Raw genomic sequence first — 72,089 nt, 5'->3', positions numbered from 1 at the left:
AGTTTTGGGACTGTAAAATGTCACAATTTTCAAGCTCGCTCGCTCGCATTTAATCGTTATGCAATTCTCCTGATGTTGCTGTCAGTAATTGCCAGCAGTTGCGCCCGGTGCGCCCCCTCCCCTTAATTTCTAAAGCGAAAAAATATAGCTACAAACGGCAGTTTTGGGACTGCAAAATGTCAAAATTTTCAAGCTCGCTCGCTTCGTTCGCTCGCATTTAATCGTTATGCAATTCTCCTGATGTTGCTGTCAGTAATTACCAGCAGTTGCGCCCGGTGCGCCCCCTCCCCTTAATTTCTAAAGCGAAAAAATATAGCTACAAACGGTAGTTTTGGGACTGTAAAATGTCAAAATTTTCAAGCTCGCTCTCTTCGCTCGCTCGCATTTAATCGTTATGCAATTATCCTGATGTTGCTGTCAGTAATTACCAGCAGTAGCGCCCGGTGTGCCCCCTCCCCTTAATTTCTAAAGCGAAAAAATATAGCTGCAAACGGCAGTTTTGGGACTGTAAAATGTCAAAATTTTCAAGCTCGCTCGCTTCGCTCGCTCGCATTTAATCGTTATGCCATTCTCCTGATGTTACTGCCAGCAACTGCCAGCAGTAGCACCCGGTGCAATCCCCTTAATTTGCAAAGGAAATATATGTATATATATATATATATATATATATATATATACATATATTATTATATATAGCTTCAAACGGCAGTTTTGGGACTTAAAATGTCAAAATTTTCAAGCTCGCTCGCTCCGCTCGCTCGCATTTAATTGTACAGTTATGCAATTCTGATGTTGCTTCCATGAGGTGCGCTTCCCCCCCCCCCCCAATGTCTTGACCCACGGAACGCCACAGAACACCCCCCTCTAAAAAATCCTGGGTACGCCTATATAAGGATCCGCCATTGGCAGCCATTGGCATGCGCCTTCAGGACTACCAATATAAAGATGTCTTTATCTGGGACTTCCAGGATTGTAAACCTGTCTGTTGTCTGAAACGCCTGAAACTGCCTATGACCATCATCCCCTCCAGTTCTTTTCAAAGTGACAAAATGTGTGTTCAATCGCAACACCGTGTAGCGTTCGCTCCACGTCTCTCTTCGACATCAATAATTTCACTCCCGGCATCAAATATTAAAGGCATACTCTCCCAAACCTCCCGGGTACGCCACCCCCATTAGGAGACCTCGTCTTCGCTTCGTTACCCGTGATGATTAAAACCGTCGGCCTGAAACCGATGAAATAGTTTCGGGCCGCGGGTTGGAGGTCGACCAGAGAAGATATTTGTCTCTAATTAACCCATGGCGTCCTTAAAGGTGGTAGCTGCCATTTTTGCAACACATCGTTAATCAGATTCTGAATGGCAATGCTTTGTTATCGCTTACTAATAGGGAGAATTGTGCGGATGTTTGATAAAATATCGCACTTCGTCGGTATAATAACTATGTAACAACTGTGAAATATCTCGATAGAGAACATACGCCAATTATTTTCAAAGTTGTTTTTTTTTTTACTATGGTAGACACGCCTTTAATGCTACATCAATATATTCATACGCGATATAAAAGCCCTGTATATATTTCTTCTTGTCTAATACAGCGACCGACAAACGCTTTAAGTACTCAGAGAATATAACTTAGAATTCCATCATCTTTCATATCTGAGTGTTGAGTAAGCAGCTGGTTGAAATAAAAATTCTTCACGAGAAAGAAATGCAGATTGTAACTGCAAAATTAAATCTTCATCATGGAAATAAAGGAATTCTTGGCAAATACGTCTATAAGCATTTGACAAGTCATTCTAAGGCAGGTTATTGTGAAGAAGTGCATAAATCATCCTTCAAAAGTGACTTTCAAAGTATATCATATAAGTGATTCTTCATTTGAGCGCAATTTCAAAGTCACTTCTTCTTCGGTAGAAGAATACGATGCAAATAGTTATTTCTTGTATTCTTATATCTCCATCTGATGATTCTTCTTAAGGTGAAGAACTACACAAAAATATCGAACCTTTAGGCTATCGCTATATACCGCCGGAAATTTGCATCGCAAAGTTATATCGTGTTTCCATCTGTAATGTTTGGCTTAAAGCCCTAAATCACATTTAGCGTCTTAACTGCATTATTATGGCTTGATTTATTTCCGTTGCAAGTTGATCTGCCGAGATTGGTGCAATCTATATGCTCTTCTGCGAAACAAGATATTTGATATGTCCAGAAAACACACGGCGGTTGTGAAGGCAGGCATAGTATTCCATTTCAGACTGATCAAGCGTTGTGGAAAGTTTCCCGAGGCACGATGGAGCAATCGCAGAAAATGCGTTCAATCACTTTTCTCTTTGTCTATATCGTCTCAAGCTCTCAATACAGCTCGGTAAACGGTTACTATTTCTATCTTCTTTTCTAGCTTATTATCAAAATAACGGTGACATATCACTTTCTCTGATAAGTGTGCATTACCCCAAAAAATATGATTTTAAGATAATGAAATAAACACACTGTAATGTCATGCCTCTACTACATCAGGTAAAAGCAGATTTACATTATAATAGTCAGTATCTGTACAGTCCCTTTGTTTGGAAGTCAATATTGTTGCACGTCAACGCTCTTTATATACTTAGCTGACCAACTCGACGGAAAGCCAGAATTATTATCAAAATGTACGGAACTGCAGTACAGTTAGACGTTTTCACTCGTCTAGAAAGAGCAAGTCTTGAGAATGAACGAGAAATAGACAAATATCTATCATTGCAAATGAACCTTCAAACTTAATTCCCTCTCCAATAAGAGATGAAAGGTTACTCTACAAGGGAAAAAGAAAAGGGGATGGAAGAGACACAAAGTAGATAGATAAAACATTAACAGAAGTCGGAAATTTCAGAAATATTTGAAAGAAGGAAATTTAAGGGGGGGGGGGGCTTGAGTGAATGTAGAACGCACACACGCCTGGGTCAAGCATTTTGAATGGAACAGTAATTATTGACGAGAAATTATCGAAAAAAACAAAGAAAAAAAAAGTGTATACTATAAAAAAGTATACTTTCGATAAAAGTACTCATCCTTACCTGCTCGCCCGAGGTAAGCATCAGCAGAAGAAGTAAGGACAACAATGTGGCTGCCAAAAAGTGTTTCATTCCAGCAGAAATCAAGTGCCGTAGATAAATAGATCGCTCCCGGCCAGTGGCACTTGAAAACAATTTTTCGTGCACTGCTCCTTCCGAGAACCTGGTGCAACACTAAGCACGAGCATTATGGGTCAGAGGTGCTCGCGGGAGGTTGCACTCATCAACGCAAGACACGACATTGGCGCCAATCGCCCGTGTTGAAGGGGGCACCTTGTCAACTACATTTCCAGATGGTGACAGGCGGAAGGCCCTTGGGGGCAAGTGGGTCCGCTGCGCATGCTCGACCAACCAATGGGCGCAAAGCGATGCCCTCTGCACGAGAGAGATGTGAAAAGACATGAAGAGGGCGTTGGCCTGCCGGGAAAGCAGGGACAGCATCCCGGTGATGACCGACAGACAGGAAAAATGGGTAATGGTGTGGAGATCAGAGGTGACAAAGTACACGGGAAGACCAGAATACTTGTTTCTTAACAATATGACAAATTAGAGGTTTTATTTTTTTTCCGTCTGCACACTTGGTACCTAGCTATGTACTCACATATCATTTATATTGTGGTTGTGGTTGGAACCAGTTACGCGTACAAACACTCTGGTTAGGTGTGGTTGTTGTTATTTAGAACCAGTTTCCATGGCGATGAATGGCTATGACATCACACTTTGGTCCTCTGCTGTCATGTATGTATGTATGTATGTATGTATTTTCGTGTGCATCTTTAAATACGTTCATATTTTTCACATTGTCATTTTGGCTTTGAAATTAAACACAAAATCACACACACACACAAACACGCACACAATCACCCATACAGACAAACATACAGAGAATATCACAACCTCACAGTCCATAAAGTATACACCACCAAGAAAATCACTCACAGCCTGCTGCGTCCAATAATACAAAGAGGAGCAGATGTTGAGATACCTGCGCAATATTTGACAAGAGAAATTGAAAACTGATGAAAAAACAAACAAACGAAGACGCTATCATTTTACAGTTAGTTAGCCCTGTCATAACCACATGATCACTTGGAATGATGAAATCATTCCTCCTGATCACAGGAGGAGAGGACAGAGGCAAGAGTATGCTCTCCAACATACACAAGATGACATTAAAGGAAAAGTCCATCCTTATACTGTCAGCTGAGAACCAGAAGGGCTTTATCACATTTTGTTGTTGTTGTTGTTGCTGTTGTTGTTGTTGCTGTTTTTTTTTTTTGTTTTTTTTTTGGGGGGGAGGGGTATTGAGTAATTGGTATCATGTTGTAGAGCTTGATCTCCTGTACATTATGGTGTCAATTTTAAATTATTGTAATCTTCAGTCAAATGTTAAAAATTAAAACCACAAGGGCACTATCTTACCTTATACTTGGAATAATGCTAATACAGTGCACTCCCGTTACAACGAACACGGTTATAACGAAATTTTGTTATAACGAAGTAAATCTTCTGGTCCCAAAATTATCACCATTAAAGTCTATGGTACAAAATTTGCTTATAACGAACACGGTTATAGCGAAATTTCCGTTATAACGAAGTCTTTTCCGAGCGCCACAGACAAAGAAAAACAAAAGAAATGTGCTCCATTATAACGAAATGCGAATTGCTTTTGAAAATATGTAGCGGAACAAGCATATATAGCGTTTCTGCATGGGTGAACGCTTCTCACCACTGTGTGTTCGCTCCTTGTGTCACACACAGTTTCTGAGGGGAACTTGCATTTATTATTGTAATACAGCTATCCCATCACATTTCACATAGTTTTCCAGTGTATGATGAGTATTCAGCAAACAGAATACGATATATATATACGTGATTTCCTTGTTTTCGTTAAACGATTGAATTTGTTCGGTTATAACGAAAGAAAACTGCCGGTCCCGAGCATTTCGTTATAATGGGAGTGCACTGTACTGTAAATCTGTCCACTTTGGATGAAATAAACTGTTCTTTTTTTTTTTCATTATTGTTTAGCTTGTTTTCATTTACGCTCAGATCCTAGAATGTGATAGTGGCCATCTAGATCTCAGCTGATGATAATATGTTGCATTGTATGAGTGTAAAAAATTCAGAGAAGTACATGTACATCAGTTAAAGGACAAGTTCACCTTCATAAACATAACGATTGAGAGAATGCAACAATATTAGTAGAACACATCAGTGAAAGTTTGAGGAAAATTGGACAATCGATGCAAAAGTTATGAATTTTCAAAATTTTTGTTTTGGAACCGCTGGATGAGGAGACTACTACAGCTTGTGAGTCATATGCGTACAACAGTATAAAGAAAATATAAAGAAAATTCAACATATTTTCACTTTTTTCGCATAATAAAAGAGCACTTGACTTGCCTCTTTCTAAAGGCAGGGGGAATAATATTACCCATAACATTTGTCGGTAACGAGTCGGGGGAATGTGTACTTTTTTCATAAGATGAAATTTTGTGAAATTCTCTTTATATTTTCCTTATATTGTTGTACGCATGTGACATCTAAGTTTTTCACACACTGCAGTAGTCTTCTCATCCAGCGGTTACTGCACAAAAACTTCAAAAATTCATAACTTTTGAACGGATTGTCCGATTTTTCTCAAACTTTCAATGATGTGTTCTACTAATATTGCTACATTCTCTCAATCCTTATGTTTATGAAGGTGAACTTGTCTTTTAATATTTAAGGGGAAAAAATCAGATGCAGAAAGTTATGAATTGTTTGAGTTTAAAAAGTAAGAAAAATGAACAACTCTGTGTGACATACACTAGCTGTTGAGCAGCTCTTCCTTCAGTTTGCACAAAAATAGATTCTCTTTCTCAAATATTTGGGGCACAGATAGTCCTTATCAAGTGATGAGGGCATGCAGAGACATATCACTCTTATCATATACCAAGAACAGGTCTGAAGAAAAAATTTCTGGATTGAAAAATAAATATTGGTGAATTTCTGTGTACACAGAGTAGGGAGCTGCTGAACTACATTGTACTAAGTCACAGAGAATCAGCAATTTGCTTTACTTTCTACACTTCATAACAGTTCATAATGTGTCTACTTCTCTAATTTTTGCTGCTTTCATATAAGGCAACATAGAATCAGGATGGAATTTTTCTCTAAGTGGTGGTGGAGGGGGGAGGGGAGGGAGCCATGCAAACCATACTTTCTGCTCCCACGTTTCCACCTTTTTTTAAAGGAAACCAATTTTGTTTCTTCAAAATCACCTGAACACTTCAGAGTTATTGAACATCATGCACACACGTCTACTCCAAATCTGGATTTTTTTAGTTGTACAAAACAGGTAGAAAATATCTCTTCCATCCAATTGTAGATACTAAGCTACAAAACTCTCCTCTTTGCATAAACTTTTGAGCAAATATAACCACCCACATGCCAACAAATAAAAGCAATGCACAAGTTTGTTTTGTCTCTGTATGTATTATCTTTTCAGAATCCATCTAAATCAACAATATGTATATAAGTGAAAATAACAATCGATATTTACATTTCTTCTTTTCTACAACACTGGATCATTGCTTAGGGCAATGGATACCTTGGTATGAGCACACAGGAAAAGTTTGCACAGGAAAAAAAAAAGTGGGAAACAATATCACCAGAGAATGCGATACTCTTTTCAAACCATCCAGTAAAACTATTGAAAGTCTGAGGAATCTAATGGAATTGGTGGGAAACATGAGAGGCACGCAATAATGATATCTTTCATCAAATTGTGTATTTCTCCAGTTTCTGCATCATTATTTTAACTTCAAGAAAAAATACAATACACAGTGTAGTATGCATGATGCACAGATCAGCCAAAGACTTTCATGAATCCAAGATCAGCCAAAGACTTTCATGAATTCAATATCAGACACTCAGCTCATTTTCTCATATATCCACGAAAAAGCATTATGTTTGAGTGAAAGCACATACAGTGTATAATGCACACTGGTGCTGATCAGTAGGGACACATCTGAAAAAAAAAAAGTGAGAATACAAAAGTTGGTTAAAGCTCTTCAGTTAGTTTTTTTTTTTTTTTTTTGTATAGACGAAGTTCAAATAACGTAGATTCTAAATCTCTGAAGTTAGCACATCCTTCAAAATAAAACTTGTGGTTTGTCGACCCAAAATGAAGGAACCATTTTCGTTTCAAATAGTGAATTCTTTCTCTCTTATTTGGTCATGTGCTTCATATTGATAAAAGTTATATCAAATATCACAACTATACTTCATCAATTCAAAGATGGCGCAAAATTTCCATTGGAGAAGATTTTAGGTATATGTATATGATACAGTCTAAATTGCACTAGTATGTACACAATACCATGATAGTTCAGATATCTTACACACATTATGCATGACAGCTTCTGAGTATGTGCATAACATGGGTAATACACTACAAATGAATCAGAAATGGACCAAAAATGATCATAATCCTAGATCATGCCTACAGTGGGAAAACTAATTATACAAAAATATGCAGAGATGTTAAGTACCTGTATAGCATGGCAGCATTATGAATGTAGATATTAAACACAGAACATTGTAGGTTACAGGAAAAAAATAAAGAACCAAAATATTCATCTACATACACCAATCAAAATTATACAAGCAAACAATCAGAACCAAAATACGCATATAATGAACATGCATTGTGCAAAGGCCGTTATACACTAGGCTGCGACTTTTAAGTAGATGTTGAAGATGCAAAAGCTAGGAGTACAAAGGAAACATATTGGAAGCAGTGATAATGAAGGTACGGAGCAATATTTACACCAAAGTCCATGTCAGAAATGATAGTTGTGATCGACATCAGAACTGAAATATGCCAGATTCCATTCCAATACACATATTATTGCCATAAATAAGATATAATGCACGTCCCATACCTTAAATATAAAAGCATACACATCCTTGGATCAATGCATTAAGCTTATCCCTTATCTAGTTGAGGACAAGAAAGGTGTAAACTCTTCAAACACTAATCAGTATTTCAACATCCTCATGATTTTCAAGTGACTGTGTCTCTATCTATTACAGCACTAAACATCTTGACAATGGCACTTCCATGGGATACATGCTACTGTTGATATTGGGTTGATCAGCCTAAGACTTCCACACAATGCAAATAGAACTTTCTTTTTTTCCCCTCTGTACACAACATGAGTGAGACCAGGGCCCCATTTCATAAAAGATGTTAGGATGGCAACTCTTGCTGGAATGGCAACTTCCAATAGCAACAGCCAATCAGGAAGCTGGATTCTTGTCGTTACCATGACAATTGCCATTCCAGCAAGAGTTGACATCGTATCAACCTTTTATGAAATGGGGCCCAGGAGATCTCTTCCTTCCAATGCATTTGACTTTTGGAACATAGATTCTTATTCTATTATCTGTAAAAATGTGGCCATACAGGAAGTAATAAATGCTTGTAAAGCAAACAACCACTGCACTACTGGCTTGAAGTTCCCTCCAAAGCCACATTCTCTTGGCTCTAAATTGAGAGGACCACGTTCATTTTTTTCACTGGGGGAAAAGAGTGGAGGTCAGAGAAGAAACAAATATTTCCTGCAAGCTCAATACATCAATATTGTTAAAGGGCTAGTATAGTTCCGTTGAGATTGGGCTTCAGGTTTCCAACGTCGTTGTTGCTTTTTTATGATAAGATTTTATTGGATAATGAGAGAAACCTCTTATAAAATATGAAATAACATATAATTCTTAGTAGAATTCAAAGTTTATTTGATGAAAATTGATTTTGAAATGGCTGAGATATCCAAAACATAGCAAACCTAATAAAAAGTGGGACCCAAGTTTTAATAGGACTGCTTTGTTTTCCCTTGTTTTTGAATATCTCAGCCATTCCAAAACCTTCATCAAATAAACTTTCAATTCCTCTTAGAATTGCATGCTCTCTAACATTTCATTCAGAGATTTCTCATATCTGGCAAAAAGTTAAAAGCTGAATCCTCACATCAACCAATCGTATATCATCCCTTTAATATACCCAGAAAGATGTGTTGTAATGACTGCAACACATTCAGGATGGAGACACTTATAGACATTACCTTTCCCCACCAGTACAGTCCCACAGGTGTTACTTCATGCATAAATGTAGTGTGAACATCAAACATGAGAAAATTAAGATTTTTATGGACAATACCGCTCATCTCATGAAAAGAAAATACAGAGAGGCATAGATTTGAAAATGGATCAATCTTCACATATAATGTAAGTCATATCTTCAACCTCAATGTCTAACATATCACTAGAATAATCTATTCACATGATTTCCTGTTTGATGATAAATGCATATGTGACCCTGCACCTCAAAACGAACAAAAAGTTGCCAGACATGAATTTTTAGTTAAGACCATATTCTGAAAGAACAGACTTTAAGCTTTAAAATGATGTATAACTCAAATCAAATGGACTCTCCTAACCTATCTAAATATTGGAAAGAAAGCACAAATTCAGGAAAAGTGTGAACTGAGAAAAGAGGCTCTGAAGTACAGTGTCTATTCAAGCGCTTAATCTTTATCAAACCGTGCTGGCTGTGCGATGAATAGGGCAAAAAACAGGAAGTAAACCACCAGAGTAACAACAATGAAGGGATTATCAGATTAAACTGAAATTAAGCATGCCTCATTAAGACATTCTGTCCATAATTAATGCCAGCTTTCAAAGCAGTAGCACTATCCTTTTTAAAGTTATTAGAGTTGAAAGTGAAGAGAGCGGACAAGGTTTTTCAGAAATGAGAAAGGGATTCTAAAGACACACCTAATAACACTAACATACCAAAAATATTCGAGATAAACTGCTAAAAAACACACTTTCCTGCCCGTTTTATGATACCAAATTTCAGCATGATGTAAAAGAAGACCCACTCTTTCAGAAAATACGAAAAAGTCAAGTTCGGCTAGGTTGACCCATGTCACTTATTTTCAGTCCTCACGCAAAGTCAGTGTGTGCGACTTTATGTTCGTTTTGAGGTGCACGGTCGCATATACAGTATCAAACTAAATTCTATTCTGACCACATTTCATGCCCTACTGCCCGTCCAATTACAAGTTATGATGGTGCCACAATCTCAGGCATACAGACATAACTGCAATCTATAATTACTGTAGACAACATCCACTGGGGTAAGCAATACTTAGGGGATGACACAATCCTGTCCCTTACCCTGCACAGACAATATAGTGTCATCATATCTTAAAGGATCGTATTCCAGCAAAAGAAACACATACCTATGAATTTGTGACCAGATAGTAGTGAGATTTAATATCATGAAAATTAAACATATCACATTGGGTGAAGGGTCAAATAACCAGTTTCCAAGGCAATTTCTAAACATGATTTAATAAACAGTCTAAAAAATACCACTGAAATTTAAAATTCATATCATAACCATTATTTCATATCTCTCCACAGCTAGTTAACTTTCAATCTGATAATCACTTGAAGCATACAGGATTTAGTCATGACCTTAGTTCTCAGAAATATACACTGATTGATTTCAGACATGATTAATAAAAAAAAAATATGGTATAACTTCTATAACTTTTTGTACATATCTAGTCCTTAACTCAAGGATGGCACTGACTTGCACTTGAAGAACTAGACGGTATGAAATACAGATTCTATTCTTTATTGTCAGTAAAAGTAAATGTATCCCTTTGTATATTTTGGATCTCTTCGTATCACTTTTCTTCAATCAAAAATATATATCATCAGAGCGTACATTTTATTTGCAGTAAGGAATGAATGTAAAGAAACATAGTGAACTTTGAGTTCAGTTTGTGAGGTCTTCGCTTTACATTGGATGGAGGAAGCACAACTCACACTAACCTGAATACACACCACTTGAGGTGTGTTTGTGTGTTCTGCAAACCATAAAATACAAGTGCAACTGCCTGGCAAACCTATCAATCTGCAAATGCATGTGACAAATTTTCACTGCAAAGCCAAATGAAATCATAGTTCAGTACTAAATATATACTAATAAACCAAGTCTAGCAGAGTCTGTCTACACAAGCACACACATATGTACATGTATCATGTACCTAATTACTAGGTGTATGTATACATACATCTACACTAAAGGCATACCATTGGTATGCCCAATAAATTGGTTGGAAGGAATGTAGTTCTTGTAAAAATTTTTCTTTTCTTTAACCAAATATTGTACTAGGAGACATGGGTCAACTGCATAAACTATGATAACTTTACAATTAAAGGCCACTCTGTAACTCTGAAATCAGTGGTTACAACCATAGCTGCAATGTCATTCCACAGCCAATCAAAGCAACAACAACAACAAAAAATCCTGTTACCACTGATTGCAGTGCAATGCTACCATAGTTTTATGCAAGAGGTTTCTGATTGATATTGCTTTCTCATATTAGCTATGATCTTTTCACACTAGAAATGTTTGATATTTTGACACTCTAGATCATCAATAAACATAATCACACCAATTATCATGAAAATCGATCGTCAATGCATTGATGTGCTAAACTGTAGTGATTGCATAGCTGGAAAATGTTTTCACACTTTATAAATTAGACATGATGAATGACTGATTGAACTGATTATTTTTAACTGACAGCAAAGGAAGCATGGAATGATTTAAAGCAAGCAGCCACTGAACTTACAGCTTCAAGTCCCCTCCCAAGCACTTGGCAATAAAGATTAATTACCTTGCCTGCAGGCACAACCACCAGTGCCCAGGGATTCAAACCAGAGACATTGTGATTGATAGTCTGTGGTCTCATCCACTCAGCCACAACACATGATGGTCATCTAAAGCAAAACAAACAATTATACTCCACTGACATGTCTGCATATGTTGTTTCACATATTTTCAGCATCAAAAAAGATAACGGCAAAACAGGATTGCCATGATATTGTATGCTGTCTATCAAACAACAAAACAAAACAGTATATGGAGTCATATTTATGTGAGTGTGTGTTGTTTTTTTTAATATTATACATGTCTAAATGATCATTAAACCAACCATGATCAGTGCATATGGCTGAGAAAATTCGGGAGGGGGGTGAGACTGTGCTACATGGCTTCACATACAGCCAGCACAAAATTGTGTCAATCGTGTAGAAGAAAGATACAGATCTTAACGAGTAATCAATCAAGTAAAGTACATGAAGGCATAAGTGGATAGAGGGAAGATATTGAGGTATTATTCAGTGTTCAGCAAGCATGGGTTTAAATCATAACCTTCAAAAAAAAGGAAACAGAAGTTACTACATATGTCATACTTGTCAACAATAGCATTGAGTACATCCCCAACAGCAAAAGTAGCTCCATTATACTCTGCAGCCACAGAATGTCAAGGACTGCATTTCTTTCATAGAAGGTCACTGACCTATCTATTGGGAAAAATGAGACTAGTTCTAGACAATGGCATATAATCGCACAAACTTGCACATCATACCCAATTTAGGTATTCCTGTTCTTACAGCCAAGTGAGCAGCACAAGGGCCAAAAGTTGACATACAAACCATCTAACACATGTTATAACTAGAAAAGCACTCTGAGAGCGCAGACCTCCGCCAAGCAAGAAGCCCATTTCCACCCGCACTGGTCTTGTTTGAGATCAACGATTTCCACCCTTATACGTACTGCACTGTATGCTGAAAGCCGCCTGATTTCCCAATATAGAAGCCTTTGTTACGTCATAAACCCTCAACTGCACAGCGCGCCTCGCCCTAGCAGAAACTAGAGCACGCGCTTTAGTGCGCGCATGCAAACCTCAAATACGCGCAGCCTGAACTCCCTAGTTCATTGACCCTACCTGCCAAAATATAAAAAATCCTTCATAAATTCCCCAAAAATTCTCGGATCACTACCAAAAGTTAATCGTTTGTTACTTGTGCCATTCTCAACCTTTCCTACAAGTTTCATCACAATCCGTTCACTACTTTTTGAGTTATTTTGCACACGGACAAACGAACGAACCAACTAACAAACAAACCAACGGTAACGAAAACATAACCTCCCCCCTTGGCGGAGGTAATAACTGTCTTCAGCTAGACCTTTGGCTGCCATGTTTGCTGGATAATTGGTTACCAAGACATGTTCTACTATGTTCTTTGAGATGATGATTATGAAAGTTTGCTCTTATTGTTCACCTTCTTCCAAATGAAAATTTGCTGATTTTCACAAAACTACAGTACATGAAAAGTTATTGCAAAGTAATATGTTATGTGTGCACATTGCATTACCAAAAGAAGGGAAAAAGGATCTTTTCAATGAGTGGAAGATCGTGGGTGAAAAAGTTGTGACCTGGAGTGTATTTCATCACTTCCAGCTCAGTAGTGGTGCAAGTATTAATTCTATTTCTTTCACCAAAATCACTGGCCTTAAAAACTTCCTCAAACAAGAGTTTAGTCAAGATATCCTAAAACAACAACTTTTAAATACATATGACATAACTCCACAGCCTGCTGTTTGCCAACATACACAATTCCACACCTGGAAGGTGCGTGACATTATGTGCAGTAGACTAAATATATTCATTACTTGGTGAATACCGGTATGAGTATTTCGCCAAGGGTGTGGTATCTCTTTCCTCATGTTCTTTCCAGTTTATAACATGAGGTGAAACATCACAATTCTGTCTCCCCACAATCAGCACAGCTGAATGTGGACACAAGGGAGTGAGTACACAAACTTTGGTCAACTCGAATCAAAAGCTCTTGAGTTTGAATGCATCAAGTACCATCTGTACCTCACTGCATTTGTTTCCCTACGCCACAACAGGGCAAACTAGGTTAAGAGTTTAATCACAATACAAGAGTGACAACAGCAATCCTTGCACACATCAATGTACATGATAAATGCAAAGTAAACAAAGTTACTTTGATACTAGCTGAACAATCACTTTGGTTCAGAAGCTAGGTGGTCCATACATTTTTGTACAAGTTTAACCCCTTTAGTGCAAAGCCTTTCACACCTTTTTTAGACATATGACTGTCCACTGCAATATCATCACAAAGTCAGAATTGGAACACTGAGCAATAAGCCAAAATACAGGACATATGTGAGAATAAGTTGACTTTTTAAGAAAAGCAATATATATTCACTTCTATTGCTATGAACTTCTGATTTATTTTCTTAATCATCCAACTGTAGAACTGTTCATGAGAACTTCATGTTTGGATGATTTCAACCTTTACCTTTTCTCCATATTCTGTGTAAAACATTTTCAGCAATTTGAAATTTTACGTATTTAGTTAAGTGGGCAGTGAACACATATTTTCAAGAGAGACACGTACCATTTAAAAGTGAGACTCATCTTCTCAGAAAAAAAAAATCAACAAAAGTCAGAGAATTCTTCCAAAATACATTTTGGTAGGTTTGTAGCAGGCTGCCACATATCAAGCAGCAACTTGACTATCTCTTCTATATGCTTACACTTTCGAAGCATTCTCTACGCAGGAATTCTTGTATGAGAGGCTCAGCATTACCAGAGGATCCTACAGTTCCGCTGGGATTATTTGCCGATAGCTGCAGAGGTTGTAGCATGGCACTAGATGAAAGATCTTCCTCACACTCTCAGAAAGAGACCTATTGTGCACGAAATTTGACGGATTAACTACAAGATTTCTGGCAAAGGCTTTCTCTCAGAGCTTTATCTCCTTCCCACATGTCCACTTTGGTCTCTTCCTACATGGTGTCTGACTTGTGGTTCGCCGATCCGTGTCCCTCGGCCTTGCGTTTGGCCAACGCCCTCTTCTGGATTTCCACCAGCTTAGACTGCACCTCACCCAGCAAGGGCCTGTCTATGGGCTCCCCTGCCCAGCAGGCTCGCATCAGGTCCCAGCTCTCCTCGTCAAACTGGGGGCGTAACCGCTCTGGCCTCACTCCTGCCACATTCAGACAGAAAGACTTGTTTAACACCGGAATACTCTTTCTTTTTCACAAGCAAGGAAAGGGTGGTAGTCTACAAACATAACTTGCTTCTCATCTTGTTGTATCACTCTGGGATATAAAGCCTCATGGATAGCAATTCATTAATATGAAAGGCATGTAATGCCTTTGAAATCCCCCTGAATGTGATTTCTCATTACAAAATTACTTTCACAGAACTTTGTTGGACAAATTTGATGCATGCAGTTAAGTCGAGATTGTGGCCCCATACTCCTGGCAATGATGGATATTGGATGGCATTGAACTCATACAAGACGTAATATTAATAACTTTTTCTTAGTCATCTGCTCGTTGACAAACATCAGCATCATTGCACTGAACTTTCCTTTTTGCATACAGGAGTGGAATTCTTGCACATTTTTATACAAACATGTGATGTATGTCAGAATAAAAATTCACAGAATATGAATTCATGACTCAATAAATAATCCTTATTCTAATTTCAAAGCTCTTTTCCCTATATCGATTACCTTGCATGCATTTGGAAATGGCAAGATTGGTGGTCATTACTGAGTGTAAACTGATGTTGAAAGAATATACTGATATACATTTCTGATTTGAAAGGTATGCAGACTTTAAAATGGCTTACTTTCACAAGTTGCTACGTCAAACGTAGATACAGTGCTCATTACAACCACAGAAAGCAAAATAATAGAGCTCATGACAACACCACCAACCATCTTTAGGATGGGGGCGGGGGCACTGTTGCTCCCATTATTCATTTAAAATATTATTGCCTCTAACTGAACATTAGGAATTCCACAGAAGTCATGCCATCCTGACAAATGTAAAATTTGTCTACAAGTTGATCTTTCAGGAGGGCAGGAGCATTACTAACCTTTCTTGACAGATGTCCAGAGGTGGTCCTTGTTGGCACACTGCTCAAAGGCCTGAGGCAGACGCACATGGCCAGCACACACATACCACAGTAGAATACCGAAGGCGTAGGTGTCCACACTGTTGTCGTACTTGCCCGAGAAGAGTTCAGGGGCCATGTGGATAGGTGTGCCCACGATGCTTCCGCTCATCATGGCCTCCGGCTTGCAGAAACCAAGGTCGGTGATTTTGCCACGGTCATGCTTGTCCAGCTTTGTAGTAATGAGTAATGGGGAAATGAAAACCTTCTTTACCATTTCTTTCTTCCAACAGTTTTCACGAAGTTAAACTGACATTCTGCATTGATGTCATGTACTAGTTAGTACCTCAAGCTTTAACACTCGGACACAGCAGGGAGGTGAGACAAAAAACTTTGTCTCACCTCCCTGGATACAGCTAGTAATGAATTGGTCAGCAATGACTAGGAATGTCACTGTAGTGTCAGTGAACATGATTTATACTTTTGTATGTGCTTTTCTGAATACACATATCAAATAGTGCACATGACAAAGTATTTTAGATTTCCCCACAATTACCAGTGTGCTCCTAATGTACTCCTAAATGAGGGCAAAAACCAGAGCAAAGTTGGAGTTAAGTAAAGATAGGAGTAGAAGTGTCTCACATGACTTTTCATATACTAGAATCCACCAGACTTTCAGCAAACCCCACAGCTCATATCTGTGATCAAATGAACACATCCATGAAGGACTCAGACGAAGGGTTGCACGAGTGCATGGCAGGAGGATGGATCTTACAGGCATTGCCAATCTCTCACACGCTTACCAGCACGTTCTTCAGTTTGATGTCCCTGTGAACCAAGCCGAGGCTGTGCAGGTAGCGCACCCCTTCCGCCACATCCAGGGCGACCTGGAGCCTCTCGGGTAGCTCCATGTTGGCCTTGATGGCTGTGTGCAGGTCCCGCTGCATCCGCTCCATGAGTAGCAGGACGGCCGGTGAGCAGCCCATCCCACCGTAGCCGTGGTCAATCACAGACCCGATGAGTGCCACCACCCGGTCATGCTCTGGAATTGATCTGAGATATGTTTGAAAGCAAAATTTAGATGGACGATCATAAAGTTGTGGGGACATGAAATTTAAATGCAGCGCAAAATTTCTGCCATTAATACTGTATAAACCAATATCTATTTTCAGTACAACACACAGGAAGGGATAGAAAGTACATTTTTATCTAAAATTGCTGGAACACATAAAAGTATTTTTCATCGTCTCATAATAATAATGATGATGAAAATAAAAACCACTTAAAAATTTCAAACTACAAGCCAGGGATGCCAACATTTTAAACAGTACTGCAGTATACTGAGGGCTGAAAAGGCATGGTTGGATTCTGTACAGCACTCACAAATAATACTCTGCAATGCTCTGAACAGTTTTTTGATCTGTCTGGAACTGGTGCTTTTTGCTACTGTTTTGTACATGATAAGAGAGTTTAATGCCAAGCAGGATGAGGGGAGAGCACATAATGAATACTAACAATTATAACTGATTGGAAGAACTTAAACTCTTTCATGTTGGGAAGAAGAGATAGAGCTTAGTGTACAGGTTTGCTTGTCAAGAAGCTACCAGAAAAAAGTGCCTACTCTTGAATCTATATTGATGTGTCAATGTCATATGAGTCAAAAGAAAACATGACATCACAAACTAATCTGATAAGTCACAGCAGCAGTTGGGTATGTTGCCAATCTCTACAATACACAGTAGGGTGGAATCATGACAAATCATCTACCAAGTCATTATTATCAAACTTGTACTCTCCTCTTTTAGACTTCTATTAATACTCATCATAGCATTAGTCATAGGCCAAGGATGCTAAATATATTCTGCCAAGTGCCAACATTCATTGTAGAGCACATCACAGTGCATCTTCTCAATATGGAACAGGAGCTCAGAATGTCAGAATATACAATATTCTGACAAAAAAAGTCCTAATATTGCAAGGAAACAGCTGAGAGTGTATGAGTGTTACCTGATCGACTGTTAGTTTATGTGACAGTAGCAGTGCACTAACCTGCGATCACTTCGTTAAAGTAACCAAACTAAGGGGAGGGTTAATTTAGATGTTGATTGATTAATTGATTTAAAAAAAAAAATCTGCATTTCATTCTCATACATAAATGTAACACAAAGTTGGAATAACACAAAGTCAATTGAACAAACTGAGTACAATATTGTTTGAATCTGATTTCAGTTGAAGCAGGTAAGTGATTAAGTCAAGTATTCAGCATTATTCCATGAAAATACAGAATGAAGACAAGCAGACGTGTATTTTATATGCAAACTTAACAATCCCATGTACACATGTGCCTGCCGTTCAAAAGACAAATTAACAAACAACTATAAATATAATAGAAATGATGTTGTGATATATGCATAAAAGCCTGGTATGGGCTTGTGTTGCAAGCCATTATGGCTTTCAGGGTTTGTTTTTGCATTGAAATCCCATTGTGTTCTTATCTTGACACATACAAGGGTCAGGTCGCCACTCGCAAACATACAACACTAATACAAACAAATATGGAAATGGTGACCTTAGGTGGTGTTCCCAAATACTGATACCAGGGTGACATGGGCACATGAAATCAATAAATCCAAAGTCTCAGTGATATACATATCAGTAGTTGTCATATATACATTTAAACAAATATTTATTTCACTCTTTTTTTGTTGCAGCTATGTGAACTGTGGCTCTTAGCGATTGCCTGCTCAAGTTTCTGCCTTCCACACATTTTGCTGAAATCTGCATGTATGTATTCATCATATTTTTTCTTTCATTAATGATGATTTATACAAAACTGTTTTTGCATGGAACTTCCTAAATAACATCCCGACTAACCTACCTCTCCCCAAGGTATACAGGAAGCCTCCTACCATAAGGCAGACTATTACAACCAGGTTGACTATTACAACTGGTTGGAATACATGTATGTCACCATCATACAATGCTCTGCCTCTCAAGTCAGACTTAGCTCAAAGATTAACGCTGAAAGCAGAGTTCCATTCAAGGTACTCAAAAGCTAAAGAGTGAAACTAAATCAGACACCAATTTCTCAATTTTGTCCGCTTCACACATTATCTAAACATCAAAGAGCAAAACAGGAAGATTTGCAAGAAGAGCACTGTCAACAGTCTCACATCACGAAGTAGTACACTGCATTCTCTGTCGTTTCACACTGTAATTCTGGAATTTGCGGTCAAACTCAACAGCACTTTCTATGTTCTACTAACTCGTTTTGCCGCTACCAACTACTAGAGCAGAACTGCACTGCTGAATACAAGTTTCGCAGGTCTCATCAGTCAAAGTATACAACCACATGCCATCCACTTTATAGAACAATTTGTGCACCCGGAAGTGCCCATAAAAGTATGCTGAACATGAATACCACTCTGTCATAAGGAGTTCTCAGGTAGGTTTACAGTTAAGGTACAATAGAGAACACAGATAAAAGGTAGAGAACAGGTAGCACGTAATTGTGGCATGAAAGTGCAGTCACGATTACTGTAAAAGTGGAAATTTTCGTGGTGTTGGGAAATTTTCGCGTATTTCGCGCAACCCAAAACTAGCGCGAAAATAAAAGCATGAGAATATTTTTGCTTGCCATATGTTCCAGTAGTTGATGTCTTGATTCCGCGGAATTAAAAACACGCGAAACTCTTCTTATCCCGCCGAGCGCGAAAAATTAGTCGCGCAAAAATATCCACTTTTACAGTATCCGAAAACATGCTTTTTCATCAGCGTAACATGATACAAGAACAAGTTTGCATTTTCAGCTCCCTCGTCCAGCTTAGAGCCAGTTTCAAGCAAATCAGCTAGGGGAATTCTTCAAGACTGGTCTGTAACTACAGGCATAATCTCATGGTTTTGTGTACACATTAATGCCCTAGATATGTATACATTTATGGTATATTACACTAACAGAAACTAGAAATGTCACTATGGTGACTGATATGTTTACACCTTTCCATCTTGCATTGTTCTCCCAAAACATGTACATCTCTAGTACGTCTTAACAATGTGACACGACAGTTTCAAATGATTGGCAAGAATGACATGCTTAAAAGTACACACTTGTATGACACAACCCTGAAATGTGTTGAGTGGTTCTACAATCCTTGAACCAAATTTCATTTGGACAGCAAAATTGTTTTAGAGAACAAGTACACATGTACTTGGAAATTTAAGCATTTTTACCTGTGTGTTGACCCTTGACCTTTTATCCTATGGCCCACAACTTTCTTCAAAAAACCAATAACAAGTTTTGTACATAAACCAATTTTCACAACGACACTTTCAGCAATTCTCAAAATGTTGCAAAAAAGTAAAATTTTGGCAGATTTATGAGACCTTTGATCCCATGGCTCAACTTGTCCCGTACAGAATCGTTGTGCAGTAAAGCATGTATATATCTAGTTTAAAGTAACATGTATTTAGTCATTTTCATGGTATGGAGAAAATAGTAAAATTTCAGCATTGAATGGTATAATATCATTGAAACCCGACCTCTGACCCAACAACCCAAAACCTCCAAAGAGAACCATTGTCAAGCAGTACCTTTTTATTGTATGTAGACCTACTGAGTTTCATGAAAGTACCTCGAGCTATTTCGGAGATATGAACAAAGAAGTGAACATTTGACCTTTATTTGACTCTAGGGCCCAAAACATTTACTGTAAATGCCAATATTTTCGTGGGAATAATTTTTTGCACGGCTCAACAACATATTCGTGGGTTCTTGAATTCGCCCTGCACAAATTATCATCCCATTCACAATGTGCAGAGAAATAGCTAAGATATTTTGTTAAGAATTCGCGTTAGCCAGCAATAGTGCAAAATACGCAAAAATTAATGCACCATGAAAATTTCTGCGTTTACAGTACTAGGGCATCTTTCTTTGATCTTCAGCAAATGCACTCACATGTTGATATGAAAAGCCATCATCCACTTATACATGACTATAATACAAAATGCCAAGTTTCATTTGGATACCTCAAACGGTTCTTCAGTTACGCAATCCACAAAATTGCTCATGGATTGAAGGACAGACAAAGGGACAGACAACCCCAAAACATAATGCTGCAAGTGACACTTCGTAGTGGTGGCATAAACAAACGATTACAAGAGAGAGCACAAAAGAAAGAAGGATGCAAAAAGTACAGGTGTTTTTACCTTGTGTAGTGGAATTCCATGGCCAGATCATTCCAGTGCTTGTCATCTGGTGGCACTACGGACTTGACTGCACAGTGAGTTATTCCACCCCAAGCCCGGCAGGAGTACACCACTCCATACTGCCCTCTCCCTATCTCACGCTCCAGCTTCGGCATGCCTGTGCAAATTACAAGGATTACTGGTTACATACTGTACTTTCTCGATACACTTCATGCGGAATATGTTCAAGATTCAACAACATACCGTACCCTTTCTCCCCCCCCCCCCCCCCAACATAAACAGTCAAACAAACATTCATATCATCTGTTAGTGATCATACCTTTGCAAAGGGAGACACTCTGAATGCGGGTGGGGGGGGGGGGGGGGGGGGAGAAACAATACTGAGTGAATAGAAACCCTATTGATTTTTTTTAGTGCACTTTTTATTATTACTGTCATGACAACCAGCATGGTGCTGCTTCCCTGATTTGTCATAGAAAGTGATCTTGGGTGAAAAAGTGCATGATGACCCTTGTGATATGGTTATTATAGTGACAGTAAGAAATGTAGTTTACACACCATACATAGGCTAATCACTTTCTCAGGGGAACATGAAGGTATTCAGAAGCTTTCTAACTCCACCACGGTGTATTCTGAAATCATGCTAGTTATGGGGGTTCTTCCCATGGTAAAGGAAATACCTCAGTCAATGAGTGTACTACAACACGATTGCATGCCGACTACATGTACTTCAGCATTCATGGCCTGCAAATGTACAGGAAGCCAGGAAGCGAATACATCATTCACAAAGTCCTGTTTCTTCTTATTATTACTTCAATGGACAGGAAAGGTCTCTCATAACACTATTGGATTTAAAGCAATTAAACACACATGTATGGGAAATCAAAACCAGGATTTCAAGTTCAATGTTCTTTACAACAACACACAAATGGCATAGCATATCACTAAACTGTCTTGCAATGTTTCATTTTTAAAATCTGTACACAGAATAGATACAATTGATTAACAAAACATTCTGTGTAGGCCTACACAGAATAGACACAATTGATTAACAAAACATGATGTGCATGTACGTAAAATGTTACTCAGTCCCCACAGATGCTAATAAATATGATAGACCAGAACAAGACGTTGCTGTGAGGTAGGGAGCTAGTCAGTATCATAGGTATTCCATGAATACTCATCTGCTCTAAGTCTCCTTCATAAGGTTTGATTAGAAGAAAATCGTTCATTATTATGGGCCTCCATTCTACTAAGATGGGGAAGTAGAAAGTTTCATGACTTGAGAAAGTGACCAACCACATGCTGAGTATACCCTCTTACTCTTGCATGTTGACATTAGGCTCTGCAGAGCATTCGCTTAACTCAGCTGGAAAGCTTCCTCCTTCCTATCCTATGATAGTGATATGACTATAAAACATTTTGCAATAGGCACATAGCTGTTCATCAACACGTTGCAATACAGTTCAATAATATTGACCACAGGACTTGAGAATTAGTACCTGCATCTCTCTTCGCACTATGAAATGTTTCCGAAATTGATTTCTCCACTACTTCATTACAGGGCTACTCAAGTGGATGCTATACTTGTAGCTAAGTGCATTTTTGTAGGTGACAATTTTGGCAAAAACTTGGTGACCCTTCACCTAATGTTTCACATCACTGTCGTTATACGAAAGCAATGCTGAAGAAGGATAGATGGCAGTAAGATCTGAAAACACAATACGTCTGCCACCATTTGGGGCAGTATTGAATTGCAAAATGGAAAATAATCCTCATATCAGAGTCTGAAAACAATGCAATCACTGCAGTACATTATACCACAAGTAATCACTAGGTATACAAACTGGATGGCCACCGAAACTACTGATGGCTCTATGTAACTTCCTTGATGTTCCATTTACAACTTTTCTGCGTGTCATGTTTCAAGATTACTGCACAAGAGCAATGATGACAGACAGCTGTGCAGGACATGGAACTTAACTTGACATCTTGACGACTAAGTACTACAATTTGGTACATGTGCATGTACATGTGTATTACAGATACATTGTAAATATGCATTATACAGGCTCCGCACAAACTTTTTTCCTTACTCGCCCTTTGGCCAAGTTTACTTCTCAATTTTTCATATTTTTTTACTTGCCTGAAACTAATAAATAAGAAAAAAAATATCAAAAGTACAATTGTAATTCTCTCTCATTAATATCAACCACTACAGCAATTTCAGTTAATTTGAAGTTTGTGGTCGTCAATCTAGGGTTGCAAGAACTGTGATTTATTATGAATTTAAATACTTTTGTAAGAAAGTGGAAAAGAATAGACAGGTGGGCACTATGATGACTTTTATGGACATCTCCAAACATTGTTTCTAATAAACTTTACATTCATTATCTCTTTAGCAGGGTGCTACATAACTTTATTTTACCACTTGCCCGAAAAGGAAGTAAAAAATATAAGGAAATAATATAGAAAGTTAGTCAAGGGCTTAATGAAACACGATCATTTGAATAAACAGCTCACATTGATTCACATGCTTAAACACATTGGAGCAACAAACTTGGTTCGATCAAGTGTTGCCTCTGTATTGCATTGGGGCTTCAGCACATAGTGTTGGGAAATTACTAAAATGACTTATAAAGTGTGTTGCATCACTAAACAGCCATTATCTTTTGGTTTCTGAGGGTTTGTTGGGGGAAAGTGAAAAAAAGGTGGCTTCAAAACTTTTTGCTTGCCCAACGAATTTGGGCAAGCATTTGTTATCCTTGTTCAAAAACAAAAAACACTTGCCCTAATTTGATTTTTTACTTGCCCCAGGCAACCGGGCAAGTGCTTAAATGTATCACCTTGTCTTTAGGTTTTTAAAGTTCATATGGTGAAAGGAGGGAGCCCTGGTTCTGAAGTTCATGATTTTGATGATGCAATCATTTGATAATCCTTCAATATGATGTTTCCTTTCGCAAATTGATCGTATTAAAGTATCAAACGGACAATCAATGATGAAATTCAAATCACCAGTGCTATACATGTATGTGCATGAAGGAAAAGGGGCAGGGGGGAAGGGGATGATGACAAATTTGCACACTCCAAGTGATCACCACACAGACAACAAATTCATGCATGAAATTGAATAATTTGGTTAACATAATATTATAAACGACACTATAAATGCCAACAGTCAACAATCATGATATCAATTTAATTTCTTTTTTTTTTTGTCATTAACTTTTTCTGTTCTCATCACCTGATACTTGTGTTGGCAATCTGAGCCGAGTCACATGATTGCTCTGTATACACAGCATTATACACAACATGTTCGCATGCGCTTGCACCGCCTCAATGTCAAGTATACTGTATTCTCTAGGCTCAGGTAGCAGCTCTTGGGCTGGCTCTAGCTTTGAGACGGCCAAACTAACCAATGGTAATGCTGCGCCAGGCTGTCAACAGCCCAGCACCATCTCTGCTCACACTTTACAATAGATGGGCAATGTGTGTCTTTGCTTCCTGGACTTGTGCCCCTTTTGGTATGATAATTACTTTTTAATGCAAGCATATTTTACAGATAACTGACTTGCTTTGGGGAGGGCGTCTTTTTTTCCCCACTCATTATATAACAAAAATTTTGTGTGATTGGGCAAGTAAATTCTACCATTTTCATATCCATACTTGCCTGACATGAAATTTTACTTGCCTTGGCAAGCACCATTGTAGAGCCCTGCACCTATTTTAGCACAAATTACAGAAAGCACTAGAAAATTAAATGTAAATTTACCACATTAATAATGTTAGGCTTCTACTACTAGATCTCTTCCCCTTGATACAGCACCTACTGGAAGGATTTTACTAGACTTGATGGCAACTACGATACTTTCTAATGCAGTCAAAACTACAACCATACAATGTACAAGTATGTACACATCTTTATTTTCAATGTATGACAAACTTCTCTACATCACAAGCTCACTGAAGAGAATTTGTCACTTTCAATTGTATTAACACTATAATGTGCACTATCGGCACTAATCTTGCATTTAGTCTTGGAGATATTTTTGATAAAAAATTAACACAATCAAAATATCTCTACAAATTCATGAAAGGAAACCAACAGAGCTTGGTAAAAGAATATGTTTATCTTGCATTGCAAATGTTTTCATACAGTTTGATGAATATCTATAGATCTTCTTGATGTGTTAATTACAATACAATTTCTAACAACTATTTGTTTGTTTACTATTTGTCAGCATGATATGTGCCTGTGTGTGAGTGCAGGAATATCTTTGACAGACACATTTGCAGACTCAAAGTCCAATGCTAACTCTACTGAGTATTATTTTGTCCTGGCCTCATAAAAGCAGCCAGACAGGTCAGAATGGCTTATCAACAGTGATCATGTTGCCAGTCAATTTAATAATGCACACACTTGAGGGAGTGGGATGTGACATTGACCAAACTGGAAGCTATATGATCATATGACTCACTCTGTGATTTTTGACCCCACATCGTACATGCACTCCTTCTGTGAATCACCCAAATCCCATTGTCATAGTTCTAAGATAATATCTTCTGTTGTTTGTGGTGAACCACTGCAACACATACACATACACACCCACACACAATTGCTTTGCCTGATGTACATGACATATAGGGCCTACATTGCACACCTAGGCAGGCTGCAAGTTGACCACAACAGATAATTAAGGTCATGACCTGTTGTGACAATCCTACTTTTGACATGTGTATGGGTGCCTCTCCTCTCCTCCCCCCCCCCCTTTTTTTTTTCCATGAACCCTTTCTGGACCATCAGCCTACATAACAACCCTTTTGACATTGCCTAGCTTCCCACAGAACTGAAAGAGTTAACACATGGTCATATTTTATGTGGGTGATTGATTCTCTCCAATGCAACAAAGGCTTGCAAACTCTAATTCAAAATTTGTGCCAATGTCATAGTAATGGCACAGAGTAAAATGGCTCATATACTTTAAACTCCTTAAAAGTCCAACAAAAATTTTCTGCAGAGATTATCATCTTGTCATCTAACCCTTTAAGAACCAGTCCCACGTATACTCAGGCAGGTGTCTATGGGAAATGTGTGTTACAGCAAAATCAGCCCTTCCTCAGTGGGTTAAATCATCATCTTTGAATTTCACTGTGTGTCACTGGATATGGATAAGATGGACCTCGCTGTGAAAATTATTAAATCTGCACATTAATATAGAAGAATTACACAGTTGAGCTAACTTGAGAAAGAACCAGTACGTTCCATCTTCTGAAATGTGTTGCCAATCACAAATCAGTCATGACATAGTATACATATATAGGAACCAAGGCCCTTTCGTAAATTCTGCAGCCAAAACAAATGATATATTATATGGATTGGGAAGGTCTCAAATGAAAGATTATGCTTATTTATCACAATAACTTTTGAAACATTAGCAATTAATTTTAAAAGTGGTAATACACAGATCTGTAAAATGGCAAAAAATGTTGGAAATGTAGTTTCTGGGGATCAACAGGTTAAAGCCCTACTGTGAGACTGACCTGCTAATAGAATAAAATTCTCTAGTGAAAGTAAAGTCTGACAGAAAAACCGTGCTCTGAAATTTGTGGAATGAAACAGCACAATGTAGGGCAGGGCCCTGCTCTTTTATTGCAGGCATTAGACTCAACCAACTGTAACTGATTATCTCATTCTCTGAATTTCTCATGGAGTACCATTATGCTCAGAAGGGATAAACAGTAGTTTTAAATCTTGGCTACTTGAAACTTGTACCATAATTGATGTCGTTGGTATGCCAAAATTATATAGCTCAGCGCTAAGGGAGGCTGCTGTTTCGAGTTGCCTGGACTGAGTGTAAAGACAGGCTGAGGACTCACCATAGAGGACCATGTCCCGCAGTGATGTGCTTTCCAGTGCCAACCGAGCCAGACGCGGGGCATACACCTTGCGTACCTTCATCCGCTGCTCCTCCGTCTTCTCGAGGCGCCCGGAGTGCTTGGCTTCAAGCTGCCTCAGGGAGGTGGAGAAGGACTCATGAGAGTTGTTCAGCCTGGCACGGAACTGTATGATGGAAGAGAGGTGAAAAATGTGTGCAAAATGAATATGACATATGACTTTCCTTTATTATGAAACCAAATACTCAACTGCTCCCACCTTTAAAGAAGTTCCATGTTGTTTTCGTAGAGGGGAATTTACCTCAGACATACATTTCACTATTTGTGTCATAATCACAAATTGCTGTAGCTTTCTTATCCAGCCCTGGAAAAAAAAACTTTTAAGGTGCTGCAGAACACTTGCCTGAGCATGAATTTTACTTGTCCAATAAGTAAGTCTAAATATTAAAGAAAATGATTAAGAAAAACACTTATTAAGTCACAGGCTTAATAAAACAGTTGTATAAATCATTTGAATAAACAGCACACATTGATTCACATGCTTTAAAGGGAAGCAGTCCTGAGATTTTCACTGTACTGATAATTAAGAAGAGTAAAAAATATAAACTTTCACCAATTTATACGCTTGGACATCAAAAATTGTCTCCGTACGCGATTTTTGAAAAATAATTCCTGCAAGCGATCGTGAAAGAGCCGGCAAAAAGATGCTACGTAGTGCATGCCCTACTCACCAAGTTGACAGCCATGCCTCTAAAAACCAATTTAAGTGTTCAAATGATTAGTTGCAATTTTATCATATAATGTGAAAGTTTGTGGTTTTATAATTTCAAACAAAATATTTCAAGCTTAGATATATATAATTTACGAAAAATTAATATTGTAAACATAAATTTATATGTATTTTTAAACCAAATATACCATGAACTTGACATCAAGTAGGCACGGTCGTGTTCTAGCTTCCGTCCGTGCTGCATACTTCTTAGCGTAGAAACCACTCTCGCGCGCAAATCCTTACCATACCAATGTATACATACACAGTACACTCGACTCCGTCCAGTCAATTTTGGCATTCAAACCGAAGATAACCTGTGCATGAGAGAGTCGAATTCTTAAGAAAATATTGTTTGTATCTCAATATTTCTGTAAGTAGTCAGATAATCGCCTTTCCTCGAAAAAAAAAAAATATGACGTGAGCCGGGAAGGATAAACACAGGGGGTCGTAGGGATATGATTTCGCTCCACTTTGCCGTGCATGTCCAGTCGGCACTGGCAGCAGCTAGCTCAGTGGCACTGTACTGCAGTCCAACCCCGGCTGCAGGCCCACGGTAAATTAAACATTGCTAGCCACTTTCCTTACCTCTCTACGCTTTTTTCCCTCGGTTCTCTTCGAAGTCGATGCTCGAGGTGTTTCTGTTTTGTAACTCATGTGAGCAAATGGTCAGGATTGCATCTGGTTTCAGGAGTTTTCTCGGTTTATAACCGAGGGCCACAGCCTGCCGGTCCACGTAAAAACATCGCTTCACAAATTGTCCACGCACAGGTAGGTCACAACACGATTTCGAGATTTTGTAGGCCCTAAGTTTCTAATGTTCGGCATCGTTGTACCGATATTTCCCAGCCATACAGCTCACCTTTCACGATACTTTTGTTAGTCTGGGACGGAAAAAAGGATTTTCCTGGGAAATTTTCTGCACGATTCGAGCAAAACTACTGATGTAAGATAGCCTGACCAGACGACGCTGAATGCGGTCGCCCCTGTAGTGTACTAGCAGGCCTGTGTAGAATCGTTTCTACCTACAAATATGTACACTCTGTACGTACGATAGAACATGCATGAGCGGCGACAGGTAGGGCTGCAGCTGCGCTTGAGACTGGAAAAGTGCGAAGGGCAAACCGCGTACGGGGTGCGTACGCGTATCTACCGTAGATCTATCATCTAGTTGTACCGTCCACACGTGCGAATATAATACACAATACATACACACACACACAAACACACACACACACACACACACACACACAACGTAAAAACAATGTCAAATACGAGTCGGAGTAGCCACCGACGTCTTCATGCATCCGGGTAAACTAGGGAGCGTACGGATAACGAGCAGAACACGGCTGGGAAGAGTTGTGCATCGACGACGTATGACTCTCCGCCAAGACTTGCTCATTAGCATATTCACCATGCAGAGTCACACTTTTTCAACCAAAATGTACGAGCTTATTTGGTGATTTTAAAGTTTGTTTTTGGTGAAAGTAGTTCATTGGAGGTACCAACAACAACATATTTTTTTAAATTTCGTGAGGACTGTGTCCCTTTAACACATTGGAATATAACAACATATTTGGTTTGATCAAGTATTGGTGTTGCATTGCATTGGTGCTTCTTCACGTAAGTGTTTGAAAGTTGCTGAAATGACATTACTGTGCATCCACTGTAAGCAGTCATTATATCTGGGCTTCTGTATGGTTGACTTCATGGGTTTGTAGGGGATAAAGAGTGAAAAAAAAAAGTGGCTTCAAAGCTTTTTGCTTGCCCATTTCGGGCAAGCATTTTTCTCATCACTCCAAAACATTAAAGCAAGTATTTTTTCTAATTGTTCCAAAACACTTGCCTGCCTGTAATTTTCACTTGCCCCAGGCAATCAGGCAAATGCAATGTACCGATAGCAGATTCCCCTGTACGAATATGTGAGTTGTTTTCCCCACGGTGGATTCATTGTACAGCATTGCCATGTTCTTGAAGCATCAATCACGGCAACTGAAATTAAACCCATAGCTCGTTCTACCCTCAGCTGTGCAATAAATTACAACATATTTGATATTCCATTCCAGCCAGCATTCCAGCTGAGATGTGCTGTATCACAACATGTGCTGGAAAGTGTATTGTTCCAACTAAGAACCATCCTGTGCTAGCTTGACATGACAAAACACACTGTAGCATCACCAAAGGACAAAGTCCAAGATCCTCCACATGACTCTTGACTGTAAATCTTCCTTGCCTGAACAGGGTACATTGTATTACACAGGCATGCTACACAATCAGACTGAAGGATAAGGTCAGTTTGGATAATAATTTCTTATTTGTCAAGCTTCATGCCAAGGACAGAGTGAATGAGGCAAACCAAGTATTAAAATGCACAGTGCTTGACCCCAGTTCAGGTCACACTTCATGGTGGTGAAATGGTTGGACAACAAGACATGACCATGGCTGTACATTAACACGAATGCCAAGTTTTAGGTCTGATGAGTCCATAAAGATGCTGAAAACAAAAACAACAATCCATGACTTCCCTTCATCATTATCATACCAAACATGATGAAAGCAGTAGCCAGGATGAGGAGTCATTCTGTGACAGCTGCTAGCCAATAAATGACTAGCTATAAAAACATGGGTGCTCATATTGATGGAACCTCTTTTACTTTCTCTTTCTCTCTTTTTAAGATACATCAATGAATAATGTCTCAGGCACCCTTCAGGTGGAGGCATAAAAAGTCCTCAGACACAAGGACAGCTTTATACACACACTGTAACAGATGACATGAATCTAATTAGTGTCTACTCTTGTTTTCCTACTCTCCCATTCAAATGCTTTATGGACACTGCATCTGCACGAGATTTGTTTCATTTGAAGGTGCCGATGCACCAACCAAGTAACCGATCAGTGAATGTTTGAGCTATAAATCAGAAAGCGATGTGACGGTTATGTCCCTTTGAATGCGAGTAAGTCATCAGTAATCATGTGATGTTGTACATTTCTGATTGCCATGCAAGTCATGTGAGTTTAAAGTCTTGAATATAGCACCCCTCGTCTGCAATTAGGTCAAAAGTTAAAAGTCAGACTTTCTTTCACTTCTTTGATGGCTTTGACTGATTTTTCTGAGATACAATGTAACTGCCTCAGAGGATGTACACATTAAGACTGCATACTTTTTGAAATTTCAGAAAAATCACAATTTATTTCTAAGAAATTGTATTTCATTACAATCTCAAGTAAATAATCATCTACTACTAGTGACTACATGTAAGCACAATTCATGCCTTATTTGTTTGTCTTCTTTTGTTTGTTTTGTTTTGTTTTGGGGGCACTTTTGTCAGTTGCTTCTTTAACATTAATATTTCTTTAAAAAATGACTGCGATTTCTCACATCACCACTGATCAACCACAAATTGCATGACTGTATGATTTTCACTGGAAATTACTTTCTCGCTCTGGTACACTATGTACATTCTCTTTATACTTCTACAGTAAAAAGAAAACCTTCAGATCACAAAAATGAATGCTGTCCATTCAACAATACTATATCCATACACTGCTCAGAAGGTCGCAAGTGAAAAAGGTAAAATGATATTTTGTTCACTTGCAGACTTATTCTGGGTACTCAGGCAGGAATGTCAGTATGCTAAATATATTAGGCCCTGAATCAAGAAAAGCTACATTTATATCTTAAAAATCAGATCACTGATCACCTACGGAGTAGGTGGTACAGTATACAGTAGCTTACACCGGCCCACGTAATCTTATGCTATTAGGCAGCTAGGAAGAATTGTGGCATTTTATCAATACCTGTGCACGCAACATTTCATGTGCGTGATATTTTTGTCAACAGGCATTAGACAAATTATGGCATAAACAATACATTGTACCCCTCCAACCACTTACAATATGTGCTTTATCCAAAAGAAGCCAATGCACATCACATGTTGCTACACGTACATTGAAAAGACCTATCAGGTTTACAACACATGCTTACAGCCGATCTCAATGGAGGAGATTTCGCTGTGACTGCTGCTACTGATCAATTGCCTAACTTGTGCAACTCTTAGAGACCAAGAAATGGCTTTTGCTCTCGGCAAGAAGACGATTCCAGGGCAATGTCAGAGACGTCTCCAAACAAGGTGACAATGTATTCACTTGGAAATAGTGAAAACATTGCCACTATGTCTCCAAGACTTCTTCTCAGTCACAGAGATGTCTCCACTACAAAGTGTAAGTCTCTAGTAGGTTGTCAATGGGTCTCCACGAAGTCACAGAAAAGTCTCAGAGATGTCTGCTGGAGACTGTAAAAAGTCTCTGGAAAAAAAATGAATCTGTTCTATTCTCTCGCCAATTCCTGGAGACTGCACTAGTTCTGCAGGAGATGTCATGGGGACATCTCCCAGACCACTCCACTATCGGCGAGATTCAAGTCGCCACCAGATGGCCACCTAGTCTCCAAGCCAATGAGATACCCACATTACATAGTTTCCCAAACAAGGTTGATATGCTATATTGATGATACGCTTACCTGGGAACATATGCTCTTGGCCAGCTTGGATTCATCCAGGTTGTTGATCATAGTCTGGGCCACTTTCCTCTTCCACTCTGTGTCTACCTTGGTTGGTGTCTTGAAAGGCTTGATGGACTGGAAAAACTGTAGGAAAAATTAGAAAATATGCCAGTAGTAGAGATTATCATTTACATAGATTATCATTAAGGCAGACAGATTAGAGGAAAAGGACAGTTGATTCTGATGTGTAGCTTCAATATCAAAAGGACACATTGCAAGCCAACACATATTTATTAGAGAATGTTACAACTATCACAAATTACATGTTGGATAAAGAGGAAATCACAAATTGGTTTCCCGATTATAATCCTAATCCTAATCATTACTATTCGAGTGCCTTCACTCATAGCTAATCTTTCGGAGGCTACATTAAATGAAGCAAGTATGCAGAATCTCAGCAGATACATGGTAGCTAAATATTCTCAGGTACTGAAAGGTGGGGGGATTTATTAAAAATGACACACATGATGCATGAATTACATCTGCAGTGTTTACATATTGACTGATGTACTCTGCTATAGATATGTGCTGACAAATGCAAACATTCCTAATCTGCTTAAGATTGTACAATGCAGTTATAACATTGTACAGCACCGAAGTTCAGACATATTGTAAGCATATTATGCATACATTGGGCATAATTTGTATGTGTGCCAAGTACTATGTATAGTCAGCTCTGAATTTTTATAAACAAACACACAGGCAATATGCATCAACACATGCATCTAAACCTGAAAGTACACATTAATCAACATGGGCTGATGCAATGGCTGCTAAATTCATAGGCACCAAACATTCTTTGCTTTGCAAGGATTTGCTTGTTGTTTCAGCATTCTAGTGACATGAAGGCATCCTACAGGACAAATGATTTTGGGGTTACATGTCTCATTGGTAAAGCGTTTCTTCTTTAGATGATCTAACATCTGTGTGATTTGAGTGATAACCATACACTAATTTATAAAGTAAACACTCAGATCGCAAAGAGTTTGTCTGCCTGCCCTTAATTAAAGGGAAATACACTCAGCTGAGGCTGGTCGACACTATCGAACTGTCATGTCTATTCTGCTTTAAAAAACAAAAACAAACAAACAAACAAAGATCATCAGTTACCATGCATTTACCCAAAAGGCTCAGGACCATGTGTGACTGCAACTGGATACAATAAACTCAGAAATATGCATACGTACTAGTGAGGGCAAACTTTCACAAACTTGTGCAAGCCCAACAAAATACTGTAACTGATAGTCACACACACTAAGTTTCAAAATCTCAACTATTTTTGTTCATAACTTTGTAAACCAGAGAAGCTTTCAGCAAAGGTGTTAAAGACTATGTTTTTTAAAACCTACACTGCACCACATTTTAATCTGTTGGTTCTACTTGTCAGAAAGAACCTTTCTTTTATTCATTTGTAAGTCAAAAAAAAAAAAAAAGCTTCCAGCAAAGGTGTAGAATAAGATGCTTTCTACACATTTGTATATAGCATACCACTTTTAAATCTGTTGGTTTGACCAGTCTGAACAAACCTTTCTTTCATTCATTTTCAAAACTTCACAAAATAGCTAGGGCATATATGCATGTACATGCCACACTTGCTGAAACACAAGATTTTGATCTTTATGTTTTCAGAGCTAAATCTCTGCTCCTGCATTGTTATGTCACACAGTTGACAAACACATAACCCAATATTGATAGTTCTCTCTACTAAGCATGGATGGCAAATGCCAAAAAAGAGCTAGACTACTCCATATGTAGTGTGCGTGCCTGCTAAAATGTATGAAACCATTTAATTACATCAACACAGTCTGCTACTTTGACAGTTAGATTAATGCCCATATGCATTGTGTGATTAGTTGCTTCGTACAGAAGTATCGCCATTCGCCATGTTGCAGTTCAAAGCACAAGAGAAGTGATGCAAAGCTACAACCACATCATTTGATGTGCAATCTAATATTCAACAATTTCTGTGTCAGGGACTTTGGACAATGCATGTATATGAGAGTTTTTTTTTTTTTTAATGTACCAATTGGCACTCAAAAGCACACAAAAGATAATAAATATGGCAGTTCAGACTCAAGATCTAATCCCAGGGACAAACATATTAAAGATACTTTGTATTGACTCTCCAACACATTGTGTGCTCACAGTGCTTAAGTTTGAACAGTGAAAAACAGCCTCCTTTTCTCATAAAACTGCTACAGCAATAAAGACCAAGCAGTGTAAGAAGTCCCTGTGTCATAAGGCTGGTTTCAAATTGCATAGAGTGTTTCAAATTACTATTTCATCTTGGAAATAATACAGGTGATTTATTAAAAGGGGGACCATAGTTTAAATACATACTTGTTGGCTTATTTATGGCAAGTCATGTACATGTTTATAAATTTCAAGGGGAATTCCTGGAAACATCGAAGACAATGACAATCACACACAGATTGTGCTATATTTACTTTGAACATAAATGCCATCCAAAGTAGAGATCCACAATGACCAAGACTTTAATACATACATGTACTATGACCAAATGTAAACTACACATCTAACTCCTAAATGACAATTTGGAGCATGACTTTTAACTGGTGTATTGACTATTGAGATGCTTGGTTGTTATTTTTTTAATCAAGTCCATGACACCATTGTGTTAAAACTGCCTATATTAGAATTGTTCATATTTACTCTTACAAGTGCAGTAATAATATTCTCACACAGTGGTAAACAGTCACATTATTCTTTATCCAAAGACAGCACTTAAAATGTTAAAGGTTAACAAGATACATAGAGAGAGATACAGTATGTTTTCAAATGATCGTTTCAGTTTGTTCAGTCATCTTTCAGCAATCAAATATGCTGTGCTAATCTCACTCAGTATCTCAGTAATCCATGGATGGGAGTCATGGTGACTTTAGTCCCTACTGTGGAAAACTGGGGGGGGGGGGGGGGGGGGGGGGGAGACGGACGTAAAAGGCTTCATGAAACAAGGAGAAAGCAAATCATTATCACTGTTCTCCAATGATGCACTTCACAGCTGTTACAATCTCTTGTAGAAGGATTCCTGTGAATCTCCAGCACTGCCTGGAATTAAACGTATCTTTAGATAAGACTCTGAATTCTTATCGTCTAATGCAAAGAGAACCGAAGTGTAATGTAGATTGTAAAACAAAGAGTAAAGCTGTATAGAGGATGTTTTGATGTACATGGCAAAGTGCTGTTTGCCTGTGTTTGTGGATATCCAGATTGAAGAAAAAAACAACAAAAAACAAAAAACAAAAAACAAAAAACTAACTAATGTGTTCCTGACCGTAAATTCCTCAGAATACTGCCTTTGGCGCCAAGAGTGCAGAGGCATCAAATTTATAATACCTTGACAAGAGTTATTTCTCTCAATCTTTTTCTGTGCCTATGAGATTCTATAGGCCATGAAGCTTCAACTAAGTTTTTGACAGGTAGGATTATGATAAAAGAGTTTTGACATCCACCTTAACTTTATGGGGGAAAAAAAAATATCCATATATGTGCTAATCCCCTGTGAGTACTCTGATGTATTAACCACAATTGTACAAATGGCTTGACATTTTAAAGTACAGTGTCCATGGTACTTTTCACTGTTAGTATCTCAAACTGATGCTCCTGAAGGCATAAACAACAAGGAATTGGTGATCATATAGTTCCTCTTTCTTGTACTATTAAGCAGCTCTGACGGAAATCTCAGATCTGATGACTAAATGGATCATAGACTGTGGGAAGGAAATACTTCAATACGAACTAGCAATATGACAACCAGAGAAAAGAGACAGGACCTGTCCACATAAGGTGGTGGTCCTCTTGTGATTACCCTCTGTAATGTCTGCCATCTTTTCAATAAATGACATTACGTGCATCATGGTAAAAGAATAGCAAGCTCAGTTAATGACAAGCTTCCCCAATGAGCAGTAAGAAAGAAAATTTTCTGCTTGAATCTACATGTACAATGTATCTTTTGGGTTCTTCTCTGCATTATATTGAGGTGCTACAATAGAACAAATGTACATCATGCCATTTTAAATTCTGTTGGATCATGGTTTTGAATTGAACGTATCATGCACATTGCTGTACAGTGATCATGAACTGCATAACATGGCAATAAAATATCATTCCAAACTACTCTGGACTGAAACCTCTTTCTATTATTACTCTGCAGCTTTGCACATACAGTTGTAGATGCTTCAAACATTGAAGGGGCCTTAAGGATTTAATTCAAACAAACCTCTTTCATCCGCTCCCAGATGATCCTCACGACAGACGAACTTGTCCTCACGCTGACCTCAACCTGGTATGCTGCATTCAGAATCTATTGAGGCAAGCATGTCAACATACACCATAGCTTCACTGGTGAATCAAGAGTCTTTGAGTAAATTTACTGTCCTAAGATATGCCATGCAACTGGCCAAATATATGATCAGTGCCCATACATAATATAAAATATCACACATTCAATATTTTCATCTCAAACTCTTGCAGTGATACGCACTTACTGTTTTGACTATCCAGTTTACATTGAATACATCATTCACACTATTTTCTCATATCTATTCCCTTTAAGATTTAAAAAAAAACTGACAGAAAAGGTCGAAATATGACAAACAACTGCCAATAGTCAAGAGGATTAAAAGATGATAACACCTGTCATGAGGAATAGTCTAACAACCTTGTGTACATGTATTTCACCTGCTGAGTGCCCTCGATGTTCCTAGCCTCAATGCCATGGGATTCATAAATGTACGTGGGCATTGTGAGGGTAATGATTCTAGTGTGTCGGCCACAAAACCCTTTGTACCACACCAGGTTAATTTTGTTTTGTTCATTGTGTACTATCTAATCTGTAGGATTTTCAACTCACTGTAAAGTTACATCTGCAGCTTTGTGCTTTCACGGAGATTGATTCATGTATCAGTTTAGTGACAATCTTATCTCTCTTTCCATTTGCACTGACAGTTTATTAAGAAGCCATTCCATCACTACAAGCATTGGAAACTGCCAACTGATTGTTAGAAAGACACATGTCTACATTTGAAGGCACTTGTCAATATCACTTATCCAGAGACTCCAACTCTCCCGTTTTCGACGGGAGATCTCCCGCCGAAAACCCATTTTTGCAAAATCTCCCGTTCTCCCGTTTGAGATTTAATTTCTCCCGCCCTGGCTCTTTGTCTCCCGTTGGAAAGGATTTCTTACATATTTCTATCGTATGTTGAAAAAAATAAGTCTTAGATCATGAGATTGCACCAGAGAGCATCTAGAACCCTGGGAATTTCGCGCTTCGCACACATCAACTTTGAGTCTCCCGTTTGCTAGGGGTTTCAGGCGGGAGAATCTCCAGATCAGAAGGTACTTTGGGTTGGAGTCTCTGCTTATCGGGTACACCTCATACTCAGTGTAGATGATGGATGGAAGTTTGAACAACTGTGTTTAATGATTGATTTCAGTATATGGTTGGCCATGCTGCACTATACACTCACTCCTCCCTAAAACCATGCCTGCTCACATTTGAGCAAATTAATTTGAATGGGGAAAAAATTACTTTCTTGGCTTCTTGATGCGCTTTGTGTAGCTTTCATAAACAATCACAAAAACGGTAAATGCATGGCCATATAACCTTGGCTTACAGTAGCACTCATATTGACTCCTATTTTAGGCGTGTTCGGATTGACAATAATGATAATACGATTGTATGTACAGGATTTTGACTGTTCAGCATCACTGTGAGAATGCACATTTCGTCAAGTATATAATGTTTTGCTCACAATCGTGGTATTCGTAGCAAAAACATTATTAATACTAAGAAAGCAGAAGTTATGGAAAGAAATGATGCAACTAAGATGGGTTGAATTGATTTAAACTGAATTGAACTTTATCAAGTTGAACTACACGTATTCATAAAGGAGAATTGCATCAGATTGTTTTGCACCAACTTCCACTGAATGGATTGAAGATGTGAGTAAAGTGAATGGCACTGAACTACAGTGTAACTGAGACAAGAGTGAATTGACTGAAGTTGAGTGGATTTGAACTGACCTATGTTGAACTGAACTGCATTGAATAGAGGTGTGAACTCACCTGCGTAAGGGCCGTGCTTGTGGAGGACTCCATGTCACCATCAATCTTCTCCAGGCTCTCAAGGCAACGCTGCAGAGTGCCCAGAAAGCTCTCCCGCAGGAGCTCCACAGAGCCAATCAGCTTCTCCACCACACAGGTGTTCAACTGTGCCAGGACCAGGTCCTGGATCTGCTCCGTGCACTTCTTGATGTCCTTCTGGCTCTGGATCTTGCCCTCTTCACTGACCTCCAAGTCTACAGAGGGAGAAAGGTGTGACAGTCAGTGGCAACAGCTCTACCTCAGGGTGGATTCACACTGGCATTCTTATGGGTACTCTCACTGGAAACAAGGGACACGGTCATTTCGAAACAAATGTGCACATATAATTATCGCATGATGTCTCTCAGAGAGAACTCACATTAACAACTCAATTAACATACTACACAGCATTGTAAATTGGTAATGTTATTTTCATCAAATTGTTGGGCGAACTGAGTCTATCCTAGTACAGTATTCGATTACAATTACAATGAAAATATTAAACAAAAATGTAAAAATATAAACATAAGTACATTTTGGTAAGACAAACAACATCTGTGGTTCAACTATTATTTAGCATCTACAACTACATGTACCAGTAAGCACCCTAAACCTGTGAAGCGCCCTATATTGGAATTCAAGTTTCTCATTTAATAAAGAAATAAATCAATATTCAAAAGAAAGTCACATACAAACTTTGAAAAACATCTTTTCTCTGTGGCCAGTTAGGTCTACAACTGTACTTCTTGTTTCAGGAAATCAAGGATATTTAAAGAAACTACTGAAAAAGACAGTTTCTTTATGTTGCACTGCTCCAGCTTCTCAAGCAAAAGTCATGTTATGAATTTACTGCATGATAAGGAGCAGGATTACATGCGGTCTTTTTCTTCTTTGTGTGGATACAGTTGATGCTGCGTGTACTTTTTGGAAGCAAGAAGGGTTTTCTCAAGAAGTTGTTTTTAACACCAGACTACACATTATGTACAATGACCATGAAACTACAATAATGTAAGTCAAAACTACATCCTTCATGTGATTTCAGAGGAATAAGGTCTTCTGACACATTTCTGTAAAGAACTGAAAATATTTTGGACACTACAATGTATCAATGATCAACAACATTTCTTCTATTTTTTTTTTCTTATAAAGACACATCACATTTTCATGTATGGACCTCACAGCTCTTTGACCTAGACTTCCAATTTAGCAAGTCCACCACAAGTACTGTAGCTCACAGTATTTTGTAAGCAACATGGGTTTTACTTCAGCAAAACTGTGTAATTGACTTTTTGAAGAATCAATAATTAAAAAGAAGAGGAAAACAATAGAGACACTACAAAACTTTGGATACTTGTTCCTTTATCACGATGCTAGCTCTGGCAGTACTTGAAAGTGGTCTGCATTGTAGCATTAGTATCAAATACTAAGGAACAACACTTCATTACTACAGCACTAAAAGGAAATATTGTTGATTCAAACAAACAAACAAAATTAGTTGCAACAAAATGTTACTGTAGACATCAAAGAAGCACTATTTCTGTTACCCAGCAGCATGCATTGCCAAATAATCACTGTTTGAGCTATTTTCTTCCTTTTTCTTTGTATGCGTGCTATCATCATGTACACTACAGTGTTTGTGATAAAGTTCTTCAAGAGCTTCCAATCCTCTACACTCTGTAAGGTCCTAATCCAACCCCATAATTTAAACATCTACTGTTAAAACGTAGGGTGGAAACCAAGAGTAATTTGTGTAATGTGAAATAAAAGCAAGGTTCAAGGTTTGGCAAATTATGCTGAATATCACAAGGGCAAGGCACGACTGAACATACTAATTCATGCCCCAAAAGCCTGCAGAATCTACACAATATGTCCAATGTAGCATCACATGTACCTTGGTATACAGGAACAATCGACAAAGTATCCTTCATTCTGCATGTATACACATACTGTAAAAATGGAAATTTTTGTGGTGTTGAAATTTTTGCGCATTTCGCGCAACCTGAAACTAGCGCAAAAATAAAAGGACGAAATTATTTTTGCTGGCCATATGTTCCAGTAGTTGATGTCTTGATTCTGCGGATTACAAATACGCGAAATTCTTCTTACCCCGCCGAGTGCGAAAGATTAGTCGCGCAAAAATATCCACTTTTACAGTACCGGTACCGTACATTATGTAGCAAACAATTCAAAGTCAGTACATGCTAACAATGTTCCATCAAATGTATGCAGTAATTTAGAAAACCTTCAAAAAGAAAAGAAAAAAAGTAACAGCCTTGATAACTAGTGAACATTGACTGCAACAATATAAGTTAGAAAAAGCTTTCTAGCAAGAGGTCAATACAAGGCAGTGACAAGTTTTATATGCAAATTATATATAGGTAGAAAGGCCTGCTAAAGTGCAAATTTGAGTGGGAGGTGACTGATCTGTTGACATTTGCAAGGGCTTTAACAAGTCACTATCTATGAATACTAACAAATTTTAAATTTCATATCCTTAAAAGACAAACTTTTTGAGATCTACACTAATAATCTATCATAAACAATTGGTCTCCTTTTTAACAAATGTTTCCATTCTCAAAGTGTGCTTAATCCGTTCAAGGATGGACTGATTTTGCTATACAGTAGCATGCATTTCCCATAGACACCTGCCCGAGTATTCTCGAGTCTCGTCCTCAACGGGATAAAACTTTATGCAAGTGTACAGCATCTCATTCCCAAACTATAAGTAGACCATTCAAAATTAGATGAGATGATCTCTACAAAATATTGGATAATAAAACAGATTATTTCAAACTCTGTCAGACCAGTGCTATTCCTGCTAATACAAACTAGTGTGTAGCTCCTACACGCCAATATCTCTTTGGATCATGCATACAACATGGACTGTTAATTGTTCGACTCTTGGCCTAGGCAGGAACTGGGCAAATGTCCTGATTTCCCCCCTCCTGCACCAATAAATGGACAGCACTGCTGCACGCAAAAGCCCAGGCACACTCTTCACTACCCTCATGGGAAGAGGTGATTCATCAGACCTTGCAGCTACATGTAATACACTCAAGCTCCAGAGCACACCTTTTGTTTCAGAATAATCATTCTGCGACAAACGACCAGCCACCAGGTGATCAAATTCTCACTTTGAAGGGCCTGGGTGTAGAGTACGGGCATGTGTCTCCTTCAAGAGGATTAAGTGAAGAAGGTTCAAAGGTATCAGGCCTATTTGTATCATCATACACACTCTTTGGAAAGCCAAGTACAATGTACGTGTACTTGCATGTGTACCCTATACAAGCCCATGCTGCTCTTTTGTTGAAACCTCATGATGCACATTGCTAGCAGCAAATTTTCTGAAAGCAATTCATAGCAGCAAATTTTCTGAAAGCAATTCATAGGGCAGCATGATGATTTATCAAGTTGATGATCTCAAAAAAAAATCAAATTGTTACTCAGATCTTATATTCATGTACATGTTGTCTTTCCATGATTTGGCAACAAACTGTGGACTATGTGTAGTCGACAAAACTGCTGAAATTACATGTTGTGCCGAAAGAACTTGTGAAGAGGTTTGAAGAAAAGTATTTCACAGATTGAAGAACATGCAGCTGTATACAAGTTGTAATATTTACGCTTCTGAAATGTATATTTCATCTCTCTGGCCTCTTTGACATGAATTATTAAAGAAATCTCTACCACATTGAAAAAACCTGTTTGAAAGAAACATGTGAAGCTAAAAATGATCACATGCACACATGGAAGTGATGTAATCCGCCCACACATGCTTGACACACTATTTTGACGACAAGGCCCCAAACATGAAGGTTGGTCCGTGTACGCTGTATGTACTTGTAGAGAGTAAACATACAATGTACACTGCATCTGTTTCATTCAATTACATACAGTGTAGCAGGCCAAGTCACTTACACTGTACCCAATGGTATGAAAAAAAAAAAGAGTGCAATGACAATGTGGTCAAAGCAAACCCTTGCTAACATTTGCAGATGAAAAGAAAAAAAACAGCTTTTTAGTGTTTCAAAATAGTTCTAAAATATGAGTTTAGAATAAAATAATCAACATTAATATATTATTCATTATAATCAATGTAAAGTATTGCTAAATATGCAAAATGTGAACAATAGTTCTAATAAACAGAAAGTTTCTATCCTAGAATAAACTGTCATGATGGTTTACTGAGAAAATTAGTGATATCTCCTTACATTTGCAGCTTTACTGAAAAATTTTTGTACCATCTAGGGTGTTTTGCAATACAACTTATATACAATGTATATTGTTAAACGTGATTATTTGAAGGGAAAAAAAAAAAGAATCACTGCTCCCATTAGTCCCACTTGATGTACAATCGCGTAGTAGCTTTAAGTTTGCTTTCACTTGCAGTTGAACACAGATTACCCCAACCTCAGGCTCTGATGAGTTTGATTTTAATACTGTATGGACTGTATCTACCGCATCATTTCTTGTAATGAGTAGTATTCCTGATTTAAAGGACAAGCCTTCCCACTCTAAAACTGTACGTGTATGTTAAAGTATAAATAGTGCCTGCAGGTAAGATACAGTCGTACATTTATGTACAGTAAATGTATGGGCACACAGAACACCATACTTTAGAAAAGTGTAAACCAGTTTGGAATCCACCATTTGCCAATTTTTAGACAGGCATTTAAAACAGCCTTATGGAGTAAAAATCTTACCAAAATTATCTTTTTCTCACTCCCTGTAATTTTGCTGTCCAAAGGTGAATACTGAGTATGGCTGCAGATCTAAATTAGCAATACAATACTGTACACAGTATTTCAACTTTCATTTTAAAGGAAAAGTCCATTTTCATATACTTGTACATGTGTGGATTGAGTAAATGCAGACATATCAGTAGAACACATGAGTGAAAGTTTGGTGGAAATTGGACAATCCGTTCAAACGTTATGAATTTTGAAGTATCTGCAAAGTCACTGCTGGATTTGATAAGAATACTAACTACCAGGGAGGTGGGAAGCAGCTCCCTGCTACTACAGTGTATGATGTCACATGCTTAGAAAGATCACAAGGAAAATATAGAGAGAATTTCACAAAATTTTACTTTTTTAAAAAGGCGCACATTTCCATGACTTGTCGCTGACACATATTACGGGTAACATTATTCCCCCTACCTTCTTAAAGAGGCATGTCAAGTGTTCTTTTATTATGCAAGAAAAATGAAAATATGTTGAATTTCTTTACATCTTCTTTATATCGTTCTATACATATGACAGTATACAAGCTGTAATAGTCTTCTCATCCAGCTGTAACTGAGTAGAAACTTGAAAAATTAATAACTTTTGAACGGATTGTCCTATTTTGATCAAACTCTCACAGGTGTGTTCTACTAATTGTATATTGCTGCATTCTCAAAATCCACTGTATGTCAAAGGTGAACTTGTCCTTTAATATTGAAGATTTTAACACAAACTACAAGTGAAATGTTTTCTACTTTAACGGCCCAGGGAAATACTGAACATACAATGTAAATTTGAACTGGAAGGAATTGTTAGCAGGGCAAGGTAACCTTAGCAACAGAAAATGTATAGGGTTTATTTGATGACAGCAACTGCTGGAAAAAAAGATGTTATCTGGGCTGTATACCATATTCCCACTGAATTTCAAAATGAGGATTTGATTGCATATCTGTACAGTCAACATTTTTTGACAACTTATGAACACAGTACAGTGCTCACCAGTTAAACGGGAACCGCTGTAACAGGAACCCGCTTTAGTGCAACAAAACTTGATGCAACAAAATTTTTGATGTGTTATTTCCACCGCTTTTAAAATCAGAAGCATGAATTGCTTTATCAGGACAAATCTGGCTGAAGCAGGAGCCCCGCTTTATAGTGGGAGAAAAATTTGTCTCCCGAACCCTCCCAATTAAGCGGTGAGCACTGTTCTTCGGGTGAGATTTACAGTGTATATCTAGACAGAATTTCAAGATCCAGTTTAACATCTTGGTAGCACAAAGGCATAGACTACCTAGTAGTTTGTGGCATACCCGGAATAACTCTTTCCAGGACACATTTTATAGCAAAGGAATGCAGCGGAACCTACATTACTTTGCAGCGTGTCAGTGAAAGTTTGAGGAAACCGACACACAGCCAAGAAGATTTTGCCTATAATTGGAAAGCTGCTAGTCATTCATGAATGAATCTATTGTGCATATTTTTTGCTATTCATAAGACTGTGACAGGGCTTGAATAACATTCCTTACCATCTTAGTGCTAAATGCAGTAGTGTCACATTTTCGCAGAACACAAGTGCCCCAAAACTGAGACATCAAAGACATTGCTTAAAGTTGTTTACAACACAACTTCCATCATACTGTAAAAGTGGATATTTTCACATAATTTTCCTGCTGGACCGGGTACACACTGTACACTAAATTTTGTGCGTTTTTATTTCTACATATTGATTACCAGAACATATGGCATGCAAAAACATAAAGTAACCACGCTGCTTTTATTCTTGGTTGCACAAAATGGGCAAAATTGCCCCTTTTACAGTATCAGTTGAAGAAGAAAAAGAAGAACAAGAAGAAAAAAAAAACCTTCATCATTGCATAGTACGTTGCACAATAAGGGAGGTACCGGTATTCCTACACTGGAAATACAACAGTATTTCTGATTAAAAGCTGATCTCAATATGTCATTATTCCATGAACATCAAACTAAACAGTGTACGTGGACTAATACCATTGCCCATTTACACACTGTACTTGTACATGTCCTTACTGTGCTCATACTTTACGTGTGTACGTCAAGTAAATGGTCACATTGGGCCTAAAGATGTTGTCTCAACTGCCTAAAAGCGAATGCTACATTGAGAGTTCAACAAGGCAACTTAGAATATCTTCAAAATATTGTGAAGAGGGAATCAAAGTTCCTGTAGAATTGCAGGTAAAATTCCATTTTTGTCTGAATTTGTGTTAAGAAATTTTTTTTAAAATGTTATGATTTATCGGGGTATCATCTAGTTTTGGTCTGACCACACCAGGTCACTGGTCCAGCATATCATTATGAGTACCTACGGTGTAGTCAGCACCTGGTCAGCACCTGGTCAGTCAGCTTCCCACTGGGTCTGATCCAAAAATAGTGTTCACTTGGACTAAATTTTCATATTGACACTTGTATTTCATGTTATATATCATATAAAAGCAGAGAATCTGCAGTTTTCAGAAAAGTACGTGTCTAATATATTTGATGTCAGACTTTTCCGTAAATTACTGATAAAACATGAAAAGCGCCCTCTTTGCGCGACGGGACGGACTTTACTTTTTCAAGTAATTTGCACAAAAACTACAAAAGTAGGGGAAACATCAATTGTTATCATAGAGTACCCTTCCTAGGAGCAATTCATATCTGGTATTCATTTTTCTCATTATAGTTGAATTTTGGGTCAAAATCTTCATTTTTTCTTGAAAAAACATGTTTTTCAGTGCTTTGACACAAAATTATTATTTTTTCTGTATGATAGACTTGAGTTTGGTCACTCATATTCCATGATGTATCAATGAATTAGTGGGGCTCTATATCCATGACACTAAATTAAATAATTCTCTATTCATAAGAAAATTATAATTGTCCAACATAATGTCCGTCCCGTCGCGCGACGGGACGGACTTTACATAATGGTAGGCGCGACGGGACGGACTGCACATGTAAACAATGGTAGGTGCGACGGGACGGAATTTTTATACCATAATGGGCTAGAAAACGAGTGTCCCTAACTTGAACAGAATAAAAAGACTACAATGTAATTGGCAAACTTGTGAAAAGAGTAACCATTGTATGTGGTCAAGGGGTTTTATGGATCCTTCATCTTCCCTTCAGTTCTTAAATTATTATATGTATCTCTACCCCCATCCCACGATGTGATTGACTAGTGAGGTTGACCAATTGAAGTTAAACAGATGGTATAGTTTTGGTCAAGATGGGGCATCAAGTTTTCATCTATTTTTGTGAGGTAATGAGAAACCTTTCATGAAATATAAAACAGCATGTAACTCTTGGAGGGATTTAAAGTTTATTTGATGAAAATTGGTTTTGAAACGTTTATGGCTGATATATATGCAAAACAAAGTAAAACAAAGCCAGGTGGGTTCCACCTTTTTCGGCAATGGATATTATTTGTTATACTTTGTTTGAGATATGTCAGCCATTTCAAAACTGATTTTCATCTAATAAACTTTAAATTCCTCTTAGAATTGTATGCTCTGTATTATTTCATATAGTGGTTTCTTAGTATCTTGAAAAAAAAAAAGAAGGTATCAGTGTAAAAGCTCAATCTTCATCTCAACCAATACTGTACTCTCCCTTAAAATTTGATGTTCTGCTGATTTGAAGTTGCATTCATTTTACATGTACATGAATAGCCTTTTACTGTTTGGAGTAATGTACTAAGATCTATGCTTACTTTTTGTTTCATTTTGTCCATGATGTAATTCACCAACTTATTTTTACATTGTAGCAAGGCAATTCCCATTTAGACATAGAAAAAAAAATTAATTGTAAATTACAAATGCACAGTCTAACTCTGGTAGTCAATACTGCATTAGATAAACCTGATTCTCTTGTCCATGTGTTCTACATGTAACTGTTTTTTTTTATTTTTTTATTGAGATTAATATTTATCAACATGCAGATTCTTACCCTGTCTGAGAAATAGGGAAGAAAAATTGCTACAAAAAGTTTATGAGAAAATGGGGAAAAAGCATTCTTAGACAATTGTTTGAATTTCAATACTGAAACATTGATTTTGAGCATCCCCATGATGGAATGCACATGGGGAATTGGCAATTCAAAATTCTTCATCTAAAAAATACATAAACCTGTTTCAATTCTTAGACACTTCTGACATACAAGTTTAAAAATACAATTTATATAAAAAAAAAGAAATGTCAACAATATTACTGCAACTCAAAAAAGAGGTGAAGTTTTAAAACTGAAAAACTACAGCATGGTTGTCAAAAACTGTGATCCTAATATATGATGCTCAACCCCTTGTGGATGGAAATTGAAAAAAAAAAACAGCATCTGGATACTAAGATTATCACAAAATTACTTCCCCAAAATGATTTGCCACTACTCTGAGTGGCGTTGTTGCTGCTGAAAACTTGTATAGACTTTATAGCACAGTAAGTCAAATCGTGGAGGTAGAATCAAAGCTTGTGCAAATGACGTGCAACGTAATGAGTCTCATTTTCACTCATAAATATATATATATATATATGTTCCTGGGAAAAATATAATCAAGGATTACTATACCATAAGTGCAAGGATTTTTGTGTCATGAAAATCTTTAACTATAATAGTGATAACTGTTACTGAAATTTTCCATCATTTCTCAGTAGTTTAAATCTTGGTACTCTACACTAAAATGTTATAAAACTGTGTTAACCACAGGTTTGAACACATTTTGATGAAAATTAGTCAGTGTTGAAAATTTCCCATTCGTTTTGTACGTAGTGCATCGTTTCGTCCTGTTGCGCTATGGGATGGAATTCAACACCTTTCGAGGAAATTACTTAAAAACTATAATATATTAGATTTGTATGTTAGCTCTTTTTTTGAAGTAATGTAGGGAATGGTAGCAAACAATGCCACATAGCATGGCAAGTCTTGCTCATCAATGTTGATACAATTCTCCTTTGAATTTTGTTTAAAAAAAAACAGTGATTTTTTTGATTCCGTCCCATCACGCCAGTAAAATTTGTTGTTTCCATGAAAACAAAACAAATGTCTGCCTTGTTTATAGTGCACTTTCATGCTTTCATGTAAGCTTGATACATATGGCTGCTATCATGCTAACAATTTTTTTTTTTTTGTGAGCAAAAAAATTCTCTTAAATTCCATCTCATCACTGTCCCTTGATTTTTTGGGTCAGACTCAGAGGTACATTTTTGTTTTTCTCACTAGAAATTGGGAAAAAAATGGAAGAGAATATGAAGAGTATCCACAGTTGCCATTAAAGACAGCCTTTGCATTGGTGATCAAATCTTGGTGGAAAGATTCAATCTTTGGGCAAATGAAATGCCATTGCAACATTATCATTCATGAAAAGTAATTTTTCTCGAGAAAGAAAATCAAGGATTACCGTACCAAAAGTGTAAGAATTCTTGTAAAATGAGAATTTTTGGCCGTATGATAATAATTGTTGATCAAATTTTTCAGCACTCATCAGTAGTTTGAATCTTGGTGTGCTTAATCTACACTAAGATGTTATAAAACTGTGTTTTCCAAAGTTTAAATACATTTTGATGAAAATTAGCTGATTCTCTAGAATTTCCCATTCGTTTTGTACATAGTTCATTTTTGTCCGTCCCGTCGCGCGACGGGACGGACTTCAACAGCTTTTGAGAAAATTACCTAAAAAATAAAATCTATTAGATCTAGATGTTTCTCTCTTTGCGCAAGTAATGTTTGGAACATTGACAAACAAACACCACATGACATGGTCTGTATTGCTCATTAACTTTGAATTAATTCTCCTTTGAATTTTCTTCAGAAAAACCAGTGATTTTTTCAGTCCGTCCCGTCGCGCTAATAAAATTTGTTGTTGCCATGGAAACAAAACAGATGCTGATCTTGTCCATAGTGCAGTGTGATGTCTTCATGTAAGCTTAATACATTTGTAGTAATAAATGGCTGCTAACACTTAAACTTTTTTTGTTTTAAATAAAAAACCCATTCAAATTCCGTCCCGTCGCGCTCCCTTGATTTTTGGATCAGACCCCACTTGGGTTGGGGACAAGCTATAATGCATGCTACCATTGGTGCATCAAACACAGCAAATACCATCAGCCCAACCGTTATACTACGGACAGGAACAATTGGCGTGCTATGTAAACTGAAGATTATGAACAACCTATGCTTTAATTTAGGAGCATACCTGTTTAATACAAAACACATCAAGACCATGCACTGTAGGTGACAAAGCGTATTTCAAGCAAACAAGGGATAGATTTTGATGCAAGTTGACCTGACCTGAGAACAATGTATACATGACAAGAGAAAGGCTCTTGATGCAGAGGTAGAGTTGGGGATGATTAATTGATTTCCTTGATAAGAATGTCAATTAGGTTAAGTAATAAAATGACTGCTTAAAAATGATAAGAAGATCACAAATGGCTAGGAACACCAGCTCTCATGCATTGTCAGCTACCAGACCTGACTTCACATCCCTTTGAAGTCACAATACAAGAATTCTGTGGTGAAATCTATGAAAGCATTCAATACAAAGAGTCTCGCCCAGACTTCATCACAAAGGGTACATGCTTGCCTACTATCTTGGTGAACATTGAGAACAAAAACATTAAACAATACAGGCCAGTTCTTTGGTGGAGGTGATCCTACTTAAAGTCAAGCCTAAACAAAAGTATGGCTTAAGTCTGTGCTCTGGTGGCTTCTCATTCACATGATGGTGAGGTGAAAATGACCTTCAACATCATGGCTACAGCATGGGGGGGGGGGGGCAGTTGAATTACAATAGCAGGCTGAGTGCATGCATCTCAAAGTATACACTTTGCACTACAATTCTTGGGCTGAGAATGAGAAGGGCGTTAAGGTGACTTGAAAACTATTGCTTTAGTGGCAACTAAACGCCCTTATCATTCTCAGACGACGAATTATGTTTTCATGAAGCATGCTAAGAGTTGATAAACATCAAGGGATTGGAACATTTTACTGAGAAATTGTTGTTCAAAATCAGTCATTCCTGTACGATAGAAAATATCTGCTTTCTTTTTCTTTCCTCTTTTTATATATTTGAGAATGCGGTACAACGTACAGTGAAAAGAAGCAGTAGAGTACTAGTGTCTTAGACAAAATTGGGCAGATACCCGATGAGAAAAGATATTTACCACATTAATTTTAACAGGAAAATGCTACAAATATGAAATTCCTTGAATGCTTTTGGAATCTGTGACATGATAACCCCAGATGTCAGTTAGCATGCATAGTTGGCATAGTTTAATAGCACATGTGGTCAGTTACAATACATTGTATCTAGATAAAGTAAAATGAAATTTACCTGTGAATTGATAATTTCCTGCCTGTTCAAGCAAATTCTCTGTCATATCAGCGACAGTCTTTTGAATCAAATGTCGAAGTTGCTCCTGTTTTTGATTTGTCAGATCCTTCAGGGAATCAAAGAGCTCAGTTTCTCTCTGCCTGGCATATTCAATGCGTCGTGGAGTCACCATTATATCCCGCTGCATATCGAATGCCGTTGTGATGAACAAATTCATACAGTGCAGATGAAGGTCATGCATGGCAGTGCAGCACCGTATCAGAAAATACTGCAGGGAGCGGCGAATAAATTGCACAATAGCTACTGAATTTTGGAGGTCCTCTACCTGGTTCTTGATTGTGAATTCATCCACTTTGCTTCGTATTCTCCCATTTTCCTCAGTGGGATTGACAAATCCTGCAGCACGCAACTGAGCTATCACACTGGGGCCATTGTCATCTGGCTGTGTTCTATTCCTCCGACGAAACCTGCCAAAGAATCCATGATCGTGTTCCCGCTCTCGTTTCTCTTCCACCCGCTCATCAGTATCATATGCTGAGTCCTCATCAAACTCATCCTCGCCATCATCTTCAGGGATGTGTGGTCGTTGAACAGGCGGTTCACTCTGATCTCTGCAGTCCACAAACAAGATAGGAATTCCTTTTGAGACATCCTGGAGTTCATGCAAACCTTGAACATCTTCCTCAGAGAGCTGGTCACGGTCAAAACAGTAGACTATCACAGGAAGAAGGTTGTGTGTGCATAGACTGTACGCCTGTGGCACCGTGACTCCTGGACAGTTATGTGGTGTGACAACAATCTGGAGTTTGGATTGGAGAAGGGGGTGATTAAGAGTGGCTTCGGTGGTAGCACTGAGCAGACATGAATCCTTGATGTCCTCTTTTCTAATTTGGATCTCATGGGGAGGGATGCCTGTCCAAGAGTTTCGCATCACGGGTGAGCTCGGTTCACCATTGAGCAGTTCAAAGCTGTTGGTCAGCGTCAGTCTGGTGGTCCTTTGTGAGCCATACTTTAGGTGCACTGCCCGCCAGATTTTGCTGTTGTCTGACTCGTCCACTATCTGGAACAAATCTTCTCGGAATACTCTATTCACAAATGTGGCCTTACTGGTGTAAGTCTGACCGAAGATGATGAGGGCTGGTGGGTTTTTCACAACTTTGCCAACCAGATCATCTGCTTCTGGTGGTAACACAAGAGTTGATATGACATCTGCAGTAAAGACACATAGAAAAAATGGAAAACATGAAAAACAAGACATGTTTGCTCAGATGGAGACACCAGACGCTGATTTGTCAGAGAATGTTATTAATCAGTAAAGAGCAATTCTCCCTAATTAATCTATATACATTTGTATAAATTGAGATTTTTTACTCTTGATAAGGCATTGAATTATAACTGGAACATTACATTTGTATATTAAATGCTTTTCTGATTCTGACTTTTTCTTTTCATTTTTATGTGATCAATTGCTATTAATTCTCAAAAGAAATTAATTTCAATTAATCTCAGATCTCATATTAACTGTATGCAAAGTAACTTTACAGTTTTTAAATACACATTTTACTTGTAGAAAATAGGCTTAAAGCATTTACAATTATTGGTCGTAAATGCATGGTATAAGAAAGAATCTGCCTGAGCTCATATAGAACATTGATTACAAATTTTATGAGTACAAAGCATGGCAGGGAGAGCAAGAGAGCAAGCAAGAGGAAAAGAAAGGATTAATCTTCAAGGCATAAGAAATGAAAACCAATCCCAGGAAATGCAACAAACGTTCATGCATGAACACAAAGTACAAAGTTTTACAGCAGTCAATTAATCTCAGTTATAGCTCTAGACATGAAGTATGTGTGCCCAAACATTGTATATTTGGGGAATGCAATACTTTCTACAGAATGAATCATGGAATCAAATATCATGCAGCTTGCTACGAGATTACATTCAGGGCAACATGTCGCTCACACATCTTCTCTCATGTTAACTGCCCTTGCCCTGAATCATAGCACGAATCAGATTATACTGAGCTTAAAGTGATCCAATTTTCATGATGACTAAGTGTCTGACATGAAGAAGAAAACCCTGCATTGCAGGTACATCCTGTGCGCAGTATAAATACTGACTACATTGTACATCAGTGCTTCATCTATCACAAACACTGTCAGTGTTCATGGCTATGGCATGCTTCACTACGTGTACATTCATTCTCGTAATCATCCTCAGCAGTTCTTCTTATTATTATTCTTATTATTTCGTTTGTACTGTAATTTCCTCTACCACTAGTCTACACTCAAGATCCAAAGTCTGAAAATAACAACTGCAAAAGCACAGACATGTTCTAAAGTCTTTCCAACTACAAATGCCTCATACTTTTAGTTTTCCACATACAGTGTAATAACAATATCACAAGCAAAACTCCATAGCGAGTTTCAATCTAACTCATACCCTGCTTTACACACTTGGTCTAAAAATCTACCAAAATGTATAACACTGCAGCAGTTTTTGAACTACAGTACGTACATGTACAATGTATGCTAACCTCGAGTTGCTGGTGGGAGGATCACTTACAAGTCAATATATCAAATCACAGCAAAGCAAAAAACAAACAAACAAACAACAATAAAATTGGATTAACACTCCAATTAACTTTTTGAATGACTGAAAACAAGAGAAGACTGAATTAGTGAATACAATGTGCAATTTCTCACCCCCCCCCCAAAAAAAAAAAACCACACACCATATTTTCTATAATTTTCCTTTTAAAACCTCTTTTTCCAAGTATGTGAGAAGCTTATTTCACTCTGTGTTAACTGTAAGAAGAACTATAAAATATTGTACCATGACCAATGTTGTACTTTTAAATCTCCAGTTCAAGTACAGCTGTATATTGAATCTGTAAACAAGTTTCAAACAATATGTGTTGACTGTATAATGTACAAGCAATCATGATCTTACAACATACATTGTAACCTATGCACACAAATACAAAATAGCACATTAATTCTACTACTACCATAATTGTACTTGGGAAACATTATTTCTATTGCGTACAATTTGTACCTACAATACACTTAGAGCAAAACATATATCTTATGAGAATACATTGTAAGGTTAAGTGAAGCCTGACTTACAGGGGATGGCTAGTAACTGATCAGTGGGAATCAGTGGGAATGCTGGGGGATGATTTATTTATTTTTTTGGGGTACATGTGTGTGTGTATTGAAAGTAAATTGTTACTTACAGTATGTTTTGTGATGAGATTGTAAAGCGCATAGGGAACATTCATTTGTTATATGCGCTATAAAAATGTCATTATTATTATTATTATTATTGTTCCAATCCTCGTGAGATTCATTTAAGAGTACATTATATATATCTGTTGTTGTGTGAAAATTATTTGCCTCAGAATGGTCTCATATTCAAGTAATGTGCACTTTAATGTTTCCAGGTAAGCATGCTTGTATAGGGACGGGGCCGATCGTTAACGGCCCATTAATGATGCTTAAAATTCCAGTGAATTTAAAACCAAAATGCCTGTTGGTACAAATTACCTTTTTTTCTGCTCATGCGCAAAGTGGAACTGCACACTGGCTTATAGTCTATCAGAAATCCTTTTGGTGATACTGTACATAGTTCTTGTGCCCTTCCCCATTTCTTTATTTTTTTTCAACACAAGATGATTAAATGACTTTATTTTGTGTCCTAATATTCCTCTCAATACAAAGATCAAACACATTGTTTCTGTATTCTATTAATTTTTCCTGACTTATTTTGCATGTAGCCACATGATTTCTCTCTGAAAATACATGTAGGTATGCAGAACTTTTGCAATTATCGCAAATATTATTTATCAAGAGGATGAATACTATGCAAACCATTTTAAATCCCCTAAAGAATTTGTAATCATTCTAATATTGAAAATAAGCCTAGAATGGATTAAAATCCATGGATTAAGTCACCAGCCACATGTATATTTGATCCCTGCATTATACCTTTAAAGGGATAGTACAGTATTGGTGGAGATGAGAATTGGGCTTTTAACTTTTTGTGAGATACCAACAAAACACTTATGATTATAGTACAGAGCATACCATTTTAAGAGAAATTCAAAGTTTATTTGATGAAAATCGGGTTTGGAATTACTGAAACATCCAAAAACAAAGTAAAACAAAGCAATCGTAATAAAGTGTGGGTCCCACACTTTATCAGAATTGCCCTTTTTTGAATATCTCGGCCATTTCAAAACCAATTTTCATCAAATAAACGTAGAATTCCTCATAAAATCACATGCTCTTTCATATTTCATAAGAGGTTTCTCATTATCTCACCAAAAAATGTTAGAAACCTGAAATTAGGTCTCAACCAAAACTGTACGATCCCTTTAAAGTGCATTGTACATTGCACGGTCACTACACATAATTCGGATCACAATGAAATAAAACTCAAAATAAAATCTGATAAAGTATTCCAGGATGTAAAATTACCTCCAGTGGCTAAAAGCATTAGAGACAATGTAGACTCATTATCATTAGACAAAATGGCAATGGTCTCTTGCGAAGAGTTACTGGAAGTTTCAGCTAAAAAAAGAAAAAAAAGAAAGAAAGCTCTCTTCAAGTCATTCATACAGTACATAGCGAAATCAAAATTTCATGAGATGTCAATAATTATGTTTACCTCCATGGTGAAAATACTAAATACGTTAAGAGTCTACATACATCTGTAGACAATATATTGCATACATGTCCTTTCAACTCCTATACATAAATTTGTACATTTGGAGGTTTCCCTACATCATGTATCCAGATATTTTAAGCAGGCCTGTTGAATGGGGTTCCCTGAGTTATAATCCACGCTGCTGTGCAGGTACATGTAGTTTAAAGAAAGATAATGACTCTCCAATTTTCAAGTTTACTTAATTTTAAAATCTAATCTAGGAAAGACATAAAATCAGAGTGGTAACAACTTTACTTCCTCACCAGGAAACAAAAAAATGGAATGTCAAAGTTTCACATGTTGTAAAATCTGGGCATGTTGCATAGAATCACTGATAGAAATTACTTGGGGTGCTGCTGTTATTGTCTTATTTTTGTTCTATGCTTTACTACACAACACAAACTGTGTATTTTGAAGTAAAATCAGTAGGTCAGTAAGTACATACTGCTTAATCATCAATCAGAAACTAGATTTCAATGACTATCAGTTCATCAAAAAAGTGGAAAATTGTGTGTGTGTTGGTATCCAGTATGAAAGACTCATTTTTCATACATGTATTATTGATCACAATCAGTCTTCTTTAATTCTTTGACACTTCAATCAAACGTCTGTCTGATTTTAGACACAATATTTATCAAACAAAGCTGAACTTGAACATGGGAGTGGCATCTGATGTCAACCCCTGTTGTGGCAAACCCACAGCAGTCACCCTTTGAATCCTCGGTTCCGAGTGCAAGGCTTGATACTGTACTTGTACTTAAACATGTAGTATGAAAAATATGATTAAACAATATCAATGTACCAGTGGGGGAGGGAAAGGGAGGATGAGAGAAGAGAGAAAGTAATGAATGAAAAACACCAAACTCATAGTGCCAAAATGGCTTACAGCATGCTCTGCAGAACTTTGTTCCATCATTCAGGAGCATATTTAAAGAGAAGCCACCATACCCTGACAGTTTTACAAAGTGACTGGCTAGTTTCAGTACAGCATGCACGATGTATGCGAGGCAAAAGCAAATACGCAACTCCTACGAATGATGATGAGTAGCAAACTGGTAGACATCTAAAACCTAATGATAACAGATGCTATTTTGTGTGCAACCAGCATCATTTATGCCTGGACATGTAATTTCAGTAAGTACTGACTGCCAAAGTTGGACTGTCAGCACAATGTCTAATGACAGCCCATAGGGTCTAGAGAAACTGATAGAAACATAATATGATACTACTTTGTAAACTGATAGAACTAGTCTAATAAAAGTAGGGTCTCGAATTCCTACCTTCAGACAAAGCATGCCCTATCTTATATATCACGCAACTCCAATACGACACAATACAATTATCGGTAAGCATGGTGCACCGATTTTGGCATGCAATTCTGAGCCGGATTTCGCCAGTGGTTTATTGCACTTTCCAAAGTTGAAGTCAATATCAAATCCTCACAATTTTGGTATCATGTCATATGAAAGAAGAAGTTTGTCTCTATAGTCTATAGAGTAAAACCCCCAATTTTCAGACACTTAAGATTTTTTGCAATATTTGTTCAACTCAAATAATGCTCTACAAAATTATATCTATAGTAATTGTATGTTAAATATATCAACCTACTTTTTCTCAATATTGATTTTGTTAAATACATCATAAAATTTCACAGAATCCCCAAATATTTTCACCTTGTCAATTCCCCAAAATTCGGACAGCCTCTCCCAAATTCGGACACGTGCGCAATGTGAATACGCATACACAACCGCTGAAAAATGAGCGCGCGCCATACCTTGTTGGCGTAAGGTTACATCGGGGATGTTGCAGCGCCCATTCATGTCCGAATTTTAGTGACTCTGCACTTGCATTCAGCCCCTGTACATTTTTATTCACTGCATCGGCTCGTATGGAGATTTTCTTTTGCTTTTGTTTTTGAGGATACCATCACACTCTGAGCTTGCGTTAAGCGAAAAATCTCGCAACAGAACGGCGTAATTTTTCAATTTTTAGCGCTTTTTTGGCGACCCTGATTCTTTGCACGGGACCTAATTTGCACATGTATTAGAAAAGTTGCGGCAATTCTGCGTTTTTGACGGCAAAATTTGGGATTTTAGATGGATTTTTGGAGGTGACTCAGGTAGTTTCCTGTGGTGAACGAGTGTGCCTGTATGTGAAACGATGTGATATGCGTGTGTTGTGACAGCAGAATTTACTGGCTTGTGATAAGTGATAAGTGTCCGGATTCTGGAGGCCGGCCGAAAATTGGGGGTTTTAGTACTTTTACTCTACACTGCTATATCTAGATTCTTACTACAAGTTTGTACATTAGAGCACTGGTAGGGGTGGTACAGGACTCCAACAAGAAATTGGTGTAAGTGTACGAATGGTGGTAATGTACATCAATTCCAAGGTTGTACATTTTCATGTGAGCTGCTGACGTCAGTGACGATCGCTATGCTTACAATGTACGATCGATATGCTTAAGCTCACACTTGCTGTGCTGGCAGACTGCTGGCAGAGCTGATAAAGCTTCAGCATGAGGTCAAAATCATACACATATCCCTATCTCAGGGCTCAACACTAATGGTGGCCTTGTGGCCCAAGGCCACCAAAAATGAAAGTCGGGCTACCAAATTTCAAAAAAGGGCAAATTTTTTGAAAAGTATGTCAATAAGTTCGTAACTTTTTGCGCCGGAAATGCATAAATGCATGCAGTGAGTGTGTGCAAAAGTACTAATTTTGTCTTTTGTGTTTTGAGAAATAGAAATATGTTCTTTTAGCTTCTTAATTATTGACACGTAATCTGATGTCATTTATTTATGTTTAGATGTTGCAACCCATGTGCCTGTCAATGAATAACTTAGTCTTCACCATTCAGCAGTTAAATTTGTTTAAAAGGATGGATTAAATGACTGAATGAGTGCATAAGAGTGAGTGTTGCGAGTTTGTTGAGGTTTATTAATGAATAGGTATGTCCAGCTTCCACTGTTCTTACTATGGTAAAACTTAAAAAAAGGACTTTTAATGTTCTTTGTTGAGTTTTTTTCGGGCCACTAAATTTTTCTCTCAGGCCACGAAAAATTCGAAATTGATGATTTTGGTGGCCCCATTGGGCCACCCAAAAAAAAAAGTTAGTGTCGAGCCCTGCCTAAATAAATTATTCTTCTCAGATTCACAGACTCAGTTGATATGGCAAAATCGTGAAATAGGCCCCACCGCAGTGCGCGTGCACCCGTGCGATGCTATGCTGTGGAAATCGGCCCCACCGCCGTATGCATCTCGCGTAAACCCCGTTTGGTGGGGCCGTATTCACGAGTATTATACTGTGGAAGAAAGCCCCACCGCCGTGCTTATCTACCGATGAACGCCACACGGTGGGGCTGAATTCACGAGTATAAACAGGCGAGCCGCCGTAGTATTTGTACGGATACGCAGTGGTGGGGCCTATTTCACGAGTATGCCGTTGATATCCAGTCACTCCCAGATCCATCCAGATGTAACAATAATTGAATAACATTTTCAGGCATTTCATTCCATTCTAACGTTAGCCCAATCAATGGCAAATGCAATGCATGCCATTGGCAATGCACTGTAGTGATACTAATATTTTTAATACTATTTAACCTTGTTACCAGATAGATTCTATAATCTAACTTACTAAACAGTTCATGAGTTGTGAACAACAAACTGCCAACTTGTCGGCCGGCCAGTTTATGCAATATTATAATGTTAATTATATTTTTTGTCGTTCAACCAAGCATTTGAGAATATTCCAAAATCAAAAGGGGGTAACATTAGTTTAGCTAGGGCCGGGCTGGCTGTTAAATGCTACTGCCTGCTACACACAAAAGGACCCGGCCCGGACAATTGGTTGACTGCTAGCTGCTCAGATTGTATTGAAGCCTGCGCAGTATGAGAACAGTATGGAATCACACAGGCGACCTCATTCACGCACACAATTAGCAGAGAGCTGTGGGTTTTACCTTCTTCAAAATGTCCTGAAGTTTTAAGTTCCGACAAGCAATTGTCTGAATCAAATATAATCTTCTTCAGGTGTTTGGTGAGGCTTCCAAAATGTTTCACTTCGTGGGCCAAATCCCGGCCCCGGGGCCTGGAACTTGAACTCCCTCCCCGCCTGGAAGACATGTTTACAACAGAAGTGGTATATCGATAATGAAGATCGCATTTCATTATTGATCGATCAATCCCAATCACTTGTTGTGCTCATGCTATGCGCAAAATGCAGTGCCAAAATGCAGTGCTGCATGTTGCCCTCTACCGTCGAAAACACGACCCGGACGTCCAGTTTTTGTCAGGGAGGTGGGAAGGACTCTTCTCACCTCCTTGATTTTATGTAGGTACAGTGTGTACTAATAATAATACATCGTAACAAAACCATAAAGTATGCACATGTAGTGGACCCTATAGCATGATTAACATGTAGCCACTATTATTATTATTATCGTTATCATTGACTGGTCAACAATCAGAACTGGAAAGCAAATCTTTTAAATTGTGGGTCCCAACTTTCTATTTGTTGTACAGGGTAGGCCTACAAAGTGTTTTGCATTAAACGAATAAAAGATATGTAAATGAGGACCGGTGATCAAAGGAAGGGGAAAAATAAAATTTGCATATGAAATCGCGTACTCATGATAATAGAATTAATAGGGGCCTACATGCAGCTACTTCGACAAGATTTTTTCCATTTCTTTTTAAATTTATTTCATTTCATTTCATTTCATTTCATTTCATTTCATTTATTTCATTTCCAACATTTTCATACACAAAATAACACAACATCAATGCAATGTAGTAACAAAGAAAAATACGTGAAGTTGACAATACTACGCATCACAAAAGCAAAGTAAACAATGAAAATTGAATTGAAACTAAAGTTGCAGGAAATGGAGGAGACATGCTAAAAAGCTAAGCTTGTATTTTGCAGTCTCCTCGTGGACAAAAAGACTAAATAACATAAAAAAGCAATTAGCTAGACATAATATATCGGTGTACAACACAACAGACCTATACATATAAACAAACAAACAAACAAACAGACGGACAAGCAAACACAAGCAACCTCTCTTGTAAAGAGAAAGATAAGAGAGAAAAAAAATAAAACACAGTAAAGGAAAAAAGAGGAAAAGAGGAAATTATTTTGAAAGAAGAAACAGAAAGAGACAAGAGGACAGGGAAAGGCGAGAAAGGAGAATAGATGAAAGGTCTATACCAGCACACGCCAGGCACATGATGCGGTGGATCACCGAGGTATATGTACATAATGTAGGAAAGGAATAGATAAAAGAAAAGAGTGAATATAACGAATATAAAAGAGAGCTCAGAATTAAGGCTAATTAAAATATAACTCATTCAACTATATAAGAATTTATGAACAACTTCTTCTTCTTATTTATACAACCAAAGATCCTTTCAAATATTGAGAGGTTAATATTTTCCTTCAATTTAATCGAATCGGCGTCTTCTTACATTGGAAATTCATATGCCATGATAATTATTATGTGAACGATACGTTTCCTTTCTCTTAGCTCTCTTAGTCTTTTCTCCTAGTCTCTTAGCATGCTCGCATTATCTTCATAGTTTACCGAAACTTTCTTTCTTCACATAGCAGAAATGAACCATATAGCGGGCAGCTCATTTCTTATGATCGACTTGATTTTAAACTACTAGTATCAATAACATGCATATATTTTCACATGATCCGTTTCTTGCAAAACATAAATAAATGAATAGATAGATAAATAAATAAATAAATAAATAAATAAATAAATAAATAAATAAATAAATAAAAATATGCTAATGGTGTGCAGTACAGTTTCTAGTAAACGTAATCCTGGATTATATACATTGTACCCTGGATACAAATGCAAAACATGGTCTTCCACACATTTTACTCCTCTCTGTGTCATTTGATATAAATCGAGATAGAACTGTTACTGGGAAATTCAAATAGCAGGCTCTAGATGGGGCCTTGAACTGGAAATAGTACCACAGTATCGATCATGAACAATACGTTTCTGCCATTTTTATCATTAATATCGTTATTATTATTATTATTATTATTATCATCATCATTATTATGATTATATTTATCTTTATCATTGACATCATCATCACGATTATTCCTTATTATGATTATCATTATCGTCAAAACAATCGCAATCACTCTCGATGAGGCTCATTAGAGCCATATCATTTAATATTAAATGGGTTAGTCAAATACCGGTTAGTGATTGGCTGAACACAGTCACGTGATGGGGGTACATTCGTTATGTTCTCCCATGGGAAACATTTTCACGTAACAAATGACAGAAGGCCTAGGACCGCGCGCGCACAGTGAATTGGCTCTGCGCCATCGAGCAACGCGATCGATCGAGTGCGTTGTGCTGGTGGTTGACGTTGACGTATTTCACGTATCTTTTGACGTATAAAAGACTAACCCATATAATATAACAGATGATGACTTTTGTTGTCGGGAACATGTACCAAACGTTCCGCCCTCAGGGTTTGAAATGCTATTTCGGGAGGCTACAAGTCCCTCCACTTCGTCTCAGGACTTATAACTTCCCTCAATAGCATTTCAAACCCTTCGGGTGGAACATTCGGTGTACATATGTTCTCTCCCCCGCCAGTCATCATAATGTCGTACGTTTTAGGTAACAAAATCGCATTTTTATATGTAAAAGTTATGACAAAACATCGACAAAAACGTATAATGTGCTTTTGGCAGCTGTGTAAAGATATTTTGTAATTTGTACAATGGAACAAACCATAAAAAAAAAAACCCGGCTAAAATTCATCTGGAGAACTCACAGCATTTAAAAATATACGAAATGCGTATAATGAGAATGATTCGTGAACAGTTGTGCACGAGAAGGTCCCTATCTAGAATCATGTCAACATGTTCATCCTTGTGGGATCTACATAGCCTCTGTCTGTTGTCAGTGACTACATGTCAATTTGCACCCCTCCTCCCCCCCCCCCCCCCCCCCCCCCTTTTACTAGCTTCCATGTACTTCCATGTACAGGGATCACTTCAAAATCTTCGAGTGATCATTGAGGTCACTCCAAAATGAGTGAAAATGAACATTTTCACTCAAAATTCACTCCAATTTCACTCTAAATTCACTCTTTTTTTGTATCCACTCCTTGAGTGAATATTTTCACTCGATTTTTTTTTTTTAGAGAGTAGTTTTTGTTGAAATGGAGGAATTCAGATTCTTATAACTTTTTGCGTCGGATAATTAGAAAGCACTTGGGGGTGTAATGAGCATACAGTTCTAAGAGGTATTCAAAGTTTATTTGATGAAAATCGAGTTTAAAATGGCTGAGATGTCCCAAAACAAAGTAAAACAAAGTGATCCTGATGAAATGTGAGCCCCACCTTTTATTAAGACCTCTTTATTCCTGGACATCTCAGCCTTTTAAAAACAATTTTTATTAGATTATAGACTTTGAATTCCTCTCAGAATTGCATGCTCTTTCATATTTCATGAGAGGTTTCTCATTATCTTACAAAGAAAGTAGAAAACCTGAAGCCCCATCTCAACCAAAACTAAACTTTACTTTAAAGGGAGATTGAAGGGGTCCCTTGTCTAGTGTCACTGATATTACTTCTTAAACGTCTTCCTCAAATAAGCTTGAATCTTTACTGTTTGCATTCGAAGAGCTGCCCCTGGGTACAGCTCTCATAAATCCATCTCTTTTTATTCGCCACTGTTCATTTCAAGTTCTTTGTTCAGCAGTTTCGGCTCCTCTCTGAACCTGCTCCAGTTTCGACTTCGCCTCTTCTTCTTGTGCTTCTTCTTGTAGCTATTATGCAAATTAATGCAAATTCATCATTATTGCGTGGAGATGGTTCGTTTTTATTGCAACTGCTGGACATATTGCCCTTCATCGACGTAAATGATACCGATGATTCAATGTCTAAGTAATAGCCAAGATAAATAATCATGGCCTTACATGATTTACGTACAAATGCCACCCAAGTGTGTATGCCCACGATTTCTTTTTTTTTTTTTGTATAGGCCTATATTATCATCCTGGCTATTACTCAGAAACTGAATAATTTGTGTTTGTCTACGTCGATGAAGGACAGTTTGTAAATCACCTGTATTGTTATTATTGTTATTATTATTATTATTATTATTATTATTATTATTATTATTATTATCATTGTTATTATTATTATTATTATCATTATTATTATTATCATTATCATCATCATCATCATCATCATAATACCACTATTTTGAAATCGTTATTCCCGTTATCATAAGTACGTCAGCACCATCATCATCATCACCGTATAGCCACCACTGACGTTATCATCCGTTTTATATAGAAATTGCATTTGTTGCACCAGATGTCGATTGTTTAATTTTTTTCAGGTATAATGCTCAATGTCTGAGACTATGTTCTTCATCCAAATTGTCAATAAAAAATTAAATGTGAATATATAGCATGTTGACAAGCGCTACTTGCGTCACAGGTGGTGTATCAAACCGTGGTGGCGACAGAACTGTGATGATTTTCTTCATTATTGTGGCAGCAACTGTGGGAGCAACTATGGCGACAATACTATACTGCACAGGACCGGAGCAACCGGGAAGGGGGGGGGGGGGGGGGGGGGGGGGGGGGAAGGGGGGAGGGGGGAGGGGGGGGGAGGGGGGCTCGGGCCCCCACTTTTATTTTTCATTTTTTGCATGATACATATAGGATCTACCCACTTGTACCTTCTTTTTTTTTTTACCCGGAAGTGGAACAAGAGAAAAAGATGTGGTCAAGCTTTTTTTGTTTATTTGTTTGTTTGTTTGGTTTGCTTGTTTGTCGATGTCTATCGAAAGATTGCAAGTTGTGCAAAGGTTTTTGTTTTTGTTTTTTTGCTTGTCAGCTGATGAAACCCGGAAGTGGCATCAGAAATGATAAGCTGCTCCCCCCCCCCCCCACACACACACACACTACCACCGCCTCACAAACGCAATATATACGTACATACTACCATTTTTACTATTACTACCACTGAGAAAACACGATTATTATTATCGTCGTCGTTCATTATCATCATCATCATCATCATCATCATCATCATCATCATCATCATCATCATCATCATCATCATCATCTCCAGCATCGTTACTCCCAGTTGATCGTCATTGTCGTTCTGCCTCTGTGAGTGTCCAATCATCACACGCCCCTTCTCGGCCTCGCTGATCAACCTCAATTATCACCTAATCCTCTGCGTGGCACCTGATGCGGATAACGTGGTGCCCTTGACGTCAATCGACTCCAGAGGAAGTGGGGTGGGGTGGGGGGGGGGGGGGGGGGGGGGGGACAGAGGGAGAGGGAGTGGGGAGAAAAATCAGTGACAGCTAACAACTACGTTTACGTGGTAACGTAACCTCTCCCGTCTTTGTGCTGTTGATAATTTTGCTGGGTATTTTTGTTTTGTTTTCTTTTGTTCTTTATTGTTTGGTGTATTTCAGCGAGATAGCGCCATCAAAATAATAGAGTAATATCTGTTTTACTTTCCTCTATCTCGTTTCCTTGTTTCTCTTCCTTTCCTGTGTTGCCACTTGTCATTTGTCTTTTGGGTCTCTTTTTATTTTCGTTATCCATTCCTCGTATAATTATGTAACGTTAGTCATCAGTTTAGCACAAAGTTAAAAAGAAGGCGAGGTGGTGACTTGAAGTCGTCCTTCGTTTATGAGCTGAAACTCAATATATTAAAGGACAAGTCCACCTTCATATACATTAGGATTGAGAGAATGCAGCAATATTAGTAGAACACATCAGTGAAAGTTTGAGGAAAATCGGACAATCCGTTCAAAAGTTATGAATATTTTAAGTATCTGCGCAGTCACTGCTGGATGAGAAGACTACTACAGTGTATGATGTCACATGCGTACAACTATATAAGGAAAATAAAAAGAGAATTTCACAAAACTTTACTTTTTGAATAAAGGGCTCATTTCTTCGACTTGTTACTGACGTATGTTAAGGGTAATATTATTCCCCCTGCCTTCTGAAAGAGAAAGCCGAGTGTTCTTTTGTTATGCGAGAAAAATGGAAATATGTTGAATTTTCTTTATTCTTTCTTTATGTCGTTGTACTCATGTGACATCACAAGCTTACTTAGTCTTTTCATCCAGCCGTGACTGAGCAGAAACTTCAAAAATTCATAACTTTTGAACGGATTGTCCGATTTTCCTCAAACTCTCACTGATGTGTTCTACTAATATTGCTGCATTCACTCAACCCACATGTCTATATGAAGGTGAACTTGTCCTTTAAATTATTCGTGCGTGTGGGTGCGTTTGTGTGGTAGCGTGTGTGTGTATATTTGTCAATTTTTAAGATAGTATTCTTTATGCAAGAAAGGTAGTACCTCCTGGGTAGAACACTGTCTTGTTCTGTGCGTCAAAAGTGTGTGATTTTTCTGTTTGTACAGCGGCATCAGTTGATAATCAACATTTAATTTTGTATTGATTTGAATGTCAATAAAATAAAGGTTATTGAAAAAAGTGCATGTGCGTTTTTCTGTGCGTGTGCGTGTATGTGTGGAATATGAGTATGATCTTTAGAAACAGTATCTTATTTCTTTTTCTATTTTTTTTCCACTAGAAGGATTGCGCATTGATGTTTTTATGCGAACACAATATTACTATTCAACAAGCGCTGCATAGATTGGGAAAAATGGATTTTTACCCCTATTGTACCAAAAGGGTAACACTGCATCACAGCTCGCTGCCATTTAAGCGGCCTGTCTAAAAGGGATGGTATAGTTTTGGTTAAGATGGAGGATTCAGACTTTAACTTCCTGTGAGATGATTAGAAGTTTTTTAAATGAAATTATTACAGAGCATACTATTCTAAGAAAAATTCAAGGTTATTTGATGAAAACTCGGTTTTGAAATGGTTGAGATACAAAAAAAAAAAAAAAACCCAAAGTAAAACAGGTCCTGATATAAGGCGGGTCCCATCTTTTATTAGGACCTCTTTGTTTTTGGATATCTCTGCCATTTCAAAACCAATAATATTTTCATCAAAATAAAGAAAAAACAACTTTGAATTCCTCCTTGAAATGTATCCTCTTTCATGTTTCATGAGATGTTTCTCATTATCTCACAAAAAAAGTTGGAAACCCCCAAATCCCCATCTCAACCAAAACTATACTGTCCCTTTAAGAGATTATTCGTGTAGGTAATGAGTGTCCCCATTGATCTTTCTATAGCCCACACAAAACGTCAAAACCAGTACCGCATTTGAGTTGAACCAAAACTTCTAGTAGTGTCCCAAACTCAAACCACTATACACAATGTCGCCCTCAACGCTCAGACATTGTACACAGTCATTGCACAAGACCTTAGTCATTGCTTGGACTCGTGAAGGCAGTACTTGTTGTGGAGTCTTGCAGTTGCGTGCAACGAATGAAACAGAAGATGGCGTTTATTTGGCAGGCTTCAAGACCAAAATCTAACGAAGACAAGATATATGTCTTTGAAAGAGAACCTGTTGAGAATTCTCGTCTGTTTCGGGATTATAATCTAATGAAGATTCAACTTTATTTGATATTGCAGGCTCGAAGCAAATTGATTTCTCCGTGTGTATTCACCGATACACATCGAGTTGTAAAATTATTCATAACCCATCAAGATGGATTAAAAGTCCAGTCGAACGAGGCACAATTATGTCAAAGGTCCGGCCGTCAAAATACATGTAGACTACTAGATTCCTCTGTATTTTGGGGAGGCCTGGTTAGATTGTCTTTTCTGCAAATATATTTAGTTTTATTCCATCCCAACATAATATGCTAATGCAATATTCTAGGATATCGTTTTCCATGACAAGTCTGTCAGGGTCTCAAATTAGATTTTGCTCTGCATTGTGATGATGAATGCAAATGATGGTGAGCAGGAAATAAGGAAAAAAAAAAAGGAGGACGTTTTCATGACTTTGATTCCAGAAGAGATTGTATCTCCATTGCAAGCCGTTTTTGAATGAGTACATTTTGATGTTCTTTTTGTTGACATCGGTATATTATTTTATATCATTTTTAGGAATTCACTTTCAAGCTTTTGTGTATAGGAAGATGTCGATTTCACCGAGGTGTATAATTCAAGCAGTGTCTATATTAGCCCAACAGAAAAAAAAAAGTGTATACACATAAAGTGGATTTTGTTATGACAGACGTGTACGGAATTCGAGTGACATTAATGACATTTTTTTTTTGTTCCTTATTAGAATAGTACGAGTTAGAGATGACCCAATTATTGTTTTCTCGACCAAATGTCGTGGAAATGAATTGATTTCACATGTCCCAAACAAGCGATGAAGCATCTGGCAAAAATTGAATAACGAAGGACAAGTTCATTTTTTTTTAAATACCGCGCAGGTAATTCTAATCATTTTTTTTTTGGGGGGGGGGAGGAGGGGTGGCGGGGGAAGGGGCAGTTTGTGTTAAATGGTCATGATGACAAAATGAATCTTATCTAATACTTGGACCAGGTACTGGCGAGTAGTTGCTCTTAAAGGATCAACACGCAGGTCATCTTGTATTTTACCAATCATAACTGCTTTTTAAAACAACATTCCATTGTGAATATCAGCATTCCATATCATGATTCAACTAATGTGGCTTAAAGAGTCCGAAAACATATTTACTGAAATAGAAGACAGTAGAATGAAGAGATATGAACGACAAAAAAAAAAGAAAAAAAAGAAGAAAACAAGTCCCAATGGCAGGTACGTGTACCTATAATGATGATGATTCGCCGTTTTGACTTTCGTGTTTTAAATCTGGTTTTCATCAGAAAGAAGGTAAGTCAGGTGAAATACCCCCTATCCCCCCCCCAAAAAAAGATCTAAAAACTTAAAACAATAAATGATGCTGCAATGAAGAAGGCGAAATGAAGGCAATTGGAGGAAAAACAAAAACAAACTTCAGCAGAATCTTTGTGTTAGGCATATCTCATGTCAATGTTTATGATGTTGAGCTGAATATCTGGTGCGAACACTCGCAACAGAGTACATGAATACTTTATGCAACGACAGCATTTTCCGTTCCCCATCTCTCATTACCAAGATCATGGTTTCTATTTCCCCTTGGTTTTTTTTTCTAGTCCTCATTATCTACTAGTATTCATTTCCTGTCTTCTTCTGATAAATACACTTTTTCCGATCCTCTGTCCAGGTTTTCGTTTTGCAACGGTTTTGCCGTCCTTGGAGGCTTTCACCGTCAGACTGACAAAATTGACACTCAGTTGAAATCGATCTTCATATGTATAGTTCCGCCACGAATCCTGCAGCGACGCTATAGAGAAAATAATAGATATCTGAAATGTCACAATGATACGTCTGGTTTGTTGACTGATAATCCTTCACAATGAAAACAGATTAGAAAGTAAGAGGTGGATTTGTCTCGAAAGAGCTAGACGACTTAGATAAGAACACACTCGAGATTCTTGTGTGAAATATATTGTCACTGCATCAGTGCATTTTTTGTATTTCTGCGGAGCTAGCAGGACTATACAACAATCCATGACAGAAAATACGATGAGTGGCGGGTTGGTAGAAGAAAAAAAATATATAATACTGATATAAGACCATCTCATCACAGCTTAATATGAAACAATATTGATATTGCGATTACCTTTGTCTTTTACAAATAAATTTTCGTTTCCTCTGAAAAGTTAGAGTTTGACAGTCATAGCCAGTCCAAATATAAGTTAGTCTGATAAAAAAAGAGTAAAAATAAGAAAGACATAACATTTTGAAGTTATTCAAATTTCTGCAAAACAGTTCTTGTACAGTGGATATGAATATGCAAATGAGTGAGCTAGCCATGTCATAACATCACAATTTTCCATTGATCGTGTACAAAAAAAAAAATGACGGAAATTCAATATTTCTGTCATTGAAGTCTGAAACATGATGTTATTCCTGGTTGAATAACTTCAGAATAGTGATCAGTTAGATATACCAGGATTGGAGCCTCGAGAATTGCATCTGAATAAAAAACTAGAAATTTCAAAATTGTATGTTTAAACTATATGGCAAGTTGTGAGGGGATGACATGCTCACTTTGCCATTTGCATATTATTAACCGTTCAAGAACTGTTTCCTGACAAGAGCTAAACTTCAAAATGTCATAACTTCCTTATTTTTCACCCAATTTCAATCTAAATTTTACTGTTGAACTTGTTATATTTACTCTTTCTCACCAGACTAACTTATATTTGGACTGGATCTCCCCTTAAACAACTATGATTTACATAAATACGATGCCTATTCAAATCAACCATCCGATACGATACATTTCAATCCGTCGCTGTATACACGAAGACATAATTTAGTTGCCTTTACTTTCAATTCTTTGAGCCAAAGACCTTTGTGTGAGATACACTAAAAAGGAACATTTTCGAGGATGAAATAAGCCATTGCATGATTAAAGGACTAAACCCTTAGCTGAGGATTCTACCAGCTACTACTACTACTACTACTACTACTACTACTACTACTACTATTATTATTATTATTATGGTAGTACATAGATATATTACTTTGTTACTACTTCCTAAATCATTACTTTTACTCCACTTCATATTGTCAGTTCTACTACAAGCCCTGCCTCTATCAACAAAAGTGCTCATGATGGCTATATTGTTACTTTACTTCTGTTAGGCAATACACGATCAGTATTCAACATAACAGCCGGCGTATCACTATACCAACTGTTAAACTTTATGCAACTATTTCTGCGAATATTGTGGTCGCAACACCGTACGAGGTTTCGAATAAAAATGACATCCCAACAGTCATGTGGCGTTGATATCCGTCCGGTTCATTTTTTTAATCGAACTTGCCAATAACCTGTTGCTTCTCTATTCACAACTTCTTCGTTGAGTCTACATTATGCCTAAATAATGACGCGTGGATAACAATTATTAAGTTAATGTAAGGTAAATGTAAACCGACTGTTGTTTTCAATCCATTTTTACATCCTAGGGAAATAATTGGAGCCATGGATTTGACATTCAAATCAACCATCCGATACGATACATTTCAATCCGTCGCTGTATACACGCAGACATAATTTAGCTGCCTTTACTTTCAATTCTTTGAGCCAAAGAACTTTGTGTGAGATACACTAAAAAGGAACATTTTCGAGGATGAAATAAGCCATTGCATGATTAAAGGACTAAACCCTTAGCTGAGGATTCTATCAGCTACTACTACTACTACTACTACTGCTACTACTACACTGCAAAAAGTCCGGTGTTAAATAGTGAACACCGAGCTGGTGTTAAATTTTCGGTGCTCACATATGGTGTTAAATTAACACCTTCGGGTGTCATTTCCAAATTTTAAACTGTTTTTTGAAGAGTTTCTTAGTAACTGCACTTCTTGTTGATTTTTAATTTAAACAAGACGATCAAGAATTTTACATCAAAATACTAGATTTTTGAAAAAAAAATGTGAAAATAAATTTACACCAAAGTAACACCAGCTGGTGTGATCTCTTATTGAAGCTGGACGGGTGTTAAACCATTGATATTAACACCAACAAATATCAAATTAACACCATGTGGTGTCATTTTTGAATTAACACCAGTACAGTGTCAAAATAACACCAGGTACAGTGTAAAATTGACGCCACGAAGTGTCAGGTGAACACTTTTCAACACCATCACAGTGCATTTTTAACACCTGTGGGTGTGGTCCTCTATTGAAGTTTGATCGGTGTTAGATTTAACACCCGTGGTGTTAAATCTAACACCGATGTTTTTACAGTGTACTACTACTACTACTGCTATTATTATTATTATTATTATGGTAGTACATAGATATATTACTTTGTTACTACTTCCTAAATCATTACTTTTACTCCACTTCATACTGTCAGTTCTACTACAAGCCCTGCCTCTATCAACAAAAGTGCTCATGATGGCTATATTGTTCAATTCAATTCAATTCAAAGTTTATTTCATTTTTCAACAAAAACATATGTTTCACTTCATTTAGTAACAGAAAATAAGGTAAGTAGAACATAGTGAAATAAAAAGAGTATAACAATTGAGGACCTAAAGTAATCATACATTGTGTTGCAAGAAAGAAACATAAGTGATCAAAGCGAAATACATGTATACCGTTGTTTTAAATGTGAAAAATGGAGGGACCCACTAAAAAGACAGAGCTTGTAGTATGTGGGTCCCTCTATTACTTTACTTCTGTTAGGCAATACACGATCAGTATTCAACATAACAGCCGGCGTATCACTATACCAACTGTTAAACTTTATGCAACTATTTCTACGAATAATTGTGGTCGCAACGCCGTACGAGGTTTCGAATAAAAATGACATCCCAACAGTCATGTAGCGTTGATATCCGTCCGGTTCATTTTTTTTAATCGAACTTGCCAATAACCTGTTGCTTCTCTATTCACAACTTCTTCGTTGAGTCTACATTATGCCTAAATAATGACGCGTGGGTAACAATTATTAAAATGTAAGGTAAATGTAAACCGACTGTCGTTTTTAATTCATTTTCACATCCTATAGGGAAATAATTGGAGCCATGGATTTGTCTTTCTTTAAAAAAAAAAAAACATTTCGAAGAGATTTAGCTTCAGTTATCAAAATCTGTTCGTCTTATAATAGACTACGTACAGTTCTTAAAATTTATGCGAAGTAATCATGATACTGGGTTAAGAAGAAGCTGCCTTCTGAGTGCAAGTGAAAATGCATGTACGAACTGAATTTATTTGAGTAGGTAAGCAGGACGTTTATGATTATGACCCCAAGTATCGAATTAAGTCACCTCTTTGGTTTATTCCGTTATTTTTCGACCTGATATCTCCGTT

The 72,089-nt window shown here is 37.6% G+C and overlaps 1 protein-coding gene across 1 annotated transcript; it reads right to left on the bottom strand.

The window, feature by feature from the left end:
• Positions 1 to 14,786: 14,786 nt before the first annotated feature.
• On the bottom strand, positions 14,787 to 59,351 carry LOC139732424 (dual serine/threonine and tyrosine protein kinase-like). Its single transcript, XM_071643286.1, has 10 exons — positions 59,189 to 59,351; positions 50,514 to 51,722; positions 38,430 to 38,662; positions 36,580 to 36,663; positions 32,298 to 32,423; positions 26,991 to 27,174; positions 21,114 to 21,270; positions 16,712 to 16,961; positions 15,891 to 16,140; positions 14,787 to 14,988 (listed from the first exon to the last, which is right to left on the bottom strand). The coding sequence occupies exons 1-10, from the start codon at positions 59,349 to 59,351 to the stop codon at positions 14,789 to 14,791; spliced, it is 2,856 nt and encodes a 951-aa protein (XP_071499387.1). The 3' UTR covers positions 14,787 to 14,788.
• Positions 59,352 to 72,089: the final 12,738 nt, after the last annotated feature.

The sequence above is a fragment of the Diadema antillarum genome, unplaced genomic scaffold (assembly GCF_040938485.1).
Source record: "Diadema antillarum isolate AM-2024a unplaced genomic scaffold, OU_Dant_1.0 seq00000423_RagTag, whole genome shotgun sequence".
Classification (NCBI taxonomy): domain Eukaryota; kingdom Metazoa; phylum Echinodermata; class Echinoidea; order Diadematoida; family Diadematidae; genus Diadema; species Diadema antillarum.
Note: the sequence above shows the minus strand (reverse complement) of the source record. Positions and strands in the feature narration are given on the sequence as shown.

Bases quoted from the DNA above. Each gene is read 5' to 3' on its own strand.
- LOC139732424 (XM_071643286.1), bottom strand. From the start codon at position 59,351: ATGTCTTCCAGGCGGGGAGGGAGTTCAAGTTCCAGGCCCCGGGGCCGG. The intron at 38,663-50,513 runs GTAAATTTCATT...CTCCCTCTGTAG, and splicing joins AGGAAATTATCAATTCACAG to ACTTGGAGGTCAGTGAAGAG. The intron at 32,424-36,579 runs GTTTGTTTGAAT...TTTTTCCTACAG, and splicing joins TCTGGGAGCGGATGAAAGAG to TTTTTCCAGTCCATCAAGCC.